This window comes from Martes martes (assembly GCF_963455335.1).
Source record: "Martes martes genome assembly, chromosome: 8".
Classification (NCBI taxonomy): domain Eukaryota; kingdom Metazoa; phylum Chordata; class Mammalia; order Carnivora; family Mustelidae; genus Martes; species Martes martes.
Window position 1 is genome coordinate 53,824,676 of NC_137895.1, and position 72,089 is coordinate 53,896,764.

General features: G+C 36.9%; 2 protein-coding genes across 2 annotated transcripts; both read right to left on the bottom strand.

Annotated features, from left to right (window-relative positions):
* Positions 1-6,612: 6,612 nt before the first annotated feature.
* LOC308347060 (NKG2-C type II integral membrane protein-like) lies at positions 6,613-21,879 on the bottom strand (the record flags this gene model as incomplete). Its single annotated transcript, XM_080810223.1, has 5 exons — positions 6,613-6,842; positions 7,397-7,538; positions 19,853-20,004; positions 20,742-20,795; positions 21,699-21,879. 5 exons carry the CDS (start codon positions 21,877-21,879, stop codon positions 6,613-6,615), a joined length of 759 nt encoding a protein of 252 aa, XP_080666349.1.
* A 20,546-nt stretch (positions 21,880-42,425) lies between these two features.
* LOC308347061 (NKG2-A/NKG2-B type II integral membrane protein-like) lies at positions 42,426-57,772 on the bottom strand (the record flags this gene model as incomplete). The annotated part of the gene is made up of 5 exons (XM_080810224.1): positions 42,426-42,578; positions 55,483-55,634; positions 56,578-56,631; positions 57,119-57,196; positions 57,589-57,772. 5 exons carry the CDS (start codon positions 57,770-57,772, stop codon positions 42,426-42,428), a joined length of 621 nt encoding a protein of 206 aa, XP_080666350.1.
* Between the last annotated feature and the right edge of the window lie 14,317 nt (positions 57,773-72,089).

Below are 72,089 nucleotides of genomic sequence, written 5' to 3' on the forward strand. Positions count from 1 at the left end.
TTATACTAATCTAAACTGGGAATTAAAATATATAAAATATAACGCATTTAAAGCACTTAATATTTCATCCAGCTTAGCTTTGCTAAGCTCTCAACAGTATATTAGTTATCTTAAGTATTTTTAACAGAATACTCACAATATCATTGCTGATTCATATCCTTTAGAGCATGTAACATAATCCATTAGACAGGCGTCTCTTTCAGTATTAAATATCTATTTTTGCCAAGTTTTGGTCAATTATTTAAAAAGTTTTTTTGATTATTTCATACCTAAGTTTAAATTAGCATTTTCCAGAAGATACCTCATCTGCTTTCCATGAACAATCAAACTGCTTTCATTTAGCAAAGCAAGTATATGAGGAATTAAGTCTGACTTTTATGATTGAAGGCTTCATCTTAAATTATTTTCTTTCAAATATTTATGTAATTCTAGTTAGTTGACATATAGTATGATATTCTATTTGGTAGTAGAACTTAGTGATTCATCATTTACATATAACCCCTAATACTTATCACTACAAATGCCCTCCTTAGTACACATCTCACATTTAGCCCATCCCCTGCCTACGTTCCTTTCAGCAAACTTCAATTTGTTCTCTATAGTTAAGAATGTCTTATTGTTTGCTTCCTCTCTTTTTTTTCCCCTTCACCTATGTTCATCTGTTTTAATAATCTATTTTCAGAGACTAGGCTAAAAGATCAAGTAGTATATGTAATTTTATCTATATTGATGACCAATCCAAAATTAACTGTCCCTTCTCATGCCGCTTATGGGATTTCATATGAAATTATACTGATCTGCAAACACAATTATGTGTGTGTATATGCACCTAATTACTTCTCCACAGGCAAGAATTTGAATACATTAAGAAATTCTCCAGTGTTTTTCATATTCATTCTTGTCTGTTACTCTGAATTGTTGGAATAAATATACCAATGTTTTCTGTGAATTGATTGCATATTAACTGTACCTCATGTGCATCCCATCCAGCATCTGTATCTCCCACTAAGTGAAGTGGCTAGAAGAGAGACAGCAGAGGAGTGACACATACCTTCTGTAGAGAGTCCTACATCTTCCACTGGGAGACCAGGTTACTCTGGTAAACAGACAGTATCTGTGGTCTTCACAGACTGCCGGCCCTGTGAGTGCTCAGAGTGAGGCAATAGTGGAAAAAGTAGATTTCTCATCAATGTGTCACTTAAAATTTGAACAGGAAATCCTTACACTTCGGCTATTTTGAAGACACTTTATCTCATCACACACCTCCAGAATGTCTGAGACTTTCAGCTTATAGTGTGTAAGTTAATTGTGATGTGACTCTGAGAAATGTTAATGTTCCACAAGATGTTGGGTTCAGAGGCTTGACCACCCATGCTGTTACCTTGCTTCTTTCTCAGTCGCAAGTGCTGAGACCTGAAAATTCAGGTGTTTGAAGAGTATCTTAGATGTGTTAGTTCTATTTCTACACAGGTTTCTAAACCTTGGCATAACGTGCTTCTTTACCTTAAACTCTCCTGATGTCATTTCTATTATAATGGGAAATATCTGTAAACATCACCCCATTAACAAGAGGAGTTTAGTGATATTCATCTCCAACTATTTAGAATGTGCATTGTCAAAATCTTTCTATACATCTGTTGAAAGCTTCATATGGTACTTATACTTTTTTATGAATATGGTGTATCACATTGTTTCCTTTGTGAATACTGACCAACCCTTGCAGCAAACAATGAAATCTCATTTGACTCTTTTAGTTATTGTTGGATTTGATTTGCTAGTATTTTGTTGATACTATTTGCACCCATGTTCATCAGGAATATTGGCCTGCAGTCCTCTTTTATAGTGGAGTCTTTGTCTGGTTTTGCGATTAGGGTAATGCTGGCCTCATAGAATGAATTAGGAGGTTTTCCTTCCATTTCTAATTGTTGGTTTTTTGAGGAGAATAGGTATTAACTCTTCTTTAAATGTTTGGCAGAATCCCCTTGGGAACCATCTGGCCCTGGAGTTCTGTTTGTTGGGAGATTTTCGATGACTGATTCAATTTCTTTGCTGGTTTTCCATGTGCTCAAGTTTTCCATTTCTTCCTGTTTTGTTTTTGGTAGTTCATGTTTCTAGGAATGCATCCATTTCTTCCAGGTTGTCCCCATTTGTTGCTCTAAATATTTTTTTGAGTACTATTCTCTTAGGGCTCCTGGGTATCTCAGTCATTAAGTGTCTGCCTTTGGCTCAGGTCATGATCCCAGTGTCCTGGGATTGAGTCCTACATTGGGCTCTTGGCTCAGTGGGAAGCCTGCTTCGCTCTTTGCCTCTGCCTGCCATGTTGCCTGCCTGTGCTTTCTCTCTCTTCCTCTTTTTTTTTTTTTTTAAAGATTTTGTTTATTTATTTGACAGAGAGAGAGATTACAAGTAGGCAGAGAGGCAGGCAGAGAGAGACAGGGGAAAGCAGGCTCCCCGCTGAGCAGAGAGCCCGACGCAGGGCTCGATCCCAGGACCCTGAGATCATGACCCTAGCCGAAAGCAGAGGCTTAACCCACTGAGCCACCCAGGTGCCCCTCTCTTTTCCTCTTTTAAGGAAAATAATATTCTTTTATAATTGTATTTCTGTTGTGTTATACAATTATAAAAGAATATTATTTTTCCTTAAAGAAAAACTTCTTTTTCAAGAAGCAGGAACAGATGAGTAGCATGCTCTAACTACATTATACTAGTCTCAATTTGGCAGATAAAAAGAAATAAAAAATTAAGAACAAAAACAGGGAGACTCAAATTACTACAGAGATGTGGTGGCTTGGGCTAAGTTAAAGTGTGGCAATGGCGATGAGAGATTGGATTCTGGAATACTTTGAAGTCAGTGTTAAGAAGCCTCTAATGTGAGAACGCGACCTGAGAAAGAAGGAAAGGAGTCATGGATGAAGCATGTGCTTTACCTTGAGTATCTGAAAACAGATTGAATCTGTTTCCATTTGATGAGCTGGAAAGGATTATACATGAAGTAGGTGTGATAAAGAGTTTGTGTTTGTATTGGACATCTGAAGAGTGAATTTTTTATGAAACACACAAATGGAACAGTTGACTAAGGACTCAGAGACCAATCTCCTAAGGCAAATGGTGAGATATGGGCAAGAAAGTATAAAACTGGGCTTTTCAGCTTGCAGGTTCTGCTTAAAATGGAGTATCAGAGATTGTCACGCAGGAACTTAAAGTGGATGTAAATAAGAGGAAGTTCTAGGATAAGCTCCGAGACTCTCTCATGTAAAGAGGAAGAGGAGAAGAGGTGAAATCAGCAAACAAGACCAAAAGCGCAATGATGAGATGGGACTCAAACCCATGAAACTATGTTGCCATGGCTACCAAGTGAAAAAGTGTTTCCAGGAGGAATGAATGATCCACTCTGTTGAACTCTGCTGCTAATCAAGTAAGATGAGATTTTGTTATTTTGTGTACAGAATAGGGAATGGTTCCAGTGAGCTGTTGGGGCAAAAATCCAATTTGTCATAGATTCAACAGAAAATGGAAGGATGGGAATTAGAAATAGTTTTACTATGATGCAGCACGGTGTTCATTAAAGGTATCTTTGCCAAAAATGAGGAACTGGGTTTCTTGAATGGAACAATCTAGTGGACAACCAGTCCTGACTAGCATCACATATGCTCTCTTCCAATATGGCTTATCTGCATTTTCCCTATCAGTCTGATTCCCTATCAATGTTATCCCTCACACCTGTAGCTTTTATAGTTCTCCCTCTTTTTCTCTTGTCTTCAAGTGTTCTTTCAATTCACTTACTTTCCCCCAATCTTTTCTAATTTGTTCTTTAATCACTCCATCAATTATTCATTTAATTGTTTTTGTTTTCTTTTCTAGAATTCTTCTTTTTGATTTTTAAAAATTACTCTGGGTTTTTCCAAAGTCTAACCATCAGACACTAACCTCTTTTTTGGTGGTCATTCTGTATCCCTTATACTTTTATTCACTCTAAATATTTGTACTTTATAATCAATATTCAACAATTCCATCATTTGGGGCGTGTGTGTGTGTGTGTGTGTGCCGCTTTCAGTCGACAAACGGGAGAAGAATGAGGCACAAACAAGTCAGGTGCAAGAGAAAGGGAGCAGGGGACAACAGTAGAAAAGACTGTTGCCCCGAACAACTCCTCAGTCTCGCTTTTATTAGATAGAAACAGTAACCAACAGAAGAGCCAAAGAAGGCCAAACATTAGTCATATGCCTTGTAGATAAACAAGAAAGAGGGCAAAATGTCTGTACAAGCAGTATAAAGTTTATAGTTGAACAAGCACATTCAAAGTACTTATCTAAGTAGCCACAGGTGCTCTGCGGAGGGGAAAGGGGAGATAACGGAAAAATGAAGCAGGTGACGTTCCACCCTGAGTGGGCCGGGCATCCCCAGCTGCTCAGCCTCAAGGCCGTATATCGTCCTCTCCCCCAGAGGCCTGTTGCCAGTATGTGTTTTTCTTAAACATTTTTTTTAAGATTTTATTTTTTTATTTGACAGACAGAGATCACAAGCAGGCAGAGAGAGAGGAAGGGAAGCAGGCTCCCTGCTGAGCAGAGAGCCTGATGCGGGGCTCAATCCCAGGACCCTGGGATCATGACCTGAGCCGAAGGCAGAGGCTTTAACCCACTGAGCCACCAGGTGCCCCAGTATGTGTTTTTCTTAAGGCTATATCTAAACGTGCTTGGTACCTAGTAAAATTCCCCAGGGGTTATATTTTAAGTAATATATTGTTCTGAGGGGCAGTTGCATTTCCCCCTTATTGTTTGTGAAGAAGTTAGAAAAGTCGATTTTGCAGTTTCTTGATTCTTCAGTCGTTGGAGGGATTTTCACGTGTACTTGAGGACTAAGCATAAAAAGATTATAGCAATAAAAAGAATAATCATTCCACCTATAATGCCGAGACCAGTTTGTTTGATCCAAGTAAAAGGGTTTAGATTAGACAGAATATCATTAATTCTTTGAGTAAAACTCACTTTTGGAACCGATTGTAGTGATGAGTGAGTATTGCTTTGAATAGTATCTTGAAGTTGTCTAATATCTAAAGTTAGATTATCACCATAATGATTAGTAATACGCTGGCGAATTTTGCTCCAAGATATTTCTGATTCATTATAGGCATGGGGAGTAACACAGAAAGAAGAAACATTCCAGTCACATAAAATATGAAGTCTAAGCTTTATATTTTGAAGATCATCTCATATATATATATATATATATATATATATATATATATAATCATGGCTGCTTCTAAATCAGAAATACTTTCATCTAATTTTTGATCTATGATCACTTGTTGATTCCAAGCTTTGCTAGCATTCTTGTGTCACTTTTGTACAAATTGTGTGGTCTGTACAGTTTGATGCAAGGCTATTCCTGCAGTGGTAGCTGTAGCAATAATGGTTATAATTCCTAAAATCATTGTTATAAGCAACCCAAGAAATCTTTTTGTTCTGTGGACCCAGTCCTTCAAAACTCTTAAAAGTACATGCATATCTGGGGAGCTTTCCCAAACACGGTGGTGTTTCACCGGTAACCAAATGCCTATTCTTCTAGCTCTGAGAATGATAGAATTGTCTGTATAGACATTCTTATCCACACAGGTGAACATTTTACATCTGAGACAGTTTATTTATCTATTATTATGATCAAAAGTCATTTTTTATAACAAAAACATAGGGATTTTTAAGACAAGCTTTTACCCATTCTTCATCCATTAGGAAAAAAGAGAATGCATAGTCATTAGACTGATGAATGTAAGAGCCATTCCAAACTCTTATGTGATTTAAAGTGGTGGTGACTTTCCATAAATTCTTTTGTTTTTTATGCTAATTAACAAAAGGGGATGGCATAGAAAGTCCTTGTCCAAGCCAGACCCAGAGGTGCATATCCTGAGGTTAAGGTTTGTAGTGAAATGAGATCATCAAAAACTTGCCATTTTAAATTTTGATGAGAGGCGCAGGGTCTCCCAGTGCAATTGGTGGCTGTCATCCCCTTAAGAGATCAGTCCCATACAATTCCATAGGAATCATTAATAACAATACTGGGGTGAGAAGCTCGATAATCCTCCCATAAAGGGTGAATTCCCTCATCAGACCACATTTGTGTTAGTTTGCATTTGGGAATAGGGGGTGCTGCTGTGTTACAGCTAGGACCCTGATATTTATTGGCTAGGAATCCTTTAGTGGAGAGTAAATGTAACTGAACTTTAGTCAGATAATTTTCAGTAGGAAAGTCCACCAACCATCTTTGATCATTAGGGATAAGACAACTGGAATGATTGTCAATACATATTGGTCTATTTTGATATCCTAAGGTAAGATTCATATTTGTGCCCTCCTCTAAGGGCAATAGTGGCAATACAGGATCCAAAATTCCAGGTACCCATTTTGAGGCATTCAAATAAATTGGTATTATATCTTCTCCCCATTCTACTGGACAGAGCAGGGGAGGATTCGGTATATAAGCCCAGTAAGTAATTTATTTGTGCATAACATCCAGGATGACTTACGGCTACCGTGATGAGAGCCATCATAGTTATCGCCACGTTGTTAGGGGTGAAAGGATGCTGCTCATTCTCCAGAACTTCCTCTGCTTTCTTGGTCAGCTTTTTTTATCTGGCCCCAAGTTGGAATCTTCGCTCTGTCTGTCCCAGGTATCGTGATTCGAGTATTCTTTAAGGTGAGACTCTCGAAGCTGATGATCAGTGGGACCGGTTCGAATCCGAATCTTTTCCTCTTGCTCATGATGAACCTTTATGAAATGAGAGGGCACCCATACAGGCTCAACGGCCTCGTTGGGTAATACATATGCATATCCCTTTCCACAGGTAACTAAGTTACCAGGGACCCATTGATTAGAAGTAATATTTTTCCACCAGATTGGAGGATAGATTTTGTCTTGTTTTTGTTTACTAAAATGTCTTTCTATTGCTGCAGTGTTTTTATCATAACGATTCAAAAAATTAAGAGTAAATAAAAGTTGTGCTAATACCTCTTGAGGAGGACCTTGTATTTTCTCTTTTTGTTTATGAAGCTGTCATTTTAATACTTGATTAGCCTATTCTACAATTCCTTGTCCTTGAGGATTATATGGGATGCCAGTGGAATGTTTAATATTCCATAGATTAAAGAAGGATTGTAACTTAGTGGAAACATAAGCAGATGCATTATCAGTTTTTATGGCTTTAGGCATTCCCATGACTGCAAAAATGAGTGGAGATGTCTAATAACATGTGCAGCAGTTTCTCCTGTTTGAGCTGTAGCCCATATGAAGCAAGAATATGTGTCTATAGTGACATGAACAAAAGATTGTTTCCCAAATGAAGGGATGTGAGTAACATCCATCTGCCATATCTCATTGGCTGTTATGCCTCGTGGGTTGATACCCGCTGGCTGTGTAGGCAGACTGATGGCAGCACAAGAAGGGCTGGAGTGGACAATAGAATTTGCTTGTTCCTTAGTAATAAGGAATTTGTGCCGAGGTCCTTTTTGGTTAACATGTGTAAGAGAGTGAAAATTGGAGGCTTCCTGAAAAGGTGAGAAAACCAGAGAATCGGCTATTTCATTACCTTTTGTTAACAGCCCAGGAAGGCCGGTGTGACTTTGGATATGAGTAGCATAGAAAGGAACAGAACGCTGATGAATGAGGGATTGTAAATGAAGAAAAAATGAGTGGAGGGAGACATCAGATGTAGAAATAGTAGCAGGAGAGGAGTCAAGATGGTGGAGAAGTAGCAGGCTGAGATGACATCAGGTAGCAGGAGATCAGCTAGACAGCTTATCTAACCATTGCAAACACCTACAAATCCAACAGGAAATCAAAGAGAAGAAGAGTAGCAATTCTAGAAACAGGAAATCAATCACTTTCTGAAAGGTAGGACCTGCGGAGAAGTGAATCCAAAGCGATGGGAAGATAGACCACGGGGGGAGGGGCCGGCTCCCAGCAAGCGGCGGAACAATGGAGCACAAAATCAGGACTTTTAAAAGTCTGCTCCATGGAGGGACATTGCTCCAGAGGCTAAACCGGGGGGAAGCTCACGTGGGGTCAGTGTAACCCCAGGTCCCGCAGGGTCACAGAAGGACCGGGGGTGTCTGAGTGTTGCAGAATTCGCAGGTATTAGAATGGGGAAGCTGGCTATAGAGACAGAGCCAAGGAGTGAGCTCTCAGCTCAGGGTTACCTTGAACTGGTCGCAGGCTGGGTAAGCTCGGAGCGCAGCCGGAGGCCACGGAAATGGAAGTAACTGGGTGCTTTTCTCCAAGTGTGAGCGATTGAGCGCTTTCCTCCAAGCATGACCAGAGGCCAGGGAGACGGGGACGGTTGGGGGCCTTTCTCCGAGGGCGCACCGCGGAGCAGGACCCCGAGCTCTCAGCTCCTCCAGGCTGGAGATTGGGAGGCTGCCATCTTCATTCCCATCCTCCGGAACTCTAAGGAAAGTGCTCAGGGAACAAAAGCTCCCGAAAGCAAACCCGAGCGGATTACTTAGCCTGGCCCCTGGTAAGGGCCCTGCAATTCTGCCTGGGACAAAGACATTTGAGAATCACTACAACAGGCCCCTTCCCCAGAATATCAACAAGAAACCCAGCCAAGAAATTAAAAATAGAGCTTCCCTATGACCCTGCAATTGCACTACTGGGTATTTACCCCAAAGATACAGTTGGAGTGAAAAGAAGGGCCATCTGTACCCCAATGTTTATAGCAGCAATGGCCATGGGCGCCAAACCATGCAAAGAACCAAGATGCCCTTCAATGGATGAATAGATAAGGAAGATGTGGTCCATATACACTATGGAGTATTATGCCTCCATCAGAAAGGACGAATACCCAACTTTTGTAGCAACATGGACGGGACTGGAAGAGATTATGCTGAGTGAAATAAGTCAAGCAGAGAGAGTCAAGTATCATATGGTTTCACTTATTTGTGGAGCATAACAAACAACATGGAGGATATAGGGAGATGGAGAGGAGAAGGGAGTTGAGGAAATTTGGAAGGGGAGATGAACCATGAGAGACTATGGACTCTGAAAAACAATCTGAGGGTTTTGAAGGGGCAGGGGGTGGGAGGTTGGGGGAACCAGGTGGTGGGTATTATGGAGGGTACGTATTGCATGGAGCACTGGGTGTGGTGCAAAAACAATGAACTCTGTTACACTGAAAAGAAATTAAATTAAAAATATTTAATATCAAAAAAAAAAAAAGAAAAGAAGCACATATCTCCTAGCCGCTAACCTCTGCTAAGATGTCATGTATATCAGGTAGCTCCTCTTCTAAGAATAAAATACATCCAAAAGATCTGAGTTGAATCTCTAGTTGTAGTCTGGAGCCAAGCCCATACATGCCAAGCCTTGATCAACTAAAACCCAACCAAAGCAGAAACTGGTCAATGACAAATAAATGCTTACATTACAATATCATTGCAATCTTGGGTTGTTTGAGCACAATGTCAGCAAATTGTTACAGCTAGCATTTACATATTATATGAATTTGATTTTGAATATTTGTATAATTTCTCAGTCAGAGTACAAGAAATCAGTACAGAGAGTGTAAAGAATATGTGTAGGGGCACTTGGGTGGCTAAGTCAGTTAAGCATCTGCCTTAAACTCAGGTCACCATCCCAGGGTCCTGGGATTGAGCACCACACCCTCCTGTCTGGCTCTCCTTATAGTGGCAGCTTGCTTCTACCTCTGACTGCTGCTCCTCCTGCTTGAACTCTCTCTCTCTACGCAAAATAAACAAATAACAAACCTTAAAAAAAATAATACGTGCAAAAAAAGTGTCTATTTCAAAGAGATACATGTATATGAAGTATGAATTTTTTTGCAAGTAATAATGGAGCTCAATCTCTCTCCCTCTTGTCATTGAACTAAGGTAGAAATATCTGAATCATTATCAAATTACTAAAGTTATTCCTGAATTATGGGAATAATAAACTGTTCAACTCACACAAATATCTTTAAATTTATTCTTATTTTCTTCATTATTTAACATTTTATTTTTTAGACTAAAGCAGTTTTTGGCCTGGGTAAGGGCAACAGAAGTGGGGACTTGGAGAATTTAATAAAACAAGATGTCTTCTAAAATATCTGAACTCCAGGTAAGGAAAACATCACACCAGAAAAAGTAGTGAAGGATACTGGTTATTAATGATTGAGAAGAAACCAAACTCTACCAAAAAATGAACCTAATTTTTTATAGTGCTGGACTAAAAGTGATTCAGAAGAAAAGTGTCTATTCCATTCTCTGAGGACGTGGGGCAGATGGGAATGGCTCTTATATAGCAATCTTGTATTTGTTGCATTATAACCCTGAGTGCCTGTTAACAATTTAGTACTCTCAGCTCTAAATCTACCCATCCCTCTGTGCCCTGTTCTCAGATAATGGAGCAGGATCCTATAAAGTCTCTACCTTGTCAGCTCACATGAGGCTAAATTCTGTTAATAAAGGCAGTGGAGAGAGACCCTGCAAGAGAAAAGGCTCTTCTTACTGATTTCATGGTGTTTTCAGGGTGTTTGGCCGCTATGGCTTTGTCGCCAGCTGCATGCACGCAGAAAGTCCTGTGTATTCAGCCTCCAGCAGGTACTTGTGGCCAGTCCCAGTCAAAGCTTCCTGCCCTTCTGCTCTGTGCCTCCTAACAGGGGTTCTTCCCGCCTGCCAGTCACAGCCTGAGATCCATCCCTACCTAGTTCAGTCTGTGGACTCTGGAGCTGCTCTGTCCCAGGTCAACGCACAGAGCATGTCTGCCATGAAGATGGGTGTGGCCCCATTGTCTTCAATGACATCTAAATCCCATCTTCAGAGAGCAGATGTGGCTTCCCAGGGATCTCTCCCTTGGGTACTCTCCTTTAACCCTAAGAAATTCTTTATTATTTTCTTCATTTTAATAGCTTTTCCTTCTAGTAGGCTGTCCCTTACAAATGATAATAATGGTTTATATCAGTCTTCCTCTGGTTTCTGTTCCTGAGTCAATTCTTCTGGGTAATCTTGCCACCCAGGGTTGTTCAACCCTTATTTGCAGCCCCTTATTTGCAACTTTTATTTGCAGGATAAATCAATTCACTTGGAAATATGAGTGGATTGATGATCTTATTGAAGACTTCACAATAACAGTACTTCATATTATAACTTGTACTTTATTATTTAACAAATAACAAAAGCTTAAGAAATGTATAATATGTACCTGAGTATGTATTTTTTACATTAATAAAATTAAGATGGAAAAACTGTTCTTTGACACCAAAGGGTGTCAGGTGCACTTTGGGCTTTGCATGATTATGATGCAAACTGTAGATTCCTCTTTGGTAACAAATGAATCATTCTAGTGAATGATGCTGATAACAGGCAAGGCCATGCATGTGTGCATATAGGGACAATGGAGGATAGCTCTGTACTTCTCAATTTTCTTGTGAACCAAAAATTGTTTTAAAAATAGTATGTGAAAGTATCTGGGAAAATTGTATGCCTTTTGAAGAAATGAAAAATATCTTCTTTATAGATGGTGAGATAGCATTATACCAAAATTGGGTAACTAAAATGCCTAATGCTTACAAACATGTATTTTTAGATCTAAGCAGTTTTCAAAAGATCTTATGTTTGAGTCAAACCTGAAAAATGGACAATTCTTGTCACTTGCTGAAAAAACTGATGACCTGAAATACAGAGAATTATATCTTATTATTCTTAAAAATATAAATCACAACATTTTGAACAATAAACAGTTTATTTAAACTAATGGTTGTACATCTGAATCTGAATATTTCCCATATTATTCTGCTATGGAAACACTTTAACAATTGTGTTATAGGATTGTTCACATACTTTACATATTCTTTGTAAGATTAGTCCTCTTAAGGCATAAAACACAAAAGTTGTCAAGAAACTTACGGTTTAGGAATGAAGGCAGAGGCTTTTGGATACAGAGATGGATTAATATTGATATTTTGGGAAATTCTACTAATCCATGAAGAACGAATGAGGAAGCCAAACAAATACTATGAGAAAACAATTTTTTTAGAAGTCAAATAAAAGCTCTTATTTGAATTTGTAATAACCACAGTTATTTTTTCTATAGATTCTATAGAATATTTCACATTTTAATATAGTGTTATACACTGAACATGTTATAAAAATATCTTAGTGGAGTAAATGAATAGGAAAACCTTACAAAAGACGACAAATGCAGTGTTATGATAATTTATCAAATGTTAATAATATTTTATGAACCATCCATTATTGAAAAACTCTTAGAGAGTTTTTCACTTCTTAGAGATTCATGTGAAAAGAAGCACGTCTGTAGTTTTCTTGCCCAGAACTGCTACCATGCCTCCTTGCCTGCCCACCATAGCTCAGTGATCCAGAAGCTTGTAGTTCACAATTTGGAGAAGCTGCAGAAAGCAATGGTGCTGGTGCCACAGGGGAGACTCAATCAGCAGTGGGGAAGGGACTGAAAAAGCCCATTGACTGTTCAGCTCAGAGTGATGATTTTGGTTGTTAATGAATGAGGAAAACCCATATGTTTACTAGTCAGAGGTTGTGGTTTTCTGTCAAGCACTGTGACCCTCATAAATACAATGGCAAAATACTGTTAGTGAAAATACAACAGAAGAGTTGACATGAGCTTTCTACACACTCCTGACTGATGGAAAAAATTATGTGCATATGGAGAGGAGACCAAGATGAGCCAGCAGAAAGTGAAAGCAGAAGGAGACTTGAGAATTGATATTCAAGTTGTGAGCACTTCCCTCTCACACTCATACACACACACACACACATTCATACATCACATGGCTGAAGGTACAAGCCCTACTGACATGCAGTCTTTAAACACAGTTTTTAAAAAATTTGTGGGTTTCATCTAAGCTACAAAATCACCAGGGCATGTAGGTTAAAAATAAAAATAAAGGGGCACCTGGGTGGCTCAGTGGGTTAAGTCTCTGCCTTTGGCTCAGGTCATGATCTCAGGGTCCTGGGATCAAGCCCCACATGGGGCTCTCTGCTCAGCGGGGAGTCTGTTCCCCCTCTCTCTCTGCCTGCCTCTCTGCCGACTTGTGATTTCTCTCTCTCTCTCTCTCTCTCAAATAAATAAATAAAATCTTTAAAAAAATAAAAAATAAAAATAAAAATAAAGAATAAGAATTTGGAAACAGTGAACAAAAATATCAGCAGACAGATTATAGGGGAGAAGATCCTTCAGTATAGTGTATGCAACTTACAAAAAACTTAAATCTAAGAATATGAAACAGACCGAGTGTTATTTACACTGTATTACCAAAAATACCTAAAAAAACAAAAACAAAAAACAGAACACGGAAAGTCACTGACAAATGTCTTCTATGCTAAGGGAAAGCATACGTCAATATAAACTTCTACTGGGATAAGGTGTTACGTTAATTAGAAGACAGTATTTTAGACTATGGTTTATAAATATATGGAAATTATATGGACACCTGAGTGGCTCAGTTGGTTAAACTGCTGCTTTTGGCTCAAGTCATGATTCCAGGGTCCTGGGATCAAGCCCCACATTGGGCTCCCTGCTCAGTGGGGAGTCATTTCTCCCTGTGCCCATCCCCCCCCACTCATGCTTGTGCTGTCTCTGTCTCTCAATCTCTCTGAAATAAATAAATAAAATCTTAAAAAAAATTATATGGAAATTATAAAGTAAACAGTTCAGATAAGTTAATGAACATTTAATGGCAGGAATATAGCAAATAAGAAATATCAATAGAGAAATAAAACTATATGAATAAACCACAGAGACATTCTTAGTTTGTCATTATACACCTGAATGAATATTCATTTCATTAGCTCTCCAGAAAATTGGAGATACAGTAGAAAGAAATATATGAAATTGAGGAAGGAATAACAGAATTTATTCATCTCATGAATGAGAAAGAAAAAGCAGAAAATTAACAGAGTACATTAAACTAAAGAGCACTTGCACAGCAAAGGAAAGAACAAAAAAGTTGAAAAATATTTGGAAGAGCAAAGTACAGAACAGGAGAAATATTGTAAACCACATATCAGATAAGAGACCCATATCCAAAGGATATAAATATCTCAACCAATGCAATGAAAACGAAGAAAATAATCCAATTCAGAAATGGGCACAGGGCCTGAGTAACATTTTTCTGAAGACATAGAAATGGCCGGTAGGTACAAGAAAGAAAATCATTAATCATCAGGGAAATGCAAATCAAAATCACAATAAAATATCAACTTTCACCTGTTAGAATTGCTTTTTTCCAAAAAACATAAGAGAATAATGGTGAGGATCTGAAGAAAAGGAAATCCTTTGGAGGAAATATAAATTGGTGCTGCCACAATGGGAAATAGTACAGCATTTTTTCAAGTAATTACAAATAAAATACCATATTATTCAGTGATGTCACTTCTACATATGTATCAGATAAGGGATACACATCAGGTGGAAGAAGAAAACGAGACATAGACATAGAATGAGTAGCAAAATGGGAGACCTAAATCCAATTATCAAAATAATAAATTCATGTTAATTCAACAAATATTCCAATCAAAAGATATAAATAGTCTTCCTGAATAAGAAAAAAACAATAAGATCCATCATTATGCTTTCTGTAACACACACACTTTAGATTTGAAAGCACAAAGGATGAAAGAAAAACAACAAAAGATCTATCATACAAATGGTAACCCCATAAGTGAGGACAAATGGCTATTCAAGTATCAGACAAAGTAGCTGTTAAAACAAGAACTACTATTAGAACTTAAAAGAAACATTTCATGCATTAAGGGTGTCAATATAAGAAGAAGATAAAATAACTATAAATGTGTTATTCACCAAACAATGGAACCCTTAAACACATGGAATAGAAACTGACAGATTTGGGAAGATAAATAAACAATTCAATGAACACAGCTGGAGATTGTAAAACTCTTCCATCAGTAAGTGAGAGACCATCCAGTCACAAAATCAGGAGCCCCAAGGAAGACTGTCAGAGCTCTAGGAACCAGCTTGACAAAACCGACATATTTAGAAATTATTCTTCTAGGTCATAAATAGGGATCAAACATCAGCAGGATGGAAAATTTCCAAAGTATATTCTCTGAAGACTAATCAATTTCTCTCTAAAGGAATAAATTAGTAGCAACAATAGAAAGAAATGTGGGAAAATTCCAAACATGTGGAAAATGACACACTTCTTAAATATTTATAGTTCAAAAATGAAATCTGTGAAAATACCTTGTACTGGGTGACACAAAACTGAGAATATATCAAAAGTTTTAAGGTGGAACTAAAATAGTGTTTGTGCACAATTCATAGCTCTCTCACTTATACTCAAAAGGAAGAATGTTATAAAATGGATGATCCGAGTAGCTTCCCTCTCAAGATGCTGTACAGAGAAGAGCCTATTAAAGTTAGAGAAGAAAGAAGTGATAAACATATACTAAGCTGAAAGCTGACTGTGAAGTACGAATAGTAGAGTAACTCGTGGCAGCCCAAGGGGACCAATACCCTCATATCCAAGAGCATTAGCAATAGCATGGTTGAATGCACTGTAGTAGAATCAGACAATGGAGCAGCAAGGAGTTTGGACAATTTACAACTTCATGCAGCTACATGGATGAAACACACAAGTTTATCGTCCCCTGAAAATGCCAAAAATAAAATATACATACTTTATGATTCTACTTATGTAAATGTTTATAAATGGAGGAGAAAACATGAAAGGGGCATTTTGCAGTGCTGGTAATATTCATTTTCTCCTTCATATGATGGTGACACCTGAAAATTCAGCTGGCTGTTGGCATGTATCGCATGTGCAACCATCTGTATGTACATTATACCGCAGTAAAATTAACATAAGAGAATATCATGAAAATACGTAAATATGTTTAAAACTAGACATAAAATTGAAAGTATCCTACCAAATACAACTTGTGAAAAACAAAAGGAAATAAAAATATCAGAATTGTTTTAACTTCTAATATAATTTAATCTGTAATACAGAATTTTTCATACTCAGTTACAGAATATCCAGATGCTTATGAGAAAAGAAAAATGAAATTTCAATTAAAAAACAAAAAGAAAACCACAAAGGTTGAAAAAAGAGTCTAATAAAATATGTGTTGTGTGCATTTTCTTGGAATACTAAAAAAAGGAAATTACATGTCAGTGGCAATCTAAACTGATTTTGATAATATATAAAAATAATGAACTACAATATAAGTAGATTTATTGAAGCAATACCAAGTTGGATTTACATTTGAAATTCCATTAACTTGGGCGCCTGGGTGGCTCAGTGGGTTAAGCCGCTGCCTTCGGCTCGGGTCATGGTCTCAGGGTCCTGGGATCGAGTCCCACATCGGGCTCTCTGCTCAGTGGGGAGCCTGCTTTCCTCTCTCTCTCTCTCTGTCTGCCTCTCTGCCTACTTGTGATCTCTGTCAAATAAATAAAATCTTTAAAAAAAAAAAAAAAAAAAAAAGAAATTCCATTAACTTAATCTGTCACATTAGCTGAGTAAAGAAGGCCAAATGATGTGATTTCTCTGATGCAGAAGATAAAACTAATTTTCATTTTTAATTAAAAAAATTTAGACTGATAGAAATAGAAAAGGAAACAGCCATCCAAAGATCTAGAATAGATATGATAACTCTGAAAAACAACTAATATAAACCTACTATTTATAAAAGGACATTTTACAGTATGGATTGATAAAAATATATACAAGATTTTTTTAGGTTTTTTTATAAAAATATATGCAAGATTAAAGTAACTGAAGAGAAAGTGAAAAGTTTATACCCACACATATACGGAATGTAGATTTCTGCAATGATGCTAAGTCATTCCATGGAGAAGGTATAGTGTTACAATAAATGTGGAAACGATTAGTATCAAACAAAACTAACAATATATACTTTATGCCATATACAAAAATGTTAACAAATGATCATCTATAAAGCAAATGATAAAATTTCAAGATGTATTAGGAAAAATATCTGACCTAAAGTTGGGCAGAGATTTCTTAGAGAGAAACAAAACATGATCCATAAAAGAACAAACTGATGAAGTGTAGTTCCTTAAGATAATGTCTGTGCTTTGAAGAGAAAGGAAAGACAAGTCATAGATTGAGAGGAAATATTTACAAATAATACATCTTATAAAAAACTTGCTGCCAGGATACATAAAGAATTCTCAAAATATGATAACAAAAAGTAAAAATATAACAAAAATATTTCAAGATACTTCACCAAAATGCATTTATTGATGGCAAATAAATACAGAGAGAGTTGCTCAACACTATTAGTCTTGGAAACATTCACATTAGAACCACTACGTATCAGAATTCCTATTCCAGCCAGAAGGAGAGGATATGCTACTGTTCCCTACTTCCTCCAAAAACAACATACCATTCAAACAGGTGATGAGAAAGCTGACAGAACTGTGTACTCTAACCCCAAGGAATGACATGGGGGTGAGCGCCCTGGAATTTCTCTTTGCCTCACATATCCCAGACTGGTGAGCAAACCACAGACACCAAAGTGCACAGACAAAAGGCCCCAAAATGTGTTTTATCTCTCTAGTCAACATAATAGAAAAAAATACATACTAGAAAGACCCACACAAACAAAAATGTAGACACTAAGTGCATTATTGCAATCAACCACTGACTATCCAAGGACACATCACTCAGGAATGCAGGGGAAATCAAGGCATTCTGAGATAAAGGAAAACTAAGAAAAGTGTCACCGCCACACCCACTCTGAAAGAACTGCTAAAGGGAATTATCCAAACAGAAATTAAATGGCAACAGAAGGAATCTTGCAAGGATCATCAGGAAGAAAGGGAAAACAAAAGAAAGTATAAAACTATCATTAAGTCTAAGGAACATTGCTTCAACTCTAGCGTCTAAATTGTTTGATATTTGAATGAAAATCATCAGTTGAAGCAAAGTGATAACATTCATGTAATTCTCAATGTAAGTAGAGAAACATTTAAAACAAAGTAGAAATGAGATACAGTAAAGGGACATCAAGGAAAGGAAAGCTCTACATTTTACTCAAAGTGCTGTGGGTTGTGACAGAATGTGAAGACTGCTACATGTGTTTATATTTATCTATATAAAGTATATACTATCTATATTATTTATATAAAGCAGATTAGAACATATGTGGACATGTATATGACTATATATGTATAAAGTTATTTATGAAGAAAAGATCGACTTTGCTTTACATTATGCTCCATCAATTAGGTTCATGATGTAGAAAACTATAATCTTCATATTTATCTCACTGCATCGCAAATACAACACCACCAAAAGTAAATTCCAATTGGATCAGAAACTCTAATTAAAGCGAAAAACTAATAAAGAAAGAAAAAAAGATAGAGGCAATATAGGAAATTATGTTTATGAACTTTGACTAACTTCTGAAAGAGGTTCAAAATAATCACTAACACCCAAATGATATATCGGACCATGGTAATACTAAAATTCTGATCATTAAAAGACTATAATAGGAGAGTAAAAATGTAATATACAGCTATTTCCATCTTGTAAACTCAAAAAAGAGGTCATATTTAGAACATGATAAGGACTTCCAAGAAGACCAAAAAAAAACACCATCTAGGAGAAATGAGCAAAGGACATATTCAAGTCCTTCTCATCGAAGAGAATATCCTAATAACTCACACTCCAGAAAAATGATAATGTTCTATAACCACCAGAACTTTTTGTCATAATGTTTCTCAGACTTCTGAATTTGGGATCAAGGGACTATTTTGTACAATGTATTTACACAATGCATTAGATAAATGTAGGGATAATGTAATATATTGAAAGACACACATATCTATGACCATGCATTTTCATACTAATGCTTAGAAGAAAATGTATAATAATCATATGTAAACATAATTTACAATGTACCATTTATGCATTGTCTTTTGACAAATGCATTATTTACATTTCATAAATATACTATATACTATGTAGTTATGTATAATAAGTTATTATAAATGCAATATGTGGAAAACACATAGCAAAAGCCTTTCATAAAATAATTATTCATAATACCCACATACTAGAAAGGATGTAAGTTTCTGAGGATAGTTTTTAAAATGGCCTATTCATATAAGACAGCAGCAGTGAAAATTCACAAACTATAGACAAATGCAGTAATATAGACAGATTACAAATATCATATGAGAGCAAAAGGAGACACATATAATAATGCATGCTGTGTGATTCCATCGATATAAACTACAAATATAAGCAAAGGTATTTCACAGCATTAAAATTGGTAGAGCTAATAGAGACTTTAAACTTCTCACTCATGATCTGATTTGTAATTACATTCTGACTATTTTGTGATTAATATGCACAATCATATAGCTTTCTTTTTTTTAAGATTTTACTTATTTATTTGAGAGAGAGAGAGAGATCACAAGTAGGCAGAGAGGCAGGCAGAGAGATTGAGGGGAAACAGGCTCCCCGCTGAGCAGAGAGCCTGATGGACAATGCCAGGACCTTGAGATCATGACCTGAGCCAAAGGCAGAGCTTCACCCACTGAGCCACTCAGGTGCTCCAGTCATATAGTTTTTATGATGTGTAGTAAAAAATATAGTAAGGTTATTTTAGGCAGAAGAGCATTTATAGAAGTATGGCTTTCTATGAAAAGCAAGAGCTAGAAATTATTAAGTGTACATTAAAGGTATAAAAATAATAAAATATCATAGAATCAAACTATGGAATAGTAACAGACTTTAAAATAAATAAGAAATATGTATGATAATATGGATGATATCTATAAATCTAATATTAAATGATAAGCTTTTAATAAAAGCTGGAAACATTTGAAACCTCACCATTTCCTCTTCATCCTCTATGGAGAGCAGGGTAGAGTTCTTAGAAGCACAGGACAACCGACTCTCATTCCATGGTTTTCTGACAGTGCTAATGTAATAGCAATTGTTGGAATATGTAATCCACTCTTTTGGACAATGACCACATGGATCAGCTAAAGAAGGATTATGAGACATTAGCCAAAAAGCTTTGAATATTAAAACTTGCAAGTTTGCAACTTTCATATGTATACACATATGTATATGACATATCCATGCACCCTCACAGCTGGCAAACACACACACACACACACACACACACACACACACACACTCCCAAAAGAGTCAGGCTTCCCTCCCATAATTTATGTGCCCGTAAAAGGGAAACACACAAAAAAGTCCATATCTGCATGTCTTTTTGAGTCACTGAACAAAACCACTCTTTTGGAATTATATAATGATTTACCACTTATCGTGTCATAGCAGGAAGAAATTTGAAGCAATTGGTATCTATGCATATGGTAATTTTAAAGTTTTTTATTTATTTGTTTGAGAGAGAGACAGTGAAAGAGAGGATGAGAGAGAAGGTCAGAGAGAGAAGCAGACTCCCCGTAGAGCTGGGGCTCGATGTGGGACTAGATTCTGGGACTCCAGGATCATGACCTGAGCCAAAGTCAGGTGCTTAACCAACTGAGCCACCCAGGGACCCAATAGGTATGATAATTTTAAACGAGGATTTCTTCATATTGTTGTATAAGAAGGAATACTCTCCAATAATCATTACTTATTAATGTCTATTTTCTGCATTTTATAATATGTGTTTCCCCTCAAACTCTATGATGATTTTGTACAGCCTAGATGGAGACAAAATATAAACTGTACTACTATCAGAACTATGAAAATCATTACATACATTTCTGGATTCTTGTAACTGGGTACGAATTGTTCTGCTGTGCTGTTCCACCACCTAAAAATAAAAATTAATCCTTGTAATAATTCTAGTTTTTCTGTTTGATACTTGGTGTACTTTTTAAGATTAGAAAATTCTGGAATGAAATCGATTTACTAAAATTAACAATATCATTAAGAGTTGAGGGTAAATCAATCCAAAAACTTAAAAAACCAAACATCGGCATCTCTTAAAGTATTTTGCCAGTCAGTCTCAAGAATTAACTTGCGTTTTTCAATTATGTTTATTTTCTGCAATCATTGTTATTGATACTTTTGAGAAATTCCGAATAAGCATTCCACAGTTAGTCTAAATGCATACATGAAAAGGAAAGTTCCACTCCATCGTACTTGAAATGCTTAGAAGCACTGATGATCATTAAAATGAAAAGATTTCTCAAAATCATTCAAAGATTTACTCACAGGGAAGAGAACTTATCATTCTTGCTACAATGTAGGTCAAGACAAGGCAGGTGATTCCCAAAATCCCAGCAAGAAGCTTCTCTAGAGATGACAACAAATTTGTGGAGAGACAAATGAAATAGTGAGAAAGGATGGATGGATGAAGACTAAAGTTTAGACAGTTTACATACAAGAAAACCAAAGATGCATGGGAAATTGTAGGTATAAACATGGACCACAAACCTATATCTACCATTGTAATCTTCTTCACAATATACCATTTAACTGTCAGTAAGCATAATGCTCCATGAGTTTTTGGGCAAGGTCTATGAATTACAACAATGCCGGAGTAAATTAGGCCTCAGATTTCAAAAACAATACCTTATTCCAGCTTCAAGTTCCGATCCTCACAAATGAAAAATACATAAGATCATTCCCTACTCTTTCCCACACATGTGCACCCCAAGTTCACATCCTAGAGCAGTTGTACTGTGTGCCTTACTGTTTGCTTTATCTTTTCAGTGGTAGTTCTTGTCATTCCCTTGCAGATCTTCAGAAGCATTTTGAAGATTTAATTCTGCACCGACAATATCCTGCTCAGTTACTGAATTAGAGCTTTTAGTGTCCTTACCTTTCGATTGTTGTCTTCTTGAGTTCTTAACCAGATTTGGATCTGAGAGGTTTTCTCTCTGGTTATTCATCTCAGCAGCTGAGAGATCTCAGGGCCTGTGCTGTATGGAAACTGGACTTACGTAGTTGACAAACGGTGTAGGTAATGACAAGAGTGGGGCTAGAGTCACACTGGGTAGAGTGTGAGGTAAGTGGTAAGACTCCTTTGTAGCTGAATGATGTAAAATTCTGGTTCTGATTTCCTCAGAGCTTGAAATAAGTGTCTCATCAGAGAATAAGTGATTTTTAAAGTGGTATTTATTGTTTGATGCAATATTATTGGTTATAGCCACGAAAAGCAACAAATTAGTGAGGAATAAAGACACTCGTAAAGAATGATGCCCTTATTAGCTCAATTTCAGATTCCATAGACACACTGTAGGAATAACAGGGTTAATACTAAAATTCTGTTCTTAAGAAATAATGAGACTAATTTTTATGACAATTTTTAAAATCCATGAAAGGTTAAAGATTGTTCTAAAGTTGGGGGAACAGTGGACTTAGCATATACAGGAAATTCCTGCAGTAAATTAGTTTTATTTGGTGGCTTATGTATACTTAGTAAAAGAGGATGAGGTCTTATTAAATGACCTTTCATTTTGAATGATTGTAGAATTCTGGAAATCATTCAATTTTAAAGAAATACGGTATATAGTGAAAAATACTACATGACACACTAAACTTATCCAAAACCTAAACAATACTGCTGAAAACCAAAAGAAGACAATAACAGAAAAGATTTCTAAAAATCCTATTTGACACCAGAAAAGAGTAATTGATAATGGCCAACATATGCAAGTATAAAATGGTAAACAAAAGTAAAGATCATTTATGGAAGAATGGTATGAACTCAGAAACAATCTATGGTTGTCAAAGGAGTAAAGGTAGCTTTATTGTGCAAGCAATTATAATAACTCAAATAAACATAATCTAATAATTCACATAATTAGCTCTACAGTCAATGAGCTCTAGAATCCCTTCTGGCTCTCAAAGTTACAATGTGTGATCTTTTAAAATTTACTTCATGTCTAGCTACCTAGCTTACTAATCTGTCATTGAGATAAAAATATGTAAGCTCTAATACATGTAAAACACTTAAGATTCAAGCAGGCTTTTATAAACTCTTTTTCATAAACTCTTAATAATATGTTAGTTACCTTATTCCTATTTTTAACCCAATGGTACCCATACCCATATATGATATGAATCAGAAACAATATACAAATATCATATAGACTAGTATTATTTATGATATGAATCAGAAACAATAATATTATTCATAATATTCATAATATTCATATTATTCATATTATTCATATCATACTATGTACCATGTTTCACAGGGCTGTCTTCATCAGTGTGGTAAAACCTTTTGCAATGTTTTATTCATATTTTTTAAGAATCTTGTCATTATTTATAGGTCAGCTTAAATTAGCAATATTAGGAAAGTTACCTCCTCGTGATATCGGGAATACTTAAACAGTTTTATTTAAGAAAGCATTTGAAGAATTATATTTGACCTTCATGATTGCATGATTTTATTTCATTGTATTTTTAAAGGCTGAGCTAAATATCAAGTAATATATAAAATTATTTCTATGTTGATGACAAATCCAAATTAACTGTTCCTTATCATGCATGATGCCTATGAGATTTCACATGAAATTATATGGATTTATAAACCCTTATCATCTGTGTGTGTATACACTTGACTACTTCTCCACAGGCAAGAATATGAATATTTTAAGATGTCCTCTGACATATCATATTTATTCCTGTTTGTTACCCTGAGTTGTTGGAACAGAGTTAACCAGTGTTCTCTGGGATTTCATTGTGTATTAGTTGTATGCCATCCAGCATCTGTATCTCCCACTAAGTGAGGCGGCTAGGAGAGGGACAGCAGAGGAGTGACACATACCTTCTGTTGACCAGAGAGCCAGGCATCTTCCAGGGGGAGACCAAGTTACTCTTGTAAACAGACAGTATCTATGGTCTTCACAGACTGCCGGCCCTGTGAGCACTAGTAGATTTCTCATCAATGTGTCACTTAAAATTTGAACAGGAAATCCTTACACTTGGGCTGTTTTGAAGACACTTTATCTCATCACACACCTCCAGAATGTCCGAGACTTTCAGCTTGTACTGTGTCAGTTAATTGTGATGTGACTCTGAGAAATGTTTATGTTCCACAAGATATTGGGGTCAGAGGCTTGACCGCCCATGCTGTTAACTTGCTTCTTTCTCAGTTGCAAGTGCTGAGACCTGAAAATTCAAGTCTTTGAAGAGTATCTTAGATGTGTCAGTTCCATTTTACACATTGCTAAGTCTTGGCATAACGTGCTTCTTTCGTTTACACTCTCCTTATATCATTTCTATTATAATGGGAAAAATCTGAAAATATCATCCCATTAGAATAGGAAATTACTGATATTTATCTCCAAATATTTTGAGTAACTACTACATTTTCAACTTCATGGTAACTGTTGCTATTATCAATTCCCAAACTGTTCTTCTCAATATCTCTGCACTAGTTCTTTAGATTCCAACTTCAACTATATTATTTGTAAATAAGTTATTTAAATTTCACATGATAAAAGTTAATGTCTCTGGGAAGGTTAAAACATTAGACAATATTCAACTATATCACCATGGCAAAGGTTACAATATTAAGTAACTACTAACGACATTATTCATTGATTCATCCTTCAATCATAACAAGTTATCTCTTTTTTTAAAAGGACATTTGTCAATAAATGACAAAAAACAAATTCTAAGAACATAGGGGGAAACAAAGCTAATGTTGGGGCCAATTCCACGTTAAAACCTGTTAAACCCCTAGGGCCTGCCTGGGCCTACTTAGCCATAGTGACTCCATGTTGCCTAGGTAGCCATTTTGTTGTTTAATAAATGCCTCAACAGTTGCTGATATCAGTTCCAGGTAACTGTTGCTAAAACACACACCTAAAACAAGGCCATTTTGTTGTTTAATAAATGCCTCAGCAGTTACTAGTATTGGTTCCGGGTAACCGTTACTAAAACACACAGGTAGGAGACATCCAATCAGCCAAAGCCACATACGTAGAGGTCTGTGGTTGCGCCCTATAAAACTAACCTGTAAGACCGAGGTGGGGTCGCTCTCTTCAGAGGCAGCCCTGGCCAGGGGCCAGATGTCAGTCTGACTTCTAATGCTTGGCATAGAATAAAGCTTTACATAACTTTCACTTTGTCTCAGCCTTGTTCCCCTGGCCAATCAGTCTAACTTCTAATGCTTGGCATAGAATAAGGCTTTGCATAACTTTAACTTTCTCTCAGTCTCATTCCTTTGATAACGGACCCAACACTAATTTTTAAGTATTGCTCTTAACCAAAAAATAAGACAGCATAAAATGTAGACTTTTAAAACACAAATATATGAGTATGAACTCCAAAAGAAATAAGGGCGACTGTGTGTCCCAGTAGGTTAAGCATCTGCCTTTGGGTCAGGTCTTGATCTCAGGGTCCTAGAACTGAGCCCCATGTTGGGCTTCCTGCTAAGCAGGGAACCTGCTTCTCCCTCTGCCCTTCCCCTGCTTCTGTTCCCTCTCTCTTGTGCTCTCTTTCTCAAATACATAAATAAAATCTTTAAGAAAAAAGAAATAAAACTTCATATTATCTAGTTTGCATGAAATACAATTCTTTTTATCATTCATACTTTTGTATCACGAAGTAGGTTAATGTGTATCTATCATTCCTAAAGAACTTAAAAATAGAAGTGTCATATCCAGCAATTCCACTTCTGGGGATGACATACCCCCCCCCCTTTTTTTTTGCCTTTTGCTTATTGCACTCTGTGTGGACCAAGTGTATTGCCACCATTTTTCCAACAGCACTTTCTCACTTCATGTGTCTGTGTCACATTTTGGTAATTCTCACATCTTTGTAACTTTCCCATTATTACTAAATTTGTTATTGTGATCTGTGACTTGTGATTACAACTTGCTCAAAACTCAGGTGATGATTAACATTTTCAGCAATAATATATTTTTTAGATAAAACATGTACTTCCTTTTCTTAGACATAATGCTCCTTCACACAGAATAGAATACATTATAGTGTAAACATAACTTTCATATGCAATGGGAAAAAAAATCCATGACTGGGTTATTGTGACATTTGCTTTATTGCACTGGTCTGGAACAAAACCCACAGTATCTCCAAGGTACACAGCATATATCCAAAGAAAAGGACACCACTCTCTGAAAGAAAGATATCTAGCCCCATGTTCATTGCAGCATTAGTCATATTAGCTACAGTAGAGAATCACCTTAAGTGTCTACAACAGAAGGATAGGTATAGACAATGTGACATTTAGGCAGTAGGTTATTACTCAGACATGAAAAAAAAAAAAGAAATCTTGTCATTGGCTTTTTGTTTGGTTGGTTGTTTTTTTTTCATTTTTATTTTTTTTTTCCATTAGAGGTGTAGAATTTAGTGAATAATCACTTACATAAAACACTTAGTGGTCATCATGACAAGTGCACTCCTTAATACCCATCACCTCTTTAACCCTTCCCCAGTCCCTCTCCCCTCCAATACCCCTCAGATGGATTGCCTCTTCTTTTTTCCCCCCATGTTCAATCATTTTCTTTCTTAAATCCCACATACAAGTGAAATCATATTGTATTTGTCTTTCTCTTATTGACCTTTTTCATTTACCATAATACTCTCTAGCTCTATCCAAGTCATTGCAAAGTCAACATTTCAATCTTTTTGGATGGCTGGGTAATATTCTGTGGTTAGATATGTAACCCCTTGTCTTTATGCATTCTTCAGTTGATGGACATTTGGGCTTTTTCCATAATTTTCTTGTTGTGGATAATGCTGCTATAAACACTGGGTGTATGAATTCATTTAAATCTGTATTTTTGTATCCTTTGGGTAATTATCAATTAGTACAACTGCTGGAGTAGAGGGTAGTTCTATTTTTAACTTTTTGAGGAACCTCTGTACTGTATTTCGGAGTAGCCACACCAGTTTCCATTTCCACCAACATTGTGGGAGGGGTCCCCCTCTCTGCTTCCTCTACAGCACCTGTTGTTTCCTGTGTTGTTGATTTCGCTATTCTGACAGGTGTGAGGTCATGTCTCAGTGTACTTTTGACTTGTATTTCCTTGATGATGAATGATGTTCAGCATCTTTTCATGTGTCTGCTGGCCATCCGGAAATCATCCTTGGAAAAATGTCTCTTCATGTCTTCTACCCATTTTTTTACATGGATTATTTGTTTTCTGGGTGTTGAGTTTTATAACTTCTTTACATATTTTGGATGCTATTTAACAGAGATGTCATTTGCAAATATCTTCTCCCATTTCATAGACTGAGTTATAATTTTATTGCTTGCTTCCTTTGCTGTGCAGAGGACTTTTGTCTCCAGCTTTTTAATACAACTTGAGGTAAGTAATTGGGATGCCTCCAGCTTTGCTTTTTCTTTTAAGGGTTCTTTGGCTATTGGATGTCTTTTGGGAACCAAACAAATTTTAGGATTGTTTGTTCTAACTTTGTGAAAAAGGTTGTTGGTATTTTGATGAGGATTGCATTAAGTATGGAGATTTCTTTGGGTACTATAGACATTTTTTTTTAAATTTTTTATTTATTTTCAGCGTAACAGTATTCATTGTTTTTTCACCACACCCAGTGCTCCATGCAATCTGTGCCCTCCCTAATACCCACCACCTGGTTCCCCCGCCCTCCCACCCCGCCCCTTCAAAACCCTCAGGTTGTTTCTCAGAGTCCATAGTCTCTCATGGTTCACCTCCCCTTCCAATTTCCCTCAACTCTCTTCTCCTCTCCATCTACACTTGTCCTCTATATTATTTGTTATGCTCCACCAATAAGTGAAACCATATGATACTTGACTTTCTCTGTTTGACTTATTTCACTCAGCATAATCTCTTCCAGTCCTGTCCATGTTGCTACAAAAGTTGGGTATTCGTCCTTTCTGATGGAGGCATAATACTCCATAGTGTATATGGACCACATCTTCCTTATCCATTCATCCGTTGAAGGGCATCTTGGTTCTTTCCACAGTTTGGCGACCGTGGCCATTGCTGCTATAAACATTGGGGTACAGATGGCCCTTCTTTTCACTACATCTGTATCTTTGGGGTAAATACCCAGCAGTGCAATTGCAGGGTCATAGGGAAGATCTATTTTTAATTTCCTGAGGAATCTCCACACTGTTCTCCAAAGTGGCTGCACCAGTTTGCATTCCCACCAACAGTGTAAGAGGGTTCCCCTTTCTCCACATCCTCTCCAACACACGTTGTTTCCTGTCTTGCTAATTTTGGCCATTCTAACTGGTGTAAGGTGGTATCTCAATGTGGTTTTGATTTGAATCTCCCTGATGGCTAGTGATGATGAACATTTTTTCAGAAAGGCAAATTAGAGAATCGATTCCATTTACTATAGCACCAAAAACCATAAGATACCTCGGAATAAACCTAACCAAAGAGGTTAAAGATCTGTACTCGAGGAACTACAGAACACTCCTAAAAGAAATTGAAGAAGACACAAAAAGATGGAAGACCATTCCATGCTCTTGGATGGGAAGAATAAACATCGTTAAAATGTCTATACTGCCCAGAGCAATCTATACTTTTAATGCCATTCCAATCAAAATTCCACCAGTATTTTTCAAAGAGCTGGAGCAAATAATACTAAAATTTGTATGGAATCAGAAGAGACCCCGAATTGCTAAGGAAATGTTGAAAAACAAAAATAAAACTGGTGGCATCACGTTACCTGATTTCAAGCTTTACTACAAAGCTGTGATCACCAAGACAGCATGGTACTGGCATAAAAACAGACACATGGACCAGTGGAACAGAGTAGAGAGCCCAGATACGGACCCTCAACTCTATGGTCAAATAATCTTTGACAAAAGAGGAAAAAATATCCAGTGGAAAAAAGACAGTCTCTTCAATAAATGGTGCTGGGAAAACTGGACAGCTATATGTAGAAGAATGAAACTTGACCATTCTCTTACACCGTACACAAAGATAAACTCGAAATGGATAAAAGACCTCAACGTGAGACAGGAATCCATCAGAATCCTCGAGGAGAACATAGGGAGTAACCTCTTTGATATCAGCCACAGCAACTTCTTTCAAGATATGTCTCCAAAGGCGAAGGAAACAAAGGCAAAGATGAACTTCTGGGACTTCATCAAGATAAAAAGCTTCTGCACAGCAAAAGAAACAGTCATCAAAACAAAGAGGCAACCCACGGAATGGGAGAAGATATTTGCAAATGACAGTACAGATAAAAGGTTGATATCCAGGATCTATAAAGAACTCCTCAAACTCAACACACACAAAACAGATAATCATATTAAAAAATGGGCAGAAGATATGAACAGACACTTCTCCAAGGAAGACATACAAATGGCTACCAGACACATGAAAAAATGTTCATCATTACTATAGACATTTTAATAAAGTTTGTTCTTCTAATCCATGAGGATGGAATGTTTTTACATTTCTCTGTATCTTCCGCAATTTCTTTCATTAGTATTTTATATTTTTCTGAGCATGGACCTTTCACCTCTTTGGTTAGTTTTAGTCATTGGTAACACATGATTTTGGTGCAGTTAAAAATGGGATTGATTCCTTGATTTCTCTTTCTGCTGCTTCATCACTGGAGTATAGAAATGGAACAGATTTCCGTACATTGATTTTGTACTCTGTGACTCTACTTAATTACTGCATCAGTTCTAGCAATTTTTTGTTGCAGTCTTTTGGGTTTACTCTATACAATATCATGTCATCTGCAAATAGTGAAAGTTTGACCTCTTCCCTGCTGATGTGGATGCCTTTTATTTCTTTGTGTTGTCTGACTGCTGAGGCTAGGACCGCCAGTTCTGTGTTAAATAGCAATGGTGACATTGGTCATCCCTTTGTGTTACTGAATGTGGGGGAAAAGCTCTCAGTTTGTCCCCATTGAGGATGATATTAGCTGTTCATGGTTTATATGTGGTCTGTATTACTTTGAAGTATGTTCTCCTTATCCCTCTTTTATTGGGGGACTTTTAATCATGAGTGGTTGTTGTATATTGTCAAATGCTTTTTCTACGTCTATTGAAATGATCAAATTGTTCTTAACCTATTTTTTTTTCGCTGTAGTGTATAACATTGTTTGCTTCGTGAATATTGAGTCACACTTGTAGCCAAAAATTAAATCCCACTTGATTCTTTTAATTACTGTTGGATTTGATTTGAAGTATGTTCTCTCTATCCCTCTATTATTGAGGGACTTTGAATCAGGAGTGGTTGTTGTACACTGTCAAATGCTTTTTCTACATGTATTGAAATGATCAAATTGTTCTTAACCTATTTTTTAAATGTAGTGTATGATATTGTTTGCTTTGTGAATATTGAACCACCCTTGTAGTCAAAAATCAAATCCCACTTGGTTCTTTTAATTATCGTTTGATTTGATTTGTTAGTTTTTCTTGAGAATATTTGCATCCATGTATATCCTGCATATTGGCTTATTGTCCTCTTTAATAGTAGAGTCTTTGTCTGGTTCTGTTATTAAGGCAATGCTGTCCTCACAAAGTGAATTTCAAAGTTTTACTCATATTTCTTCCTTTTTTTTTTGGAATTTTTTGAGTAGTTGTTGGAAAATGTTTAATTTACCAGCATTCTGGAAGACTATTAATGAAATCAAATTCTGGGTTGGCAGTGTTTTTGACCTAAGATGAATATTCTATTATCTCCTAATTTCATTAATTTGAATGAAGTTCTAGGCATATAAATTGTTGTTATTCTCTCATTGCTTTCAATTTTTTGTTTATCTGATTCAGAAGTATGACTACAATGTGCTCACATATGGTCTAGTTATTATTTTTTTAATTTGGTTTTGCTGGGCTTCTTGAATTTAACTTGGTGTTTTTCAACATATTTGAATTAGCTTCAGCCATTATTTCTTCAAATAAACTGCTAATTGTCTCCCTCTCCTTGTAAGATCCTAATTATACATGTCCTAATTTTTGGTATTATCACATTGATTTCCCTTGTAAAGATTACTCTTCATCACCTCTCAGATTGCACTATTATTCTTATTCAATCCAGAGTATTTGAGGGGGACAAAAGATAGATATATACATGTTACTTTAGGAGGGGCCACAAAGAACCAATGTTTGTAATTAAGGGCAGAACAATGCATTTCAAATGCTAAAATCTTATTTTATCCATAATCTTGCACTCATTAATTATCAGAAAATAAAATTTTCACATTAATAAATTGGGTACAGGAGATTGGACAGACACAACTTTGTTCTTTTTGGATTTTCTTGGAACTGAGTGCTGCAAAGAGTACCTGTCCTGTTCTGGTACAACAACAACAAATTATGAAAGGGTGTCATCTTCCTCTGAATTTAGTACTGAAATGGGGCACTTGGGTGACTCAATGGGCTAAAGCCTCTGCCTTCAGCTCAGGTCATGATCCCAGGGTCCTGGGATTGAGCCATGCTTCCAGCTCTCTGCTCAGCAGGGAACCTGCTTCCCCCTCTCTCTCTGCCTGCCTTTCTGCCTACTTGTGATTTCTGTCTGTCAAATAAATAAATAAAACATTTTTTTAAATTTTTTAATTTATTTTCAGCATAACAGTATTCATTGTTTTTTCACCACACCCAGTGCTCCATGCAATCTGTGCCCTCCCTAATATCCACCACCTGGTTCCCCCAACCTCCCACCCCCCACCCCTTCAAAACCCTCAGGTTGTTTTTCAGAGTCCATAGTCTCTCATGGTTCACCTCCCCTTCCAATTTCCCTCAACGCCCTTCTCCTGTCCATCTACCCTTGTCCTCCATATTATTTGTTATGCTCCACAAATAAGTGAAACCATATAATACTTGACTTTCTCTGTTTGACTTATTTCACTCAGCATAATCTCTTCCAGTCCCGTCCATGTTGCTACAAAAGTTGGGTATTTGTCCTTTCTGATGGAGGCATAATACTCCATAGTATATATGGACCACATCTTCCTTATCCATTCATCCACTGAAGGGCATCTTGGTTCTTTCCACAGTTTGGCGACTGTGGCCATTGCTACTATAAACATTGGGGTACAGATGGCCCTTCTTTTCACTACATCTCTATCTTTGGGGTAAACATCCAGTAGTGCAATTGCAGGGTCATAGGGAAGCTCTATTTTTAACTTCTTGAGGAATCTCCACACTGTTCTCCAAAGTGGCTGCACCAACTTGCATTCCAACCAACAGTGTAAGAGGTTTCCCCTTTCTCACATCCTCTCCAACACATGTTGTTTCCTGGCTTGCTAATTTTGGCCATTCTAACTGGTGTAAGGAGGTATCTCAATGTGGTTTTAATTTGAATCTCCCTGATGGCTAGTGATGATGAACATTTTTTCATGTGTCTGGTAGCCATTTCTATGTCTTCATTGGAGAAGTGTCTGTTCATATCTTCTGCCCATTTTTTTTAATATGATTGTCTGTTTTGTGTGTGTTGAGTTTGAGGAGTTCTTTATAGATCCTGGATATCAACCTTTTGTCTGTACTGTCATTTGCAAATATCTTCTCCCATTCTGTGGGTTGCCTCTTTGTTTTGTTGACTGTTTCTTTTGCTGTGCAGAAGCTTTTGATCTTGATGAAGTCCCAAAAGTTCATTTTCACTTTTGTTTCCTTTGCCTTTGGAGACATATCTTGAAAGAAGTTGCTGTGGCTGATATCGAAGAGGTTACTGCCTATGTTCTCCTCGAGGATTCTGATGGATTCCTGTCTCACCTTGAGGTCTTTTATCCATTTCAAGTTTATCTTTGTGTACGGTGTAAGAGAATGGTCGAGTTTCATTCTTGTACATATAGCTGTCCAGTTTTCCCAGCACCATTTATTGAAGAGACTGTCTTTTTTCCACTGGATATTTTTTCCTCTTTTGTCAAAGATTATTTGACCATAGAGTTGAGGATCCATATCTGGGCTCTCTACTCTGTTCCACTGGTCTATATGTCTGTTTTTATGCCAGTACCATGCTGTCTTCATGATCACAGCTTTGTAGTAAAGCTTGAAATCAGGTAACGTGATGCCGCCAGTTTTATTTTTGTTTTTCCAACATTTCCTTAGCAATTCGGGGTCTCTTCTGATTCCATACAAATTTTAGGATTATTTGCTCCAGCTCTTTGAAAAATACCAGTGGAATTTTGATCAGAATGGCATTAAAAGTATAGATTGCTCTGGGCAGTATAGACATTTTGACAATGTTTATTCTTCTGATCCAAGAGCATGGAATGGTCTTCCGTCTTTTTGTGTCTTCTTCAATTTCTTTTAGGAGTGTTCTGTAGTTCCTCGAGTACAGATCCTTAACCTCTTTGGTTAGGTTTATTCCGAGGTATCTTATGGTTCTTGGTGCTATAGTAAATGGAATCGATTCTCTAATTTGCCTTTCTGTATTTTCATTGTTAGTGTATAAGAAAGCCACTGATTTCTGGACATTGACTTTGTATCCTGCCACGTTACTGAATTGCTGTATGAGTTCTAGTAGTTTGGGGGTGGAGTCTTTCGGGTTTTCCATATAAAGAATCATGTCATCTGTGAAGAGAGAGAGTTTGGCTTCTTCCTTGCCAATTTGGATACCTTTTATTTCTCTTTGTTGTCTGATTACTGTTGCTAGGACTTCTAATACTATGTTGAACAAGAGTGGTGAGAGTGGGCATCCTTGTCATGTTCCTGATCTCAACGGGAAGGCTGCAAGCTTTTTCCCATTGAGGATGATATTTGCTGTGGGTCTTGCAAAGATAGATTTGATGAAGTTCAGGAATGTTCCCTCTATCCCTATACTTTGAAGCTTTTTAATCAGGAACGGATGCTGGATTTTGTCAAATGCTTTTTCTGCATCAATGGAGAGGATCATGTGGTTCTTCTCTCTTCTCTTTTTGATTTGTTCTATCACATTGATTGATTTGCGAATGTTGAACCATCCTTGTAACCCAGGGATGAATCCCACCTGGTCATGGTGGATAATCTTTTTAATGTGCTGTTGGATCCTGTTTGCTAGGATCTTGTGGAGAATCTTAGCATCCATATTCATCAGTGATATCAGTCTGAAATTCTCCTTTTTGGTAGGGTCTTTGCCTGGTTTGGGGATCAGGGTAATGCTGGCTTCATAAAAAGACTCTGGAAGTTTTCCTTCTGCTTCAATTTTTTGAAACAGCTTCAGGACAATAGGTGTTATTTCTTCTTTGAAAGTTTGATAGAATTCCCCAGGGAATCCGTCAGGTCCTGGGCTCTTGTTTTTTCGGAGGCTTTTGATCACTGCCTCAATCTCGTTACTAGATATCGGTGTATTCAGGTTGTCAATTTCTTCCTGGTTCAATTTTGGGAGTTTATAGTTTTCCAGGAGTGTATCCATTTCATCTAGGTTGCTTAGCTTATTGGCATATAACTGTTGATAATAACTTCTGATGATTGTTTCTACTTCCTTGGTGTTAGCTGTGATCTCTCCCTTTTCATTCATAATTTTATTAATTTGGGCTTTCTCTCTTTTCTTTTGGATTAGTGTGGCCAATGGTTTATCGATCTTATTGATTCTTTCAAAAAACCAGCTTCTAGTTTCATTGATATGTTCTACTGTATCTCTGGTTTCTACCTCATTGATCTCTGCTCTAATCTTGATTATTTCCCTTCTTACGTGTGGAGTTGGTTTGATTTGTTGTTAATTCTCCAGTTCTTTAAGGTGTAGAGACAGCTGGTGTATTCTGGATATTTCAATTTTTTTGAAGGAGGCTTGGATGGCTGTGTATTTCCCCCTTAGGACCGCCTTTGCTGTTTCCCATAGGTTTTGGAGTGAAGTGTCTTCATTCTCATTGGTTTCCATGAATTGTTGAAGTTCTTCTTTGATCTCCTGGTTGATCCAAGCATTCTTAAGCAAGGTGGTCTTTAGCTTCCAGGTGTTTGAGTTCCTTCTGAACTTTTCCTTGTGATTGAGCTCCAGTTTCAAAGCATTGTGATCTGAGAATATGCAGGGAATAATCTAAGTCTTTTGGTATCGGTTGAGCCCTGATTTGTGACCCAGTATGTGGTCTATTCTGGAGAAGGTTCCATGTGCACTTGAGAAGAATGAGTATTCTGTTGTTTTAGGGTGGAATGTTCCATATATATCTATGAGGTCCATCTGGCCCAATGTGTCATTCAATGCTCTTGTTTCTTTGTTGATTTTCTGCTCCAATGATCTATTTCTGAGAGAGGTGTGTTAAGATCTCCTACTATTCATGTATTCATATCAATATGACTCCTTATCTTGATTAATAGTTTTCTTATGTAATTGGCTGCTCCCATATTGGGGGCATAGATATTTACAATTGTTAGATCATCTTGGTAGATAGTCCCTTTAAGAATTATGTAGGGTCCTTCTGTATCTCTGACTACCGTCTTTAGTTTAAAATCTAATTTATATGATATGGCAATTGCTACCCCAGCCTTCTTTTGAGGCCCATTGGCATGAAAGATGCTTCTCCACCCCTTCACTTTCAGTCTGGGTGTATCTTTAGGTTCAAATGGGTCTCTTGTAGACAACATATGGATGGGTCCTGTCGTTTTATCCAATCTGCAACCCTGTGTCATTTTATGGGCTCATTTAGGCCATTCACATTGAGAGTGATTATTGAGAGATACGTTTTTATTGACATTGTGTTATCTTTGAAGTCTTTCTTTCTGTCAATTGTCTCTATATTTCTGTTCAATGCTATTCTTAGGATTTTTCCTCTTTTATAGAACCCCCCTTAATATTTCCTGCAGTATCAGCTTGGTGGTTGCATAGTCTTTTAAGCCTTGCCGGTCTTGGAAACTCTTTATCTCTCCATCCATTTTGAATGTCAGTCTTGCTGGATAAAGTACGCTTGGCTGCATGTTCTTTTCATTTAGTGCCCTGAATATATCTTGCCAGCCCTTTCTGGCTTGCCAGGTCTCTGTGGACAGGTCTGACATTATTCTGATGGGCTTTCCTCTGTACATAAGGAGCTTCTTTGTCCTAGCGGCTTTCAAGAGATTGTATCTACAATTATGATTCCTCAATTATACTAAGAGGTGCCTGGATGTTTTTTTAGAATTTATAATCTTAGAAGGAGACCGTTCTGCCTCTAGTACATGAACGCTTGTTCCATTCGCGAGATTGGGAAAATTTTCACGAAGAACTTGTTCCACTATATCTTCTAGACTTCTTTCTTTCTCCTCCCCTTCAGGGATTCCAATAATTGTGACGTTGGAACGTTTCAGGGCATCATTTATTTCCCTGATTCTGTTTTCGTGGCTTCTAAGCTGTTCGTTCCAGGTTTCCTCCTGATCCTTTCTCTCTATCTGTTTGTCCTCCAGATCACTAATTCTATCTTCTGTCTCAGTTACCCTAGCTTTTAGAGAATTTAGATTAGATTGGAACTCATTGAGAGCATTGTGAACCTCATCCCTGATGGCCTTCAGCTCTGCCCTAACATTATGAACATCCTCCCTGGTGGCTTTCAATTCTGCCTTAATCAATTCCGTTTGGTCATCCATGGCTTTCTCCAACCTAGCTATTGCCTGGATAATTGTTAGCCTGAATTCTCTTTCCAACATATTGTCTATGTTGATAGCCGTTAGCTCTGTTGCAGAAGGCCCATCCTCTGTATTTTCCTTCTGTTGGGGATTCCTCCTCCTAGTCATTTTGGTGAGAGATGACTGGACAGATGTAGCTGGATGTATCAACCGTGGTGCAGTCAAGGTGCACCCTGGAACACTTCTGAGCACTCAGGATTCCCCACCCAAACGAGAGAAAAAAGAAAAGAAAAAGAAAAAAAAGAGAGAGAGAGAGACAGGAAAAAAGGGAGGATAAAAGAGAAGGTTCAGCTCCAATGGGCCCCAGGGTAAGATTTATGAAGTATACAAACAAAAACAGACAAACAAAAAGACTGATAAAAGTATATGATGAGAGGAAAAAAAATACATATATATATGCAAGAAAAGTAAGAACCTCGTCAAAAAGAACCCCAAGTATAAGATTTATATACTATCAGGACAAACATAAATACACAGAGACACTGGCAGAAGAAAAAGATGGGAGCATGGTTATAGATCTCAGTGTGGGTGAGGAAGATTATTTTAATTCTTCCTGGATGTATCTTGATATCTTTGTTAAAGGACTCAACTTTCCTAAGATAAAGGGGGATTAAAAATTGGTTTACCTATAGGGGTAGCATTGATTGGAGAAAGGGGGTTACCTTGAAGTTTAACTCTATATGAATATTAGAAAATAAAAATAAAAAAGGAATAAACTGGACTAAGCTAGACTAAAATATAAAAAAAATTAAAAAATAGAAAAGCAAAAGAAAAACACAGGTGTATGTATCAAAAAGTTCAGGTTAGAAATTTATCATGGAATTTGATGTACTGGACATCTCACTGTGATGGTAAATAGGTTAAAAAATTATCTATATAAAAAAAGAAAAAAAAATGAACCAGAATAGTGGGAATGAGTTAAAAATAAAAGTTGTATCTATGAAGTAGTGGTGGTTGTTCTCTTGTAGTCTTTTTTTTTTTTTCTTTCCTGGTTTGTTTTCTGGGGGAGGGGGCTGCCAGGTGGGTTTTCAGTCAATGATGTTCCCTGAGTTAAATCTTCCCACCCCCCTCAAGGGGGTGGGCTCTGAGGAAACTGTTTTTTTCAGGCTTTTGTTCTCTGGAGGTTTTTATTTTTGTTCACTTCTTTTCTCTCACCTTGATAGCTTTTGATGGTTTTTGGAGGTTTAGAGGAAAGCAAACTGCACCCCGACCTCCCTCTCAGAGAGAAGCCTCAGTCTGCTCCCCTGTGGGTGCTGCAGAGCCCATAAAAATTCCCCCTTGGCCGCTGGCAGAGCAAGTTCCTAGTTTCTGTCCCTGGGGACGCAGGATCTCCTGCTTATATGCAAAACCACGGCATCGGCGGCTGTCTGGGCAGCTCCAGACTGCCAGAGAGGTTCCAAGCAGCAATCGCACACTGAGTTTTTCCCGCTGGCCGGAGCTGGGAGTGCCTGGTCTTTCCAGGTCTAAGAGCACTGGACTTGTGCGCACCTCTCCCAGGGGAGTGTGTGGCTAGTGTGTCTCAGGCTCACGTGTGTCTCAGGTCCCGGAGCACCAGGCTGGGCCTTTGTGCACCTCTCTCAGGGGAGGTTGTGGGGTGCACGCATCTGAGGCTGGTAGTTCGTGCGCGTTCTGCCGTCTGGCATCTGGCTCGGCTCCCAGCCCCTCACAGGAGCCGGACTCCACGCGCTCTCAGGCGCGCTGGTGCCTCAGGGACCAAGACCTGGTTTCTCCACTGCACTCTCTCTGGCTCAGCGCCAGGGGAGGCTGTCCTGGGTCCAGGGACATAAGCCCCTGTCCCTAGCTGCCCAGATTCCCGCAATTCCCCCCACGATCCTTTGCTCTTTTTGAGTGCTTTCAACCAGACTCCAAGTTAATGCTGGTCCCCAGATGCAGGGCACTCTCGAACTGGGGTATTATTCTCCAATTGGTCGCCTCTGGTGGCTCCCTCCCCCTTTTGTTTTTCTTCCGATAGCAGTCTGAAGTTCCCACTCTGCTTTACTTGCCCACTGGCGTCTTCTGCCCCTGTAGAGATCCAGATGTGTATAATTCTGATCTCAGGCTGATTTCATGGGTGATCGGAGTTCTTTTGTAGGTAATCACTTTAGGGTACAGGTTGAAACGGCGCCTCCTCCTACTTCCCCGCCATCTTTATAGTCTCAATAAAACATTTTTTAAAAATTAAAAAATTTAAAAAAATGAATTTAGTACTGAAGTGAGTACTGTTTAACTCTGGGATATAGAAAAACAAACCCATTTTGTTCAACTCCTAATGTGGATTCTCAGAAAGTAAGACACAGAAAAAACTACCACATTGATCTTTTTACCCCTGATTTCTCTGAGACTCTTTCTTTTCTTTTTTCTTTTTCTTTTTTTATTCTTTTTTTTTCATTTTACAGTGATAGAACTTCGTGATTAATCAGTTGCATATAACACCCATCACTCCTTACATCAAGTGTCTCCTTAATACCTATCACCTAATTTTCCCTTCCTCCCACCCACCTCCCCTCCAGCAACCCTCTGTTTCCTAGAGTTCAGCATCTCTAATGAATTGCCCCTTCTCAATTTTCATCTTGTTTTATTTTTCCTTCCCTTCTTCTATGTTCATCTGTTTTGTTTTTAAATTCCACACATCAGTGAAATCATATGGTATTTTTCTTTCTCTGACTGACTTATTTTGCTTGGCATTAAACCATCTAGTATGATGCATGTCATTGCAAATAGCAGAATTTCATTCTTTTTGACGTCTGAGTAATACTCCATTGCGTGTATATGTATATATATATATATATAAAGAAGATGTGAGATATATATATATATATATCTCACATCTTCTTTATCCATTCATCACATGATGGACATCTGGGCTCTTCCCATACTTTGGCTATTGTGGATATTGTTGCTGTGAACATTTGGGTGCCTGTGCCCGTTCTTTTCACTACATCTGTATCTTTGAGGTAATTACCTAGTAATGAAATTGCTGGGTCATAGTGTAGCTATATTTCCTACTTTTTGAGGAATCTCCTTACTGTTTTTCAGACTGGCTGCACTAGACTGCATTCACACCCAGTATAATACGGTCAGGAACATAATAGACAAGTCCACTCTTACCACTGTTGTTCAACATAGTACTGGAGGTCCTAGGCTCAGCAATCAGACAACAGAGAGAAATAAAAGCATCTAGATCAGCAAAGGCTGATCACAGGCAATAATGATGCTCTATGTAGAAAACCCAAAGACTCCACCAAAAACTTGCTAGAACTCACACATTAATTCAGGAAAGGCACAGAATATAAAATCAATGCACAGAAGTCAGTTGCAAACCCATATACTAACAATGAGACCGAAGAAATAGAAATCAAGGAATTTATCCCACACATAATTGCAACAATAAGAAAAACAATAACAGCAACAAAACATAAGATACCTGGGAATAAACGTAACCAAAGAGATAAAAAATCTGTACTCTGAAAACTATAGAACGCTCATGAAAGAAATTGAGGAAAACACAAAGAAATAAAAAAAAAAATTCCATGCTCGTGAATAGGAAAAATAAATAACTTTTAATTTTTTTATTAACATATAATGTATTATTTTACCCAGGATTACAGGTCTGTGAATAATCAGGCTTACACATATCACAGCACTCACCATAGCACATACCCTCCCCAGTGTTCATAACCCAGCCACCCTATCCCTACCCTCACCCTCCAGCAACTCTCAGTTTGTTTCATGATATTAAGAGTCTCTTATGGTTTCTCTCCCTCCTGATTCCATCTTATTTCATTTTTCCCCTCCCAACCCCCATGGTACCTCGCTCTGCCTCTCAAAATCCTCAAGACCAAATATTCTTAAAATGACTATACTATACAATGCACCCACAGATTCACTGAAATCCTTATCAAAATACCATCAGCCTTTTTCACAGAGATAGAAAAATCATTAAATTTGTATAGAAAAAGAAAAGATCTCAAATAGACAAAATGGTATTAAAAAAAAAAAACCAAAGCCTGAGTCTTCACAATTCTCAACTTGAAGCTGTATTATAGAGCTATTATCATCATTGGTGTATGGTATTTATTTTTAAGATTTATTTATTTATTTGAAAGAGTGGAGTAGGGGCAGAGAGCAAGGAAGAGAGAGTCTTAGCAGCTGGCACTGAGCATGGAGCTGGACGCAGGGTGGGTCTCTTGACCTTGAGGTCATGACCTGATCAGACACTTAACTGACTGTGCCACCAGGCACCCCTCCATGACTCTTTCTACTTTGACTACACACTTGATTAACTCCCTATAAATACTGTTCTGTGTGTATATTAAGCAGCTTCTCTCTTACATTCTCCCTTCTCCATGGTGAGAAATACATATGTGTAGATGGGATACTCAACACTGGAAGGAAAGGGGCATTTCATTGTCTCAGGCCATTCAGGTTGAGAGGGATTATTGACATGTAAGATTTTACTGTCATCGTGTTGCTTGTGAAGTCCTTGTTTCTATGGATTGTCTCTGTATATTTCTGTTTTGTATCACTCTTGGGGTCCTTCTCCTTTTATAGAACCCCCCCTTAGTATTTGCTACAGGGCCAGCTTAGTGGTCACATATTTTTTCAGCCTCTGCAGGTCCTGCAAGCTTCTTATCTCTTCATCTGCTTTGAATGACAGTCTTGCCAGACAATGAATTCTTGGCTACATATTCTTCTCATTTAGCACCCTGAATATGTCTTGCCAGCCCTTTCTGGCTTGTCAGATTGATGTGAACAGGTCTGAAATTATTCTGATGGTCCTCCCTCTTTACATAAGGAATCTCTTCCTCCTAACTACACTTAAAGTCATCTCCTTCATTCTAAGATTCAAGTTTTACTATTACATATCTGGGCATTGGTCTGCCCTCATTGACCTTGGGGTGTGTCCTCTCTGCCTCTAGGACAGGATTGCTTGTTTCATTCCCCAGATTCAGGAGCCTCTTGGTTACAATTTGGTCAAATACATCTTCTAGTCCTCTCTCTGTCTCCACCCCTTCAGGGACCCCAATAATGCTGACATTGGAATGTTTCATAGTGTTGGGGTCCACTATCAAAGGAACGAGACTGAGACAAAATTAAAGTTATGCAAAGCTTTATTCTATGCCAAGCACTAGAAGTCAGACTGACCGGCCAGGGCCACCTCCGAAGGGACTGACGACTCCCAATCTTACAGGCTCAAGAATTGACTGACTGGTCAGGGCCACCTCTAAAGAGAGCGACCCCTCCCAGCCTCACAGACTAACTTTTATAGAGCAAAGGCCATGTGGTTAAGCCTGGCCACACATAGGTGGCCAATGAGATTGTAATATACAAAGAAAGTTGCATAGTCATGTTAGGCCACACTCAGGTGCCAATTGAATTACAATTTACCCTATAGTAGCTATCTTAAATAGCCTATCATGCTGGTCAGAATTGGCGCCCATGTTTGGCGCCCAAAAGGTGGGTTTTACATTCTTTGGTGGTTAGGGAGATAGAATGTGTGCTTTTTACTGATTGGATGTCTCCACCTAGCCTGACTTGTCCTTGTATTCTGGGCTCTATTATCATGAACTGGCCGACCTGGCCTGACTCATCCTTGTATTCTGGGCCCTGTTATTAGGAAGTGGCCGACCATATTTTACTGGTTTCCTTGGACTTGTTTCTAAGCAAGTTCCTCTGGGGGGGAGGGTCAATTTAAGTTTACTGCACAAACAACAAAATGGCTGTTTAACCAAGATGGAGTTGCTCTGGCTAAGTAGGCCCTTACACATGGCACCATTTATTTCTCTAATTCTGTTTTCATGGATTTTAAGCTCTTTGTTCCAGGACTCCTTCTGCTCCTTCCTTTCTATCAGTTTGCCTTCAAGATCACAAATTCCTTCTTCTGACTCATTTACCCTAACTGTTAAAGTATCTAGATTAGATTGTATCTCATTGATAACATTTTTAAGTTCTGCCAAATCTGCTCTCACTTCAGTCCTTAATGAATCTATGTTGCCATTAACAGTTTTCTCCAGCCTGACTATTGTCTTCATATCTGCTACCCTGAAGTCTATTTCTGACCTCTTGTTTGGATCCATATCCATTAGTTCTGTGGGAGAGGCCATTGTCACTGGATCTTTTCTTTGTTGGGAGTTCCTCCTCCTCATCATTCTGTTGAGTTTTGGTTGAGGGGATATACAGCCAAAAATATCAATCACTATCTAGTCAAGAAGCACCTGGGAAGGTTCGGAGCAAACAGATGTCAACACCAAAAAGAAAGAAAAAGAAAAAAAAAATTCCAGTCAAAATGAGCCCCAAAAGTAAAATGTATATAGTACACAAACAAAAACAAGCAAACAAACATAAAGAAAATAAATAAATAACAAGGGGGGCTGATGGGAAGGTGGTTATAATCCCTCAGTGTGGGCAAGGAATGCCCATTTCTGTTCTTCCTGGGTGTATTTTGTTATCTTTCTTAGAGGACTCAATTTCCCAGACATACAGAGAAATTAAAACTGGTATATATATAAAGGTACTGTTGAACAGGGAAAAAAGGACTATATTGAAGCTTATATCTATCTATCTATCATCTATATATATATATATATATATATATATATATATAAAAGAAGAAAAAGAAAAAAAATATACATATGAAATGTTCAAGTTAAAACGTTACTATGGAGTATGTTGTATTAATTAAACATCTAGTTGAAATGGTAAGTAGGTTAGAACAACACAAAACAACAATGGCAAAGTGCAGGAATCATGAAAAAGAATTAAAGAGAGAGAAAAGTTGTATGTCAGAAATATACAAGCTGTGAGGGAATATCAGGAGCTTTATATACTGTTTTCCCTGGTGTTGGGGTATTTATAGTTTTATGGGGACTCTGTGGTTGTTGTCCTCTTGTTCTTTCAGCTTGTCTTCTGGAGGAGGGGTCTACTGTGTTGTTTTTCAGTTAATCCTGCTTGGGTGGAGTTGACCTGGCCCCTATCATGGAACTGGGCTCCATGGAAACTGGTTTTTCAGTCTTTTGTTCTTGGAGGCTTTTCTTCTCTGGTGGCTTTTTGTGCCATTTCAGAGGGTCAGAGCAAAATAAACTGTCCACACCCAGACCTCTGCCTCAGGGAGAAATCACCTTCTGTTCCTCTCTGAATCGTCTGGAACATAGACACCCCTTTGCAAATCCCACTGAATATTGCAGCTTCCCACAGGTGGTGCGCATTCCCAGCGACCCTCTCAGTGGTTGCCTGAGATCCCCACTTGTCTCTGTATCCCCATGCCACCAAAACCATGAGTGATACCGGTTCAGGTAAGCCTGACAATGGTGGCAGCTGCTCCCAGGACCGTGGTCTCCAGACAAAGTTGGGTCCTCTCAGCTGCAGTGGCAGCAGTGGTGATGGAGGTGACTATCATGGTAGCAGTAGCTGCCAAGCCCCAGGGACCGCTGACTCAAATCCCTGCTGGGTCCTCTCAAGCACAGGTGGGCAGTGGTTTTGGCCAGTCCATGTGTCCACACCTATGGTGACCTGGTCCGGCAATTGTCCCTTAAGCACCTTTGTTCTTTTTGAACACAGTTATCAGTCCCTTCCTGTCTTGCAGCCACCCATCTCCAAGGTATCGCTGGTCCCTGAGCACAGGGCACTTTTAAACTGGGGTATTGACTTTCAATGGCTGGTTTCTTTTGGCTCTCTCCCCCTTCTGTTTGTCCTGCAACATCTGTCTGTGCAAACCCAACTCCATCTTTTGTACCTCTCCCCGGATGATCTTCAGCCCCCATAGAGATCCAGATGTGTATAATCTTACATCTCAGACTGATTTCACGGGTGTCCAGAGTGGCTTGATAGATTTCTAGCTAAATTTAGGAGACTGGTTGAATTGGAGTCCCCCACTCTTACACCATCTTGGTGGGACCTTCAGCAATAGACCATTCTAGTATGTGATGCTGATAATAGGTGTGGTCATGCACTTGTGTATTCAGGGGTAATAGAGGAAATCTGTGTACCTTTCTCTTAATTTGTTGTGAACCTAAAATTGTTCTATAAATTGTATCTGAAAAATATTCTGAGATAATAACTATATGGCTTTTGGGTTAAACCCTTTTCCCTCAGCTCAGTTCATGATCCCAGGGTCACAGGATTAAGCCCCATATAGGGCTCTTTGCTCAGCAGGGAGCCTGATTCCCTTCATCTCTCTCTGCCTGCCTCTCTGCCTACTTGTGTTCTCTGTCTGTCAAATAAATAAAATCTTTTAAAAAATAATTGTATGACTTTTGAAGAAATGAGAAATACATTCTTCACAGATGGTGAGTAAGCTTTATAGATGGTGAGATAGATACCAAAATTAGGTAACTAAAATGCCCAGGGCTTACAAACATATATTTTTTTATCCAAGCAGGAGTCAAAAAAAGTTTTGTTTGAAACAGAGTGGAAAAAGGGACACTTCTTGTCACTCTCTGAAGAAACTGATGACCTGAAATACAGAGAATTATATCTCATTACTCTTAAAAATATGAATCACAATATTGTGAAGAATAAATAGTTGATTTAGACTAATAGCTGTACATCTAAATCTGCATATTCCCATATCACTTTTATGGGAACATTTTCACAACTGTGTTATATAATTGTTCACATATTGCCTTTATTCTTTGTAAGATTAGTCCTCTTGAGGCATAAAACAAGTTGTCAAGAAACTTACACTTTAGGAAAGGAGGTGGAGACTTTTGGCCACACAGATGAATTAATACTGATGTTCTGGGAATCTCTACTAATCCATGAAGAACGAATGAGGAAGCTCAACAAATACTATGAGAAAACAAGTTGTTTTTAGAAGTCAAACAAGGGCTTGTATTTGAATTTTGCAATAACAAACATAGTTAATTTTTTCTGACTTTCAAATTTTCAAGTAATGTTACACACAGGTCATGTTATAAAAATACCTTAGTAGAGGGTCACCTAGGTGGCTCAGTGGGTTGAAGCCTCTGCCTTCGGCTCAGGTCATGATCCCAGAATCCTGGGATCGAGCCCTACATCGGGATCTTTGTTCAGCAGGGAGCCTGCCTCCCTCTCTCTCTCTGCCTGCCTCTCTGCCTACTTGTGGTCTCTGTCTGTCAAATTAAAAAAAAAAATCTTTAAAAAAAATTAGTAGAAATAAATGAAGAGTACAAACTGACAAAGGCAACAATTTCAGAGTTCTGATAATTGATCAAAGGCTAATAATATTTGATGAAATATCTATTATTGAAAATCTCTTAGAGATTCAAGTAAAATCAAGTGCCTCTGTAATCTTCTTACCCAGCACTGCTCCCTTGCCTCCCAGCCTGCCCACCATAGCTCAGTGATCCAGAAGCTTGTAGTTCCACAATTTGGAGAAGCTGCAGAAAACAATTGTGCTGGTGCCACAGGGGAGACTCGATCAGCAGTGGGGAAGGGACTGAAAGAGCCCATTGACTTTTCAGCTCAGAGTGATGATTTTGGGTGTTAATGAATGAGAAAAACCCATATGTGTGTAAGGAGAAGATGACAGCTCTGCTAGCTAGGAACCAGGAGGCTGGGAGGAGTTGTTTTTCATCGGAATTGGGGCTGTGACCCAAGAGACTCTAGGTCTTGATCAGCATGTCTTCCTTGCTGACCCTGTCCTGGACTCAGGAACCATGACTGTACATGCTGTTTCTCCAGACTCTGGCTGCGTACTTCCCCAGTCTTTGGGTATTCATCGATTGGCCCCCAAATGACCCATAGCTCAAGGGCAGGATGAGAGAAGTCTTGGGGCCTAGTTTGGCCCAAGGGGACAGTCTACATGGTCGGTAGGAATCTTTCTCCTGCACTTTTTCTCAGGTATCAATAAAATTATTTCCACTCCAAAAAAAAAAAAAAAAGTTGGAGGTTGCAGTTTTTCTGTCAAGCACTGTGGCTCCCATAAATAAAATAGGAAAATGCTATAAATGAAGGAACAATAGAAGAGTTGACATGAGCTCTCTGTACACTCTTGGCTGATGGAAAAATAATTATGCATACATGGAGAGGAGATCAAGATGAACCAGTAGAAAGTAAAAGCAGGAGACCTGAGAACTGATATTCCAGTTGTGAGCACTTCCTTCTCACATTCATATGTGTGCACACACAAAATCTCACACACACACACACACACACACACACACACACTCATATCTCATGGCAGAGCATGGAAGTCCTATTCCCCTTCAGACTTTGAACACAGTCTTTAAGAGAACTTGTAGGTAACATCTAAGCTACAAATTCACAAGGACAATCCCTAGGAATGCAAGCTAAAATATAAGAATTTGGTAACACTGAAAAAAAAAAAAGCAGGCAGATTTGAGGGGAGAAGATCCTCCAATAAAATTTGTGCAACTTATAGAAAATACAAATCTAAGAATATGAAATAGACTTCATGATGACTAAATTATATTATCAAAACTATCTACCTAAAAATTAAAAAAAAAGTAAAGAAACTGGCAAATCTCTTCCATACTAAGGGAAATCATAAGTCAATAAAAACTTCTACTGAGATAAGAATGTTACGTTTATTAGAAAAAAAGCATTTTATAGTACTATTTATAAATATATGGAAATTACAGAGAAACAGTTCAGATAATTAAATGAACATATGATGGCAGCAATATAGGATATAAGAAATATCAATAGAGAAGTAAAAGTATATGAATAAATCATAGAGAAATTCTTGTTTTATCATCATATACCTACATGAAAATTCACTAAATTGGCTCTCCAGAAAATTTGAGATACATTAGAAAAAATTGATGACATTAGTAGGGAATAATGGATTTACTCATCTCACAGAAAGTGGGCAAATAAAAAAGAAAAAATTAACACAGTCAGAAACCTTCAAAACAGTACCAGGAAAACCAACATAGGTTTAAATACAATCTGAGAAGGAAAGGAGAAGCGGGGCGGTGGGGGGGGAACAGTGCAGAAAAATAATCATAAGTCACAAAGAATGAACAACTTCTTAAATATCATTTAAAAAATATTGTGCACCCCAGAGGCTCAACAAACTAATAATAGAACTATATGTATAACTCAAAACATAATGAAATGACTGAAGAACACAGGCCAACACAGAAAAGAAATACTCCTGAAGGAACAGGGTGGAGCATGAGGTGACTGAATTTGTGTGAAAACCATGGAATGGGTGACACACCTTCCATCTCCAGCAGCCTGAGACCACATTATCTACCATAGAATCCACACATGCCATGGACACAAGTTAGATTGGAGGGCGTCACACCAGTAAGATAAAAAGTGTAAGAAGCCCCAGGCCATAAGTCCTCCATGGAAACAGTAACTTAAAAATACATCCTGGGGGGGCGCCTGAGTGGCTCAGGGGGTTAAAGCCTCTGCCTTCAGCTCGGGTCATGGTCTCAGGGTCCTGGGATCGAGCCCCGCATCGGGCTCTCCGCTCAGCGGGGAGCTTGTTTCCTCCCTCTCTCTCTGTCTGCCTCTCTGCCTACTTGTGATCTCTGTCTGTCAAATAAATAAATAAAATCTTAAAAAAAAATACATCCTGGGACTCATGGGTGGCTTAGTTGGATAAATTTCTGCCTTTGCTCAGGTCATGATCCCAGGGTCCTGGGATCAAGTCCAGAATAGGGCTCCTTGCTCAGCAGGAGGCCTGCTTCTCTCTGTGCTAGCCGCTCCCTCCTGCTTGTGCGCTCTCTCTCTCTCTCTCTCTCAGACAAATAAATAAATAAATCTTAAAACAATAAAAATAAAAATATACCCAAACACAAACTAATGTATATTCAGTCTAATCATTTTGATTGGGATGCCAAGACCTTCAAAAAGAAAGGGACAGTATCTTTCACAAAAGGTGTTGGGAAATTGGCTCTCACAAATGGATGGGAAATTTCTTTGCAAAAGAATGAAATCTGATGCTTACATTTACACCAAATTAATGTTAACTCAAAATGAACCAAAGACCTAAACATAAGATACAGTAAAACTGTGAAATTCCTTGAGGAGAACATGGGGGGAAGTAGACAGCATTGTAGCTCCAATATTGCTTTGGGGACTCTGAGGTCAACATGCCATATCAGACAGCAGAAAACATCCTCTTAGGAAGACCTTCTTCTCATGGATAAGATAGGAAAGAGTGGGATGATATTTTTAAAGCAGTCAAAGGGAAAAACAACTGTCAACCTAGAATACCTTACTCAGCAATGCTGTCATTCAGAAAGGAAGAAGAGATAAAGACTTTCCCAGCATCCTAGGGGAAGGTGCGTCAAGGTTTCAACTCTTTCCCCAGATGGCAGTCAGAGGAAAGTGACATGACTCTAGTGGTGGTTGGTTAAAGCCACGTTTCAGAAGAAATTTGAACCATTAGACCTGCCCAACAGAAATGCTAAAGGTAATTCTTCAAGCTGAAAAAAAGAGACAAAAATAAGCAAGGTAGAAACACATAAAAATATAAAATCACTGGTAGAGACCAAAACGAAAAGATCCTTCATATGATGTCATGGATAAGTCATCACCAAAAGATAGGCAAGAGAAATTAAAATAGAAAAGTGAGACTGCATTAAATTAAGAGCATGTGCACAGCAAAGGAAAGAACAAAAAAGTTGAAGAAAAGTTTGGAAGAATGATGTACAGAACAGGAGAAATATTGTAAACCATCTATCAGATAAGGGACTGACATCCAAATCTATAAATAGCTCCACCAATGCAATAAAAACAAAAGAAATAATCCAATTCCAAAAATGGGAACAGGGCCTGAGGAACATTTTTATGAAGACAGAAAAGTGGCCAATAGGTACAAGAAAGATACCCAAAATCACTAATATCAGTGAAATGCATATCAAAACCATAATTAATTATCACCTCACACCTGTTAATTTTTTTTAAACTTAAGAGTATATTGGTGAAGATCTGAAGAAAAGGAAATCCTTTGAAGGAAATATAAATTGGTGTTCCCACAATATTTTTCAAGTAATTACAAATAAAAATACCATATTATGTATTTTTTTCAAGCAATTACAAATAAAAATACTACATTATATAGTAATTACTCCTACATATATATTGAAAACTCAAATCAGTGTCTCAAAGTTTTACTGCACACCCATGCTCATTGCAACATTATTCTCAATAGCCAAATTATTGAAGGAACCTAGGTATCTGCCAACACATAAAGAGTTAAAGAAGGTGTGATATATTTATGTATACACACACATACCTACACATATGCTCAATGAAATATTATTCAGTCATGAGAAAGAAGGAAATCTTGCCATTTGTGACAAATGGATGGACCTTGAAGGCGTTATGTGCGTGACAAAAATCAGACAGAAATAGACAAATATTGTATGGCCTTGCTTAAACGTAGAATCTAAAACATTGAATTTGAAAAAGCAATGAGTATAATATTGTTTACCAGGGATGGCAAGGCAGGGGAATTGATGAGATGTTTAAGAAAACAAAGTTACAGCTAGGACATAACAAGTTCTGGAAGTCTAATGTACAACATAGTGATTATAGTCATCATTACTATATTATAAACTTCAAACTTGGTAAGACTAAATCTTTGCTGTTCTCAAAACCCAAAAAAATGATAAGTATATGATGTGAGAGAGGTGTTATCTAATATTACCATAGTAATTAATCAGTAATACATCAAAGTACCAAATGAGCACATTGCATCCCTATAATTAACACACTGTTAGGTCAATTATATCTCAGTAAAAACAAATAAAAGATGTAATTGTAATGCCCAGCTACTACAAAGAACTAACTTGAGAATATAGAAAGACATCAAAGGGGAACTAATATAGGATACTAAAATATGTTTAATACAAAAGATGTCAGATAAGGTGGAAGAAGAAAACAACATAAACATAGAATGAACAGCAAAATGGGAGACCCAAATCCAACTATCCCAATAATGACGTTCATGTTAATTCAGTAAATATTCCAATCGAAAGATAAAAATTGTCATCTTGAATAAAAAAGAAAAAATTCAGATCCATCATTATGCTTTCCATAACACACACACACACACACACTTTAGATTCAAAGGCACAAGATGTGATAGCAAAAGATCCACCCCACAAACAGTAACCCTGTAAGTGAGGACAAATGGCTACAATATCAGACAAAGTAGCTGTTAAAACAAGAAATAACATTAGAACGTAAAATAAACAATTGAACATGGTAAACCTGTCCATATAAGAAGATAAAATAATTATAAGTATGTATTATTCACTTAACAATAGGACCCTTAAACACATGAAAGAGAAACTGACAGATTTGGGAGGATAAATAAACAGTTCAATGAACACACTTGGAGATTTAAAAGATCTTCCATCAATAAATGAGAGACCATCCAGTCACAAAATCAGGAGCCCCATGGAAGCCCCATGGAAGACTGTCAGAGCTCTAGAAACCAGCTTGACAAAACTGACATATATAGAAATTATTCTTACAGGTCATAAATAGGGATCAAACATTGACAGGATGGAAATTTTCCAAAGTATATTCTCTGAACACAAATCAATTTTTGTCTAAAGGAATAAATTAAAAGCAACAACAAAAAGAAATTTGGGGAATTTCCAAACATGTGGAAAAGTGACACACTTCTGAAATATTTATAGTTCAAAAGTGAAATCTGTGAAAATACCTTGTACTGGATGACACAAAACTGAGAATATATCAAAAGTTTTAAGGTGGAACTAACGTGGTGTTTGGAGACAATTCATAGCTCTGTCACTTATACCCAAAAGGAAGAATGTTATAAAATGCATGATCTGAGTAGCTTCCCTCTCAAGACGCTGTACAGAGAAGAGCCTATTAAAGTTAGAGAAGAAAGAAATGATAAACATATACTAAGCTGAAAGCTGACTGTGAAGTACGAATAGTAGAGTAACCCATGGCAGCCCAACTAGTTCAATACCCAAATATCCAAGAGCATTAGCAATAGTATGGATGAATGCACTGAAGTAGCATCAGACAATGGAGCAGCAAGGAGTTTGGAGGATTTACAACTTCATGCAACTATATGGATGAAACTCACAAGTTTAGCTTCCCCTGAAAATGCCAAAAATAAAATATGCATACTGTATCATTCTATTTACATAAATGCTTGTAAATGAGGGAGAAAACATGTAAGGGGCATTTTGCAGTGCTGGTAATATTCATTTTCTCCTTCATATGATGGTGACACTTGAAAATTCAGCCAGCTGTTGGCATGTATCTCATGTGCAACCATCTGTATGCACATTATACCACAGTAAAATTAACATAACAGAATACCATGAAAATATGTAAATATGTTTAAAACTAGACAAAAAATTGAAAACATCCTACCAAATATAACTTGTGAAAACCAAAACAAAAGGAAATAAAAATATCAGAAGTGTCTTAACCTCTAATATAATTTAATCTCTAATTCAGAAGCTTTTAATACTCAGTTACAGAATATCTAGATGCTTATGAGGAAAGAAAGATGAAATGTCAATTAAAAACCAAAAAGGAAATCTTACAAGGTAAAAAAAAGGGGTCTAATAAAATATGCGTTGTGTGCATTTTCCTGGAATATTAAGAAAAGGAAATTACATGTGAGTAGCAATCTAAACTGATTCTGATAATATATAAAAACAATGAACTACAAGATAAGTAGATTTATTGAAGCAACACCAAGTTGGATTTACATTTGAAATTCCATTAACTTAATCTGTCACATTAGCTGAGTAAAGAAGGTCAAAAGATGTGATTTCTCTGATGCAGAAGATAAAACTAATTTTCATTTTTAAAACATTTAGACTGATAGAAATAAAAAAGAAAACATCCATGCAAAGACCTAGAATAGATAAGATAACTCTGAGAAGAACTACTATAAAGCCACTGTTTATAAAAGGACAATTTTTAAAGTATGGATTGACAAAAATATATACAAGATCAAAGAAACTGAAGAGTAAGTGCAAAGTTCATACCCACACATATATGGAATGCCGATTTCGGCAAGGATGAAAAATCATTCTGTGGAGAAAGTATAGTGTTACAATAAAAGTTGTGGAAACAATTAGTATCAAATGAAATTAATAATATATACTTTATGACATATACAAAAATATTAAAAAATGATCATCTATAAGTGCAAATGATAAAATTTCAAGCAGATGTATTAAGAAAAATATCTGACCTAAAGATGGGCAGAGATTTCTTAGAGAGAAACAAAACATGATCCATAAAAGAACAAAGTGACGAAGTGTAGTTCCTTAAGATAATGTCTGCGCTTTGAAGAGAAAGGAAAGACAAGTCATAGACTTGAGAGGAAGTATTTACAAATAATACATCTAATAAAATAGTTGCTGCCAGGATACAGAAAGAATTCTTAAAATACAATAGCAAAAACTAAAAATATGACAAAAATATTTCAAGATACTTTACCAAAAAGCATATATTGATGGCAAATAAATACAGAGAAAGTTGCTCAACACTATCAGTCTTAGGAACATTCACATTAGAACCACTACATATCAGAATTCCTACTCCAGCAAGGAGAGGATATGCTACTGTTCCCTACTTCCTCCACCAAATATAGTTAAAACATCTGGAGATTATACACAAAACAACATAACATCCAAACAGGTGATAAGAAAGTTGACAGAACTGTGCCCTCTAACCCCGAATGACACGGCAGTGAGCGCCCTGGAATTTCTCTTTGCCTCACATATCCCAGACCAGTGACCAAACCACAGACAACAAAGTGCACAGACAAAAGGCCCCAAAATGTGTTTTTTCTCTCTAGTCAAAATAATAGAAAAAGAAAGACATGCTAGAAAGACCCAAACAAACAAAAATGTAGATACTAAGATTGTTATTTCAATCAGCCATTGACTATTCAAGGGTCACATCACTCAGGAATGCAAGGGAAATCAAGACATTCTGAGATAAAGGAAAACTAAGAAAAGTTCACTGCCACACCCATTCTGAAAGAACTGCTAAAGGGAATTATCCAAACAGAAATTAAATGGTAACAGAAGGAATATTGCAAGGATCATCAGGAAGAAAGGGAAAACAAAAGAAAGTATAAAAATATCATTAGGTCTAAGGGACTTCGCTTCAACTCTAGCATCTAAATTGTTTGATATTTGAATGAAATACATCAGTTGAAGGAAGTGATAACATTCATGTAATTCTCAACATAAGTAGAGAAACATTTAAAACAAAGTAGAAATGAGACACAGTAAAGGGACATCAAGGAAGGGAAGGCTCTACATTTTACTCAAAGTGCTGTGGGTTGTGACAGACAGTGTAGACTGATATATGTGTTCATAATTTTCTATATAAAGATATATACTATCTACATTGTTTATATGAAACAGATTAGAACATATGTGGACATGTATATGACTATATATGTATAAAGTTATTTATGAAGAAAAGATCGACTTTGCTTTACATTATGCTCCATGAGTTAGGTTCATGATGTAGAAAACTATAATCTTCACATTTATCTCACTGCATTGGAAATACAACGTCACCAAAAATAAATTCCAGTTGGATCAGAAACACTAATTAAAGTGAAAAATTAATAAAGAAAGAAAAAATATATAAGTAATATGGGAAATTATGTTTATGAACTTTGACTAACTTCTGAAATAGGTTCAAAATAATCACTAACACCCAAATGATATATGGGACATGGTAATATTAAAATTATGATCATTAAAGGACTCCAATAGGGGAGTAGAAATGCAATACACAGCTATTTCCATCTTGTGAACTCAAAAAGGAGCTCATATTTAAAACACGGTAAGGACTTCCAAGAAGACAGAATAAAACACCATTTAGGAGAAATGAGTAAGGGACACACTTGACTCCTTCTCACTGTATAGAATATACTTATAATTCACAGCCCAGAAAAAAAATGATATTGTTATATAACCACCATAACGTTTTGTCATAATTTTTCTCAGACCTCTGAATTTTTGGATCAAGGGACTATTTTGTACAACATATTTACACAATACATTAGATAAATAGGGATAATTTAATATATTCGAAGACACACAAATCTATGACCAGGCAATTTTATACCAATGCTTAGAAGGAAATGTATAATAATCATATGTAAATACAATTATAATGTTACATTTATGCATTGTTATTTTAACAAATGCATTATTTATATTTCATAAATATAATATACTATGCACTGTGTAGTTATGAATAATAAGTTATTATAAATATAATACATGGAAAACACATAGAAAATGCCTTTCATAAAATAATTATTCATAATACGCACATACTAAAAAAGATGTAAGTTTCTGAGAATAGCTTTTAAAATGTCCTACTCATATAAGACAGCAGCAGTGAAAATTCATAAACTATAGACAAATGGAATAATATAGACAGATTACAAATATCAAACAAGAAGAAAAGGAGATACACATAATAATGCATACTGCATGAGTCCATCAATATTTATGCCAAGAATTAGCAAAGACATTTCACAGTATTAAAGTTGTCAGAGCTAATAGAGGCTCTAAACTTCTCACTCATGATCCAATTTGTAATTATGTTCTGACTGTTTTGTGATGAGTATGCACAATCATATAGTTTTCTTTTTTTCAAGATTTTATTTATTTATCTGACAGAGAGATCACAAGCAGGCAGAGAGGCAGGCAGAGAGAGAGGGGAAGCAGGCTCCCTGCTGAGCAGACAGCCTGATGTGGGGCTTGATCCCAGGACCTTAGATCATGACCAGAGCCAAAGGCAGAGGCTTAACTCACTGAGCCACCCTGGTGCCCGAATCATATAGTTTTCATGATGTGTAGTAAAAAATATAGTAAGGTTATTTTAGGCAGAAGAGCATTTATAGAAGTATGGCTTTCTAAGAAAAGCAAGAACTAGAAATTATCAAATGTACATTAAAAGTATAAAAAATAATAAAATATCATAGAGTCAAATGATGGAATAGTAACAGACTTTAAAATAAATGAGAAATATGTTTGACTATATGGATGAGATCTACAAATGTAATAATAAATGATAAGCTTTTAATAAAAGCTGGAAACATTTGAAATCTCACCATTTCCTCTTCATCCTCTATGTAGAGCAGGTTAGAGTTCTTAGACGCACAGGACAACCGACTCTCATTCCATGGTTTTCTGACAGTGCTAATATAATAGCAATTGTTGGAATATGTAATCCACTCTTTTGGACAATGACCACATGGATCAGCTAAAGAAGGATTATGAGATATTAGCCAAAATGCTTTGAATATTAAAACTTGCAAGTTTGCAATTTTCATATGTATACACAAATGTGTATAAAACACATCACTTTGGGGCACCTGGGTGGCTCAGTGGGCTAAGCCTCTGCCTTCAGCTCAGGGCATGGTCTCAGGGTCCTGGGATCAAGCCCCACATCGGGCTCTCTGCTCAGCAGGGAGCCTGCTTCCCTCTCTCTTTCTGCCTGTCTCACTGCCTACTTGTGATCTCTGTCTGTCAAATAAAAATAAATAAATCAAATTAAATTAAATTAAATTTAAAAATCTAAAATAAATAAATAAATAAACAAATAAATAAAACACATCACTTTACCCTCACAAGCAGGCAAAAATAAAACTCAGGCACACTCCCAGAAGTGTCAGGCTTTCATCCCTAACTTACGTGTCAGTATAAAACAAACAAAAATGTCCATCTTTACATGTACTTCGAGTCCCTGAACAAAACTAAAGCAGGAATAAATTTGAGGCCATTGGTAACTATGGGTATATTAACTTTATTTTAAGGCCTATTTGAGAGAGAGCAAAAGAAAGCATGAACCTGAGGGGTAGAAGGAGAGGGGGAGGGAGAGAGAATCTTTGACTCTGCACTGAGCAAGGAGCCGACGTGGGGCTCAGTCCCAGGACCCTGAGTTCATAACCTGAGCCAAAACCCAGAGTCAGATGCTTCACTCACTGAGCCATTCAAGTACCTCATGTATGCTGATTTTAAATTAATATTTCCTCAAACTGTTGTATAAGAGGTAATACTCTCCTATACTCATCAATTATGAAAATTTACTATGCAATTTTCTAATTCATTTTCCCCAAAATCTTCTATTATCATCTTTGTCTAGCTTAAGATACACACAAAATACAAGCTATCCTAATATCAGAGTTTTGGAAATGATTTTCTACCTTTCTGGGTCTTTATTTCCACAGATGGCTTGTTCTGCACTGGTCCTGCAGTAACTAGAAAAATTAAAGCAATGCTCATAAAACAATATTAAACTAAATAAATCATTATGATTTGAGTTTCTTAGTTTGAACTTCGGTGTATTGTTTAGAATGAGAAATCTCTGTAACAAAATTGATTTTATCCATAAAAATTAAATAAAATAGTGAACATCTGGGGGAAGATAATTCAAAAGTTTAAAGAATCAAAGCCCACAGTCTTTTACAGTATTTGGTTTAAACAGTCTCAAGAGCTAACTTGTATATCTCCACAAAGTCTCTCCGATAACTTGTATTTCAAGTATGAAATTGGAATGTTTGTGTAATACGCTTTATATAGAGTTATTCTGTTATTTCTACTTTTGACAAATTCAGAATAACCACTCCACATCTAGAACATACATGCATTAAAATGAGGTAATACAGTTCCATAATATTGTGCAACATTCTGAGCACCGATGATCATTAAAGTGAAAAATTCCCTTGTCGTTATTGAAACACTTACAGTGAATAACAGCTATTGTGACCACAGTGGACATCAAGACAAGACAGATGATTCCCAGGATCCCAGCAATGAGCTTCCCTGGACATGAAGGTGAATAGTTGGAAGAGAAATGAAAATGCTCAGAAAACATGGATGGAAAACAATCATTTAGGAAATTTATATACAAGAGAACCAACAAAGCACAGGGAGTCACATATAAAAATTTGGACCCCAAACTTCTATCGACTATTGTAATCTTCTCTCAGAATATACCATTACATTTGCAATAAATTACCCCCATGAGATTGGGTTAAGACCACAAATTACAACACTTGAACAAGATTCATCCTCAACAATACCATATTCCAGCCCCAAGCTCTGATCCACACAAATGAAAAATATGAGAGATTATTCCCTATTCATTCCCTACACCTTTGCACCATAGGTACACATTCTAGAACAGTCATACTATGTCTGTATTAAGTTTTTACCTTTTGGGGAGTTCTCGCCATTCCCTCGAAGATCCCGAGAAGCATCTTGAAGAGTTAATTCTGCATACATTATTTCTTGCTCACTTCCTGAAATGGGACTTTTAGTGCCTTTAGTTTTCACTTGCTGTCTTCTTGAACCTTTAACCTGACTGAGTTCTGCATAGGTAACTTCTTGGTTATTCATCTCTGCAGCTGTGTGGTGTCAGGAACAGGGCTGAATGGGACTGTACTGAAGGACTTGATGAACAGTGGGTGGGACAGTCACAGTGGGTGGAGTGTGTGGTGAGTGGTAGTACTCATTTGTTGTTGAACACTGTAAAATCTGGTACTAATTTCCTTGGAGCTTTAAAGAAGTGCTTCATGATGAAGTAAGTGGTTTTCATAATTATATTCTCTGTTTGACACAATAGTATTGGTTGGAAACATGTAAAGCAACAAATTATTGAAGAAAAAGAATTCAGGAAAAATACTGTCCTCATTAATGTAAGGCCAGATTCCACAGAACAGGTCAACACTATCGGAATAACTGGGTTAATATTTAAATGCTGCATTAGAAAGAAAATGCTGCACCAATTTTTTGGACAAGTTTTAAATGCATTATTGGTTAAAAAAATTGAGTCCCCCAGATTAGGGAATATTAGTTTTAGCACATATGGGAATTTCCTGGAGTAAATTACTTTTATTTAAGACTCAGGTTTCTTCACTAAAATGTCATGTAGTGCTATCAAGTGGTCTTTTACCTTGAGTAATTGTGGCGTTCGAAGAAATCGTTAAGTTTTAAAAGAAACCTTTTATGTGTTGAAAATGTTACATGACACAATAAATTTATCCAAACCCTGATCAATAATGAAATCAAAAACGCAAAAAAGTATTTTTAAAGTACTTATTTAACACCAGAAATTGACAAATGATTTAATAGTAAAGGTGTGAAACCATAAATTGATACATAAAAGTGTGGTCATTTATGGAAGAATACTGTCTGTACAAACTTCCAGAAAAAACTAAGAATGTCAAAGGCAGTAGGAAAACTTTAGTTGTATAAGGAATTCTAATAAATGAAATAAATGTAATTTCATAATTCGGTCAATGAGCTCACCAGTCAATGAAATATAGAATTACTCCTGGCTCTCAAATTTACAAACTATGACCTTTAAGAAGTTACTTCCTATCTAGCTACCTACTTTATACTAATCTAAACTGGGAATTGAAATATATAAAATAAAACACATTTAAAGCACTAAATATTCCATTCAGCTTTTCTACGTTCTCAATGCTATATTAGTTATCTTAAGTATTTTTAACAGAATACTCAGAGCATCATTGTTGACTCATATCCTTTAGAGCATGTAACATAATCCATTAGACAGGCATATCTTTCAGTATTAAATATCTTTTTTTGCCAAGTTTTGGTCAATTTTTAAGAAGTTTTTGATTATTTCATACCTAAGTATAAATTAGCATTTTCCAGAAGGTACTTCATCTGCTTTCCATGAACAATTAAACTGCTTTCATTTAACAAAGCAAGTATATGAGGAATTATATTTGACTTTTATGATTAAAGGCTTCTTCTTAAATTATTTTTTTCAAATATTTATGTAATTCTAGTTAGTTGACGTATAGTATGGTATTCGATTCGGGAGTAGAATTTAGTGATTCATCACTTACATATAACCCCAATGCTCATCACTACAAATGCCCTCCTTAATACCCATCTCACGTTTAGCCCATCCCCTGCCTACCTACCTTTCAGCAACCTTCAGTTTGTTCTCTATAGTTACAAATGTCTTATTGTTTGCCTCCTCTCTTTTTTTCCCCTTCACCTATGTTTGTCTGTTTTAAGAATCTATTTTCAAAGACTGGGCTAAAGATCAAGTAATATATGTAATTATATCTATATCGATGACAAATCCAAAATTAACTGTCACTTCTCATGATGCTTATGGGATTTCACATGAAATTATACTGATCTGAAAACACAATTATGTGCATGTATATGCACCTAAGTACTACTCCACAGGCAAGAATTTGAATACTTTAAGAAATTCTCCAGTGTTTTTCACATTCATTCTTGTCTGTTACCCTAAATTGTTGGAATAAGTATACCAATGTTCTCTGTGATGTGATTGCATATTAACTGTACCTCATGTGCATCCCATCCAGCATCTGTATCTCCCACTAAGTGAGGTGGCTAGGAGAGAGACAGCAGAGGAGTGACACATACCTTCTGTTGGCCAGAGAGTCCTACATCTTCCACTGGGAAACCAGGTTACTCTTGTAAACAGACAGTATCTGTGGTCTTCACAGACTGCCGGCCCTGTGAGAGAGCTGAGAGAGAGGTAATAGTGGAAAAAGTAGATTTCTCTTCAATGTGTCACTTAAAATTTGAACAGGAAATCCTTACACTTGGTCTATTTTGAAGACACTTTATCTCATCATACACCTCCAGAATGTCTGAGACTTTCAGCTTGTAGTGTGTCAGCTAATTGCGACATGACTCAGAACTGTTTATGTTCCACAAGACACGGGGGTCAGAGGCTTGACAACCCATGCTGTTAACTTGCTTTTTTCTCAGTCACAAATGCTGAGACCTGAAAATTCAGGTCTTTGAAGAGTATCTTAGATGCAGTAGTTCTATTTATACACGGGTTGCTAAATCTTGGCATAACGTGCTTCTTTCACACGTTACTATTACTTATACAACTTACTATTATAAGGTGAAAAATCTGTAAACACCACCCCATTAACAACAGGAGTTTAGTGATATTATCTCCAGCTATTTTGAATGTGTATTGTCAAATTCTTTCTATACATCTGTTGAAAGCTTCATATGGTACTTATACTTTTTTATGAATATGGTGTATCACATTGTTTCCTTTGTGAATATTGACCAACACTTGCCACCAAAAATTAAATTCCACTTCATTCTTTGAATTACTGTTGGATTTGATTTACTAGTATTTTGTCGGGACTATTTGCACCCATTTCATCAGAAATATTGGCCTGCAGTCCTCTTTTATAGTGGTATCTTTTTCTGGTTTTGCAATTAGGTTAATGCTGGCCTCAGAATTAATTAGGTGGTTTTCCTTCCATTTCTACTTGTTTGGAATGTTTTGAGGAGAATGGGTATTAACTCTTCTTTAAATGTTTGGCAGAATCCTCTTGGGGACATCTGGCCCTGGAGTTCTGTTTGTTGGGAGATTTTTGATGACTGATTCAATTTCTTTGCTGGTTATCCGTGTGCTCAAGTTTTCCATTTCTTCCTGTTTTGGTTTTGACATTTTATGTTTCTAGGAATTTATCCATTTCTTCCAGATTTTCCCCATTTGTTGGTCTAAATATTTTTTAATACTATTCTCTTGGGGCATTTTGGTGGCTCAGTTATTAAGTGCGTGCCTTTGGCTCCAGTCATGATCCCAGGGTCCTGCACTGGGCTCCTTGATCAGTGGGGAGTCTGCTTCTCTCTTTGTCTCACATACCTCATTGCCTGTCTGTGCTCTCTCTCTCTTCCTCTCTTAAGGAAAATAATATTCTCTTAAAATTGTATTTCTGTTGTGTTAGTAGCGAAAAAAATCTAGTCCATTTTATTTAAGCACAGTTACACATATAGTACATGAGAAAGATATAACATATTTTTGGTTTTGAATTTTCATGGTGTTAATGCATCTGTAAAGACTCCTTGGTGGTGGGGGCACCTGGGTGGCTCAGTGGGTTAAAGCCTCTGCCTTCGGCTCAGGTCATGATCCCAGGGTCCTGGGATCGAGCCCCGCATCGGGCTCTCTGCTCAGCGGGGAGCCTGCTTCCTCCTCTCTCTCTGCCTGCCTCTTCATCTGCTTGTGATCTCTCTCTGTCAAATGAATAAATAAAATCCTAAAAAAAAAAATTTAAAAAAAAAAAAAAAAAAAAAAAAAGACTCCTTGGTGGATTGAGTTTGGGGGAGATAATTAAGTAAAGATTGAGAAATGCTGTACTATAAAGTAATATGCATAAATTGAAAAAAATCAGATCTCCCAGGTTTTTGTTAGGTAAGTCTGTAACTTCTTTTTCAAGAATCAGGAACAGATGAATAGCATGCTCTGAATACATTATACTAGTCTCAATTTGGCAGATAAAAAGAAATGAAAAAATTAAGAACAAAAACAGGGAAACTCAAAATACTACAGGGATGTGGTGGCTTGGGCTAAGTTAAAGTGTGGCAATGGCGATGAGAGATTGGACTCTGGAATACTTTGAAGTCAGTGTTAAGAAGCCTCTAATGTGAGAACGCGACCTGAGAAAGAAGGAAAGGAGTCATGGATGAAGCATGTGCTTTACCTTGAGTATCTGAAAACAGATTGAATCTGTTTCCATTTGATGAGCTGGAAAGGATTATACATGAAGTAGGTGTGATAAAGAGTTTGTGTTTGTATTGGACATCTGAAGAGTGAATTTTTTATGAAACACACAAATGGAACAGTTGACTAAGGACTCAGAGACCAATCTCCTAAGGCAAATGGTGAGATATGGGCAAGAAAGTATAAAACTGGGCTTTTCAGCTTGCAGGTTCTGCTTAAAATGGAGTATCAGAGATTGTCACGCAGGAACTTAAAGTGGATGTAAATAAGAGGAAGTTCTAGGATAAGCTCCGAGACTCTCTCATGTAAAGAGGAAGAGGAGAAGAGGTGAAATCAGCAAACAAGACCAAAAGCGCAATGATGAGATGGGACTCAAACCCATGAAACTATGTTGCCATGGCTACCAAGTGAAAAGGTGTTTCCAGGAGGAATGAATGAACCAATCTGTTGAACTCTGCTGCTAATCAAGTAAGATGAGATTTTATTATTTTGTGTACAGAATAGGGAATGGTTCCAGTGAGCTGTTGGGGCAAAAATCCAATTTTTCATAGATTCAACAGAAAATGGAAGGATGGGAGTTAGAAATAGTTTTACTATGATGCAGCACGGTGTTCATTAAAGGTATCTTTTCCAAAAATGAGGAACTGTGTTTCTTGAATGGGATGATCCAGTGGACTACCAATCCTGACTACTATCACATATGCTCTCTTCCAATATGGCTTATCTGCATTTTCCCTATCAGTCTGATGCTCTCTGTAAATGTTATCCCTCATGCCTGTACTTTTATAGCTTCTCCTTCCTTTTCTCTTGTCTTCAAGTATTCTTTCAATTCATTACTTTCCCCCAATCTTTTCTAATTTGTTCTTTAATCACTCCATCAATTATTCATTTAAATGTTTTTGTTTTCATTTCTAGAATTCTTCTTTTTGATTTTTAAAAATTACTCCAGGTTTTTCCAAAGTCTAACCATCAGACACTAACCTCTTTTTTGGTGGTCATTCTGTATCCCTTATACTTTTATTCACTCTAAATATTTGTACTTTATAATCAATATTCAAGGATTCCATCATTTGGTGTGTATGTGTGTCTGTATGTGTGTATGTGTGTTTCTCTTTTGCTTTTCTTCTTTTTCCTTTTTTTTTTTTTTTGCATGATTTTCAATTTTGAGCATAGTTTCCATATCCTATGTGGCCTGGGTTGAGAATACCTGCAGAAGGTTTTCTTTAGCAACAATGATCATTAAAATCTGGGAAATAATTTTGCCTGTGATAAAATGTACACTTAGAGGATTTTTAATTTTGAAAAAGGTAATAGCAAAGATTATATGGGTGAAAGACTAGAACTTTATTTTTTATCTGCTAATATATATATTGGAAATTGAAAAATAAGGAATATAAGTATTTTTCAAAACCCATCTTTTGTAGTCTAGAAAACACTATATCCATTTTAAGGGAAAATAGCTTAAACTGAATCTGCTAAAGGAATACTAACTGAAGCTAGACCACACATACTTATGGAGAGGAATAATCAGAGTAAGAATTTGGGATAGAAGAATTCTTTTCTTAATTATGTCATCATATGTATACTATTCATATTATGGAAGTGTCAATTCCTCAGACTACATACTTCTGGATTTGTAATATATTTTGTCTATGTGCACTTTGTGCCTGCCTTCTCTGGGATTATTTGAATAATTTTTAGAACTCCATTTCAATTAGTATATTGGCTTCTAGGCTCTCCCTGTTTACAGTTTCTTCTTAGTGGTTGTACTAAGATTACAGTATACAGTCTTAACTTTTCATGGTCTAGGTAGGATTAGTTGTACAACATAAGAAATCATGTATGGAACAGGTGTATTGATACCCTTCCCTCCCTGTTATGGTAAATATTGTCATCGGTCTTACATATCACATAGATTATAAACACTGGAAGAAACTTGCAAACTTTGCTTTGAATGGTCATGCATACTGCAAGGAAATTAACAGAAGATTCTTTCATATTTACCCTGATATTTATAACTTTACATGTCCTTGTGCCTTCCCAAACAATCAGATTTCTCATGAAATTATGACACATAAACCTGACACATTTCCTTCCTTTAGCACTTCTTGCATGGCAGACCAGTAGTTTCTGGAAAATTTCTTAATTTACCTTCATTCTGGAAGACTATTAATGATATCACTTTCTAAGTTGGCGGGATTTTTTAATGAGATGATTATTATCTCCTAAATTTATTGTTTCTAATGAATTTCTAGGCATATAAAGTGTTGTTATTCTCTCATTGCTTTCAGTATTTTTTATCTGTTTCAGAAGTATGACTACAATGTACCCACATGTGATCTAGTTTTTATTTTTTTTAATTTGGGTTTTGCTGGGCTTCCTGAATTTAACTTGGTGTTTTTCAACAAATTTGAATTAGCTTCAGCCATTATTTCTTCAAATCATCTTCTAATTGTTTCCCTCTCCTTCTAAGATGCTAATTACATGTGTCACAACTTTTGATATTGTCACACTGATCTCTCTTGTAAAAATTATTTTTGATCCCCTCTCAGATTCCATTATTATTCTTATCCAAACCAGAGCATTTGAGGGGGACAAAGCTAGATATTTACATGTTGCCTTAGGAGGAGCCACAAAGAACTAATGGTTGTAATTAAGAGCAGAGCAACAATTTTTAAATGTTATAGCCTTATTTTATTCATAATATACAATCATTAATTTCAGAAAATAAAGATTTCAGATTAATCAATTGGGTACAGGAGATTGGACAGACCCAACTTTGTCCTTTTTGCATTTTCTTTGGAATTGAGTGCCTGCAAAGAATACACTTTCTGCTCTGCTGCAAACACAGCAAATTATAAAAGGGCATCATCTTCCTCTGAAATTAGTACTGAAATGAGAACTGCTTAACCCTGAGATCTAGAATAAGAAGCCCATAATGTTCAAAACCTAATGTATAGTCTTAGAAAGTTAGACACACAGGAAACTGCCACATTGATCTTTATATCTCTGACTTCTCTGAGGCTTTTTTTTTTTTTTTAAGTCTCAGTGGTAGAATTCAGTGATCCATCAGTTGCATATAACATCCCATGGTCATTACATGAATGTCCTGCTTAATGCAGATCACCCAAATGACTCTTCCTCCCACCCATCTCCCCTTCTGCAACCCTGTTTGTTCCCTGTTAAGAGTCTCTTATTATTTGCCTCCACCTCAGTTTTCATCTTGTGTTGTTTTTCCTCCCTTTCCCATGTTCATCTGTTTTGTTTCTTAAATTCCACATATGTGTGAAATCATAAAATATTTGTCTTTCTCTGACTTATTTTGTTTAGCATAACACTCTCAAGTTCCATGCACATCATTGCAAATGGCAAGATTTCATTCTTTTTGATTGCTGGGTCTTACTTCAATGTATATATACCACGTCTTCTTAATCTATTCATCTGCCGATGAACATGTGAGCTCTTTCCAAACTTTGGCTCTTGTGGACATTGCTGCTACAAACATTGGGGTGCATGTGCCCCCTTGAATCACAATGTTTGTACCTTTGGATAAATACCAAGTAGTGCACCTGTGCAGTCATAGGGTATCTCTATTTTCAACTGTTTGAGGAACCTCCATACTGATTACCAGAGTTGCTGCACCAGTTTGCATTCTCAACAGCAGTATGAGAAGGTCAGAAACACAACAGTCGAGTCTACTCTCACCACTGTTGTTCAATAATACTAGAGGTCCTAGTCTCAACAATCAGACAATGAAAAGATTTAAGAGATCCAAATCAGCAAAGAAGAATTCAGACCTTCATTCTTCATAGATGATATAATAGTCTATGCAGAAAATGCAAAGATTCCACCAAAAAATTGCTAGAATTCTTGCAGGAATTCAGCAAAAGCACAGGATAAAAATCAATGCACAGAAGTCAGTTGCATTCTATATATTAACAGTGAGTCAGAAGAAATAGAAATCAAGGGATCAATCCTATTTACAATTGCACCAAAACCATAAGGTACAGAGGAATAAACCTAACCAAAGAGGTAAAGAGAAACTAAAACTATAGAACAGTTATTAAAGAAATTGAGGAAGACACAGAGAAATGGAAAAAAACATTCCATGCTCATGAACTGGAAGAACAAGTATTGATAAATGTGTATGCTACTGAGAGCAATCTATACTTTTGATACAAGCCCTATCAAAATACCATCAGCATTTTTCACAGAGGTAGAACAAACAATCCTAAAATTTGTACGGAATAAGAAATGCCCCCCAAATGACAAAATAATATTGAAAAAGAAAACCAAAGCCTGAGGGATTACAATTCTGCACTTGAAATTCTATTACAAAGCAATTATCATCAAGACTATATGGTCTTCTCTTTTTAAGATTTATTTATTCATTTGAAAGGGGGTTAGGGGCAGAAGGCAAAGGAGAGATAATCTTAAGCAGACTCTGAGCTGAGCATGGAGCTGGACACAGGCTCAATTTCATGACCCTGAGGTCGTGACCTGACCTGAAATCAAGAGTCAGTCACTTAACTGACTGAGCCCCTCCATGACTCTTTCTACTCTGACTTTACACCTCCCTAACTCCCTTAAAATAGTGTTCCATGTTTATATATCTCCAGTGCATTTGGTGGATCCTCCACTTAAGCTCACTCTACCAAAGTCTTTCCATGGCTTCTTATGGGTACATGTAAGACATTAAACACCTTTTTTTAGAAGCATGTAGAGATGTAAAAAATAATCTAAGAAAAAACTGGGAGGTGTTCCACATCAGAATGTTAATATTAAAGAGCTTCTCTCTTACTTTTCTTTCTTCTCCACGGTAAGAAATACATATGTGTTGATGGGATACTCAACACTGGAAGGAAAAGGGCATTTCAGTGTCTTCTTCCCCCAGGCTCCAGGAGCTTCCCCAAAACCAGGAACCAAACAGACTATTGTGCAAACCTTGAAAATTCTTTTAAAAATGTCTTCTATTTCAAAAGAGACCATTATATTTGTCCAAAGTAACCCATTGGGTGAGGAGACTGGGTTTCTTGACCAGTAAGAGAAAGAATAATAACTGCAACTTGATTTCAAAAATCTATTTCCCAATATTATTCTTTTACAAACAAGCTTCTCTCATGAAGTACAATAAGAAACAAAATTCCCTCAGTTATTATGGTAAATTAGGTTTTTGTTCAACAAAACTTCATTCCTTCCATCAGAGCACTTTGAAAGGAGTAAACCCTGCAGAAAATCAATGATAAGTTTGGCCATGTGACTTGTTTTCACAATCTAATGTGAGTGGGAATGTGACAGCTTATGAGTTCAGGGTCCAGGCATTAAGAAGCACATTTCTCCTAGCCGCTAATCTCTGCTATAAGATGTCATATATCAGGTAGCTTCCATTCTAAGAATAAAATACATCCAAAAGATCTGAGCTGAATCTGTAGTTGTAGTCTGGAGCCAAGCCCATGCATGCCAAGCCTCAATCAACTAAAACCCAGCCAAAGCAGAAACTGGTGAATGAGAAATAAATGCTTACTTTACAATGTCATTGCAATCTTGGGTTGTTTGAGCACAATGTCAGCAAATCGTTACAGCTAGCATTTACATATTATATGAATTTGACTTTGAATATTCATATAATTTCTCAGTCAGAGTATAAGAAATCAGTACAGAGAGTGTAAAGAATATGTGTAAGTGTGCTTGGGTGGCTCAGTCAGTTAAGCATCTGCATTATGCTGAGGTCATATTCCCAGGGTCCTGGGACTGAGTGCTGCACCCTCCAGTCTGGCTCTTTTCAGTGAGGAGTTTGCTTCTCCTTCTGACTGCTGCTCTCCTGCTTGTTCTCTCTCTCTCTCTCTCTCTCTGCACAAAATAAATAAATAGCTCTCAAAAAATAATATGTGCAAAAAAATTTGTCTATATTCAAAGCAATAAATGTGTATGAAGTATGAATTTTTTGCAACTAATAATTGAGTTCAATCTCTCTCCCTCTTGTAATTGAATGAGGGTAGAAATATCTGAATCACTACCAAGTTACTAAAGTTTGTTGGGAATTGTGGCATTAAGTAGCTGTTTGACTCACACAATATCTTTACACTTTTATTCTTGATTTCTTCATTATTTAACATTTTATTTTTTACATCAAAATATTTTCTAACATGGATAAGGGTGATAGAAGTGGGGATTGGAATATTTAATAAAACAGGATGTCTTCTAAAATATCTAAAATCCAGGTAAGAAGGAAAACAACACACAAGAAAAAGTAGTGAAGGACACTGGTTATTAATGATTGAGAAGACACCAATCTCTACCAGAAAGTGAACCTAATTTTGATAGTGCAGGACCAAAGAGATCCAGAAAATAGCTGTTTATTCCATTCCCTGAGGATGTGGGGCAGATGGGAATGGCTCTTACATAGCAATCCTGTGGTTGTTGCATGATCACCCTGAGTGCCTGTTAACAATTTAGAACTCTCAGCTCTAAATCTATCCATCCCTCTGTGCCCTGTTCTCAGAAAATGGAGTTCTCTTCCTTGTCAGCTCACATGAGTTTGAGTTCTGTCGATAAAGACAATGGAGAGACACAGCAGCAAGGGCTCTTCTGGTTTCAAGGTGTTTTCAAGGTGTTTTCAGGGTGTTTGGCCTCTGTGGCTTGGTTACCTGCTGCATGCAGGCAGGAAGTCCTTGTATTCAGCCTCCAGCAAGTTTTGTGGTCAGTGCGAGTCAGTTTCCTGACCTCTGCACTGTGCCTCCTAACAGGGGTTCTTCCTGCCTGCCAGGCACAGCCTGAGATCCAGCCTCACCAGTTTCAGCCTGTGGACTGTGGAGCTGCCCTGTCCCAGGTCAACACAGTGAGCATGTCTGCCATGAAGCTGTGTGTGGCCACATTGTCTTCAATGACATCTAAATCCCCTCTCCAGAGAGCAGATGTGGTTTCCCAGTGATCTCTCCCTTGGGTACTCTCCTTTAACCCTAAAAAATTCTTTATGATTTTCTTCATTTTAGTAGCTTTTCCTTGTAGTAGGCTTTCCCTTACAAATGGATAATAGTTGTTTACATCAATCTTCCTCTGGTTTCTATTCCTGAGTCAATTCTGGTGGATAATCTTGGCACCCAGGATTGTTGAACCCTTATTTGCAGCCTCTTTAAGGGCTAAAACAAATCAATTCATTTGGAAATATGAGTGGATTGATGACCTTATAGAATACTTTACAATAACAGTGCTTGATATTATAATTTGTCATTTATGATTTAATAACAAAAGCTTAAGAAATGTGTAATATGTACCTGAGTATATATATTTTTACATTAATAAAATTAAGATGGAAAAACAGTCCTATGACACCAAGGGGGAAACCTCACTTTGGGCTTTGCGTGATTATGATGCAAACTTCAGGTTCCTCCTTGGCAACAAATGAATTATTCTAGTGAATGATGCTGATAACGGGCAAGGTCACACATGTGTGCACACAGGGACAGTGGAGGATAGCTCTGTACCTTCTTCTCAATTTTGTTGTGAACTAATATTGTTCTAAAAATAGTATCTGAAAAATATCTGGGAAAATTGTATGCCTTTTGAAGAAATGAGAACTATCTTCTTTATAGATGACAGATACAGATATAGATACCATTATACTAAAATTAGGCAACTAAAATGCCTAATGCTTACAAACATATATTTTTAGATCTAAGCAGTTTTCAAAAGATCTTATGTTTGAGTCAAAGCTGAAAAATGGGCAATTCTTGTCACTTGCTGAGATAACTGATGACCTGAAATACAGAGAATTATATCTTATTACTCTTAAAAATATAAATCACAATATTTTGAAAAATAAACAATTTATTTAAATTAATAGTTATATATCTAAATCTGAATATTTCCTATTTCATTCTTCTGTGGAAACACTTTAACAATTGTGTTATAGGATTGTTCACATACTGCACTTATTCTTTGTAAGATTGGTCCTCTTAAGGCATAAAATACAAAAGTTGTCAAGAAAATTATGGTTTAGGAAAGAAGGCTGAGGCTTTTGGACGCAGAGATGAATTAATATTGATATTCTGGGAAACTTTACTAATCCATGAAGAACGAATGAGGAGACCGAACAAACACTATGAGAAAATGATTTTTTTTAGAAGTCAAATAAAAGCTCTTACTTGAATTTGTAATAACAACCGCAGTTATTCTTTCTTACTTTATAGAATCTTTCACATTTTTATAGAATCTTTCACATTTTAATATATTGTTACACACTGAACATGTTATAAAAATATCTTAGTAGGAGTAAATGAAGAGGAAAAACTTACAAAGACAACAATTTCAGCATTCTGATAATTTAACAAAGGTTAATAATATTTTATGAAATATCTATTATTGAAAAACTCCTAGAGATTCTCATAAGAAGAAGCACATCCATAGTCTTCTTACCCAGCACTGCTACCATGCCTCCCAGCCTGCCCACCATAGCTCAGTGATCCAGAAGCTTGTAGGTCCACAATTTGGAGAAGCTGCAGAAAACAATGGTGTTGGTGCCACAGGGGAGACTCAATCAGCAGTGGGGAAGGGACTGAAAGAGCCCATTGACTTTTCAGCTCAGAGTGATGATTTTGCTTGGTAATGAACGAGGAAAACCATATGTTTACTAGTCAGAGGTTTTGGTTTTTCTGTCAAGCACCATGATCCCATAAATACAATGGGAAGATATTGTTAGTGAGAATGCAATGGAAGAGTTGATATGAGCTCTCTACACACTCTTTGATGGTTGAGCAAAATATGCACACATGGAGAGGAGACCAAGATGAACCCAGCAGAACTTTAAGGAGAAGGAGACTTGAGAACTGATATTCAAGTTGTGAGCACTCCCCTCTCACACTCACACACACACACACATCACATGGCAGAGGGTAGAAGCTTTACTGACTTGCAGTCTTTGAACATAGTTTTTAAAAAAACTGTTGCTTTCATCTAAGCTACAAAATCACCAGGGCATGTAGGCTAAAAAATAAAAATAAAGAATAAGTATTTGGAAACACTGAACAAAAATATCAGCAGGCAGATTATAGGGGAGAAGATCCTGCAGTAAAATGTATGCAACTTACAAAAAATATAAATCTAAGAATATGAAACAGACTACATGTTATCTAAATTATATTACCAAAAATATCTACCTAAAAAAAAAAAATGAAAAGTCACTGGCAAATGTCTACTATACTACGGGAAAACTTAGGTCAATATAAACTTCTACTGCGATAAAGTGTTACTTTAATTATACAACAGTATTTTAGAGAACTGTTTATAAACATATGGAAATTATATGGGGCATCTGGGTGGCTCAGTTGGTTAAACCTCTGCCTTTGGCTCAGGTCATGATCCCAGGGTCCTGGGATCAGGTCCCACATTGGGATCCCTGCTCAGAGGGGAGTCTATTTCTCCCTGTGCCCTTCCTCCCCCTCTCATGCTTGTGCTCTCTGTCTCTGTCTCTCAATCTCTCTGAAGTAAATAAATAAAATCTTAAAAAAGTAAGTATATGGAAATTATAAAGAAAATGGTTCAGATAATTAAATGAACATGTAATGGCAGTAATATAGCAAATAGGAACTATCAATAAAGAAATAAAACTGTATGAATAAATCACAGAGACATTCTTAGTTTATCATTATACACCTGAATGAAAATTCACTTCATTGGCTCTCCAGAAAATTTGAGATACACTAGAAAAAAAATATTTGAAGTTGAGGAAGGAATAACAGAATTTATTCATGTCATGAATGAGAAAGGAAAAGGAAAAAAAAATTAACAGAGTACATTAAACTAAAGAGCACTTGCACAGCAAAGGAAAGGAAACAAAGTTGAAAAAATATTTGAAAGAACAATGTACAGAACAGGAGAAATATTGTAAACCATATATAAGATAAGGGACCAACATCCAAATATATAAATATCTCAACCAATGCAATAAAAACAAAGAAAATAATCCAATTCAGAAAATGGGCACAGGGCCTGAGTAACATTTTTTTCTGAAGACATAAAAGTGGCCAATAGGTACAAGAAAGAAGATCACTAATCATCAGGGAAATGCAAATCAAAATCACAATAAAATATCAACTCTCACCTGTTAGAATTGCTTTTTCCAAAAATATAAGAGAAATGGTGAGAGGATCTGAAGAAAAGGAAATCCTTTGG